Raw genomic sequence first — 71,870 nt, 5'->3', positions numbered from 1 at the left:
CTAACCTTAACCAAGCTGCTTTAGTTGCCTAAACCTAAACCTAACCTTAACCAAGTTGCTTTAGTTGCCTAAACCTAACCTTAACCAAGTTGCTTTAGTTGCCTAAACCTAAACCTAACCTTAACCAAGTTGCTTTAGTTGCCTAAACCTAACCTTAACCAAGTTGCTTTAGTTGCCTAAACCTAAACCTAACCTTAACTAAGTTGCTTTAGTTGCCTAAACTTAATCATAACTTTAACCAAGTTGCTTTAGTTGCCTAAACCTAAACCTAACCTTAACCAAGTTGCTTTAGTTGCCTAAACTTAATCATAACTTTAGCCAAGTTGCTTTAGTTGCCTAAACCTAACCCAAACCTTAACCAAGTTGCTTTAGTTGCCTAAACTTAACCTTTGGTCAACCTTTAGATGAAAATGTATTCAGTTCATGTTTTTGTCACAGAATCCAGTTCATGGTGGAGGAATGTAATTTTTACATAATTCCTGTCCACAGCAGGTGAATCTGAATTCCAGAGTTCATTTTCTCATTTCACAACTTTTTATGAGATCATGCTGCACAGATTCCCATCAGTGTGTCTTTTCTAGTAACACCGCCCAGCTGCAGTGTTTTATTATCTCAGGAAAGCATCAGAAAGCTGACACACACACACACACACACACACACACACACACACACACACACCTTTCACTTCTGCATCTGTGGTTTGTGTGCAGGCGGATTCAAATCTCACAGCACAGTCTGCATGTGCAGAGGAGACACCAAGACACGATAGAGAGAAGACATGACACATTAACTAACACATTAACACAATAACTGCTGACTGACTTTCTATCAAGTGCAACAGAATTGACTGACAGCTGACCTGAGAACAGCTTCCAGTCTGCAGTCAGTCTGTCAGACTCTGATGATCCTCTGTCCTCAAAACCACAACTGTGGAAACAGATGGCTGGAAATTCAACGTGATTATTAATGTCACTTATAACCGTAACTTCAAATTCAGTTTTCTATACTCAGACTCAACTCTGAGACTCACATCCAGGGTCTTAGGAAAAGCAAACGAGCAAAGATTCAATCCAACAGCGTCAAAGAGCGCACTGCGGTTACTACTGGTTTCCACCAGACAGTCACTCTGATGTGGTTTCTCACAGTTTTTCAATGAGTTCCCGACCGAAAGTTAGCCGGTAAAACAACGAACACTTGGTGGTGAGAACTGGTAGAACTACTGCGCTCTCCACAGGTGTTGGACTGAATCTTTGCTCGTTTGCTTTTGCCTCATGCGTGTCTCAGAGAGCTCAATCAGAAATTAGAATTAACAGTAAAATTGAATAATAATCACATTCAATTTCAAGTCATTGCATTCAATTTTAAATTGTCTTAGAATTACATTTTTGAATTCATTTATTCAACAAATTCCTTTTTTGGATTCAGCAGTTTAATAGCAGCATGACAAATTATAATTCATGCAATTCAAACGCAACTTCTTGCTCTAATCTCTTTCCATAGAGAACCATTTTGCAGCCACATGTGTTAAACTGACTCGGGTTTAAACAGCAGCTCATGATGCTTCGCTCCGAAGCCGCAGCTCGTCTGTCGAGTGTTTTCATGTTTTCCAAATGTCCGATCTGTCATTCTGTTCTGAAACTTCAAACGCGCCGACAGATTTCTGCTCAACACGTTCACATTCATCTGAAACAAAGAGCTCACAAATTTTTATTGGTCCTGTGAGCCTCAGCAGGCCGAGGGACAATCAGACTATTGATGTGAAGAGGAGGAAGCAGGAAGCGACTCGGTCCGGAGCGCCGCCCGGGGCTGGAGGGGGTTCAGCGGGTGGCTCGGGGACGCTGCAGCAGGACGGGGGTTTGAACCTGCGACTTTCTACTCACTACTCTGATTTTTCTGACCACTAGAGGGCGACAGAAAACGCAACACATTTGTAAATAAAACACAGCAAAGCCACTGCACTACGGAGGCCTACCAAGGACAAATGGAAGGAGAAATGCTAACAGCTAAGCTAACCGTAACCATGGTAGCTCCACACCAGACATGATTTCACAAGGCGAACAGCTTGTCTCCATTCACCGTCTATGAGAAGTAGTGATGGGACGATATATTGAAATTCAACATATCACAATACAGAAATGTGTCAATCCATATGTTGTGTCAGGAACATGAATGGTGATATCAGCTCCATGTTATTCTGCTGTCAGGAACATGAATGGTGATATCAGCTCCATGTTATTCTGCTGTCAGGAACATGAATGGTGATATCAGCTCCATGTTATTCTGCTGTCAGGAACATGAATGGTGATATCAGCTCCATGTTATTCTGCTGTAGTAATCACTAATGAGACTCTTGACCATCACAGTTTCACAAGCTCTCCATCCAAATTATATTATTGTCACTTTGTAATGACATTTTTAAATTGTTGTTTACATTCTAGCAGCCAATGGCATCGCTAGAAAGATTTGAGTCTCAGAAATAAACAGAATTCTGCACAGTCAGACTTTGTTGTCACTGAACTTTTATTGATCACATCGTATCCTGGTTGTATTGATCCTGAACCTCAGATCACGTGTCGAGTCGTTTCAGGAGAGAAACAGATCGTCCGTCACTAATGAGAAGCGAGCGACCGCTCTGGTGACTCTCAACAGTTTCTAGGTTTAGTCCCGTTCTCTAATTAACTCATCAACTTACCATGATATCATGCTCTCTCTCTCTCTCACTCTCTCACACACACTTACATTCACTCCCTAACTCTCTCTCTCATACCCTCCCTCTCTTTTGCTTGCTCTTGTTCTCACAGATTCTCTCCTTCTCTCACATACTTACACTCTCTCGCCCTCTTTCTCACATTTACACTCTCGCCCTTTCTCACACACACACACACACACACACACACACACACACACACACACACACTCTCCTTCATCCCCCCCTTCCTCACACATTCACACTCTCTCACCTTCTCACAGACACACACACTCTTGCCCCTCTCACACACACACTCTCTCCATTTCTCTCACACACACAGACACACACACACACTGCTCCAAACAAACGCTGCAGTGAGCGAGTCTCAGAATGAAACACGCCGCCCAGAGTCTCTTGTGATTGGTCGGCTCGCTCTGCCTGAACGTGCGCTACGTCAGACCGTCGTCACCGGAATCTGACGGCTTTTGTTCACACAAGGAAGATTCCCGGGAATTTCACTCAGTCTGGAGGAGGGAAATTATCGGATCGACTTTTCCGGAATATCGACCCCGGCTCCCGCTGACTCACGACCCGACTCGGTGAAGCTGCAGGTGAGAAAGGAGCAGATCTGCGGCGTGAACCCCAGCCGCTCCCTGCTCTCCCTCCTAATTAGGAAAACCAGCACAGAGAAAATGACATGAAACCACATCTGGACCGAAGTCTGGTTCACAACACCGATCCGGCAGAGCGGGAAACTGACAGCAGCCAGCAGACAAACACTGAGAAACATCAGAGTCTGATGAGTCTGTCGGCTCTGCAGGGAAACAGCATCATGCAGGCTGAGCAGGAAGGTCTGTTTGTCACCCAGCAACAACAACAACAACAACAACATGCAGATATCAAAAAGCATTGAAAGACACAAAAAAGTAAGCAATCAGCTGTAACTGGATGATTAATTTAAGAACAAATCTCAGTGGGGGAATTTCATCACATTTGCAAATGTTGGCACTAGATTAGTACTGAGCCACAAGGTGTGAGAATACAATCTAACAGGTTTTGTCCATGTAATAATGCTGCATTACTGTACTGATCAAAGATGTGAACAAGAGAACTTATTTTATGTTATTTTATTTATTCATATACATTTTTTTGTTGTTGATTTAACCCCTTTGAATGGCCCCACCCCTTTTTTACCCATTTATATCCCTCATTTTTTTGTCTATTTGTATGTAGCCTGCATGTTATAAAGTTTAAAAATTCAATAAAATATAACAAATCTCAACATGCTAGAGAAAAAAGAAAAACTGTATTATTTTTGGCCCATTTATGCGTTGCTCTCCTGATTGGACAATTGATTTCTTTCTGGTCTGTCTTGTCTGTCTTGATGTCTTTCTGGAAACTGAACAGACTGATAATAAAGTGATAATGAGTCAGTGTGATGTGTGTGAGGCGTCCTCCAGACAATACAACACAGTGTGTGTGTGTGTGTGTGTGTGTGTGTGTGTGTGTGTGTGTTTCCACTGTGTGGGCGCCTCATCAGATCTGTCACAAGATGAATAGTGATGATGCGGTCAGAGAAAACAGAAGAGGTTGTAAAAGAGGAAAAGAGATGGAAAAAAACGATAAAATCAAACGACATGATGCTGATTCGCCGCAACGACCGGCTCCTCAGCCAGCAGCCAATCAGACAAGAGACCTAATATTTTGATGGTTTTAATCAATCTCTCTCTGTAACACAAATCATCTTTTATAATACCAACCCGCGTCATATTCCTACAGCTGGACACATCACTGGGAGCTGCCTTGCTCAGCGGCTCCTCTGCTCGCTCCCAGCTGGGATTTGAACCGGCAACCCTCTGCTCACAGGCTGGCTTCTCTAACAGCAACTCAAAATATTCACCTGTGGACTTTCTGCACATTGTCTTGTGTAACAAAGACATTTCGAAACTCTTATCTGGAATATTTCTTGTCTAAAAACACAAAGTATTGTTATTACTGTGAAAGGGAAATTCAGAGAAGCTATCAGCCAAGTGGATCTATTTCAAAATCCCTTTTAGCACAACGAAGCACATGTAAATTCAACACACACACACACACACACACACACACGCACACTAGATCCGTTATTCATCATTTTTCCAATTATCGGAATCGTTATTTTGTCTGATATGATTGCCGATAAAATAAATAGGAGCTCCCTGCACTTTATTTTTCAAAATATAATGTTGAAATGTTCTGTTTTCTAGTATTTCATGTTTAAAGGATCAGGCTGGTGTTTTTTAATGCATTTCTTACCGTCAACAAATCCTATAAAAATAACAAAATCAGCAATGAATTTGTTTTGCTAACAAGTCTCGTCCATGTAGCCGCTGCCCAGTGCAGCCTCATGTCCCAGCAGCCATAGAACTGCATTGTATTAAAAAATGATTAAGCAACATATTTCATCATCACGATGCACCGGGCCGGACGACTTTTTCCTCAAACGACTTAATAAGCCGACCGTAAACACGTTTTCCATCTCAGGAAAGTAGTTCCGTAGCACAGAAAATAGTCCCCGGCGTAATGAAGAATTTGTTCCCATTTGAATTTGATTTGGTAATAACTACAACAGTCTGACTTTTCATGGTAACAGTTAGCGATTTTTAAAATGTAAACTATGTCTTTGTGAGCTGTATTTAAAGGTTTTTATCTTACAGTTGGAGCCGATGACTTCCGGGTTGACAGCTAAAAACAGAACGTGGGAAGTCAGAAAGTAACGAGAGCAAACGCATTGTTGATTTTGTTATTTTCATAGGATTTGTTGACGGTAAGAAATGCATTAAAAAACACCGGCCTTATCCTTTAAAGGCTTTTAAAGGAGGTTTTGTGTTGGGGTTTGTGTCGCTGTTAATTTTGACACTCAAATTTTCATTTTTACTGCAAATGTATATCGGCCCCAAATATCGGTTATCTGTCTCCTTGATTACTAATAATCTGTATCGGTATCGGCCCTGAAAAAAAGATATCAGTCGACCCCTAACACACACACACACACACACACACACACCAACAAACCAATCCAGTTTCTTCTATAGAGTATAGAAATGAACTTCACTTGTTGTGATTTAGTGTGTGTGTGTATTGTACTGAACTGTATGGGAGGGTTTTTTAACTGAATAACACGGAGCTGTGATCAGAGTCGGGAGTGACGGACCATCAGCCGCTCTCCTTCCTCCCATTATAACTTCTAGAAGAGGAAGTCAGAAAATCCGACTTCTGATTGTAACAAACTGGAAACCGAAACAGCAGCGAGAACAAAACGCCTTCAACTCTGAATGAACTTCAAGCAGAAAAAAAACCCCCCCCTGAAACTCTTCAACACCGTCACACCCGTTAGCGAGAGGACTTTACCCTTCTGGGTCCGTTTAGTCGTTTCATGGATCTGAAACCTCAGCGGTAAACGTCAGGTTTTGGTGTCAGTCCCTCAGAATCAAAGAGCGAGGGCTTCTTTCTAGAGCCGCCATTTTGCACCGAGAGACGTTCAACAATCATACAGGGAGAAATCCATCGTAGAAGAGGAGAGAGACCAGTTTCTCCACCACAGGAGCAGGAGAGAGACCAGAATGCACCACAGGAGCAGGAGAGAGACCAGAATGCACTGCAGCAGAGAGACAGGTTGGGGTTTGAGGAAGAGGAGGAGAAACTTTCTCTCTCTTGCTCTTACTGTCACTGTCTCTCTCTCCACCTGCACAGAAAACCCACAGCTGAAAGCAACAAGTTCACGGCCCTTCTCTGGAGGTTGTTGAAAGGCATTCTGGGAAACGTAGTAAATCACTAACTGTGGTAGAAGTAGACGAGGCAAATTGAGGGAAAGTAAATAACAACACTTCATCACTAAATAACTCAAGAGTTTGATTAAACCGGTCCAAACATGCTCGGAAAAAAAAAGTGGACAGCGGACCACATGTCTAGCCAATATCAGATATTTAGTAAGAGATCAATATCAGCTGATCTATGAGCAAACCTCTGTCCTGGTCTAACTCCGGTGTGTCAGAGCAGAATGTAAAGCAGTGAGTCTCTGTGTTGGATCATGTGATGCAGCAGGACGACTCTCAACGCCCTCCGGCTTCATCTGAAATGTCAAATGATTTCACTTCAGTTCAGTCTGAATCGTCTGCTTTCAGTCAGAGGAGGAGGAGGAGGAGGAGGAGGAGGAGGAGGAGGAGGAGGAGGAGGAGGAGAGGGAGGGGGAGGAGGAGGAGGAGGAGGAGGAGAAGGAGGAGGAGGTAAACACAGAGAGGAAGGCAGCACAAAGTAGAGCTGGGCGGTAGGGCTGCAACTAACGATTATTTTCATTGCCGATTAATCTGTTGATTATTTTCTCAATTAATCGATTAGTTGTTTGGTCTATAAAATGTCAGAAAATGGTGAAAAATGTCGATCAGTGTTTCCCAAAGCCCAAGATGACGTCCTCAAACGTCTTGTTTTGTCCACAACCCAAAGATATTCAGTTTACTGTCATAGAGGAGTAAAGAAACCAGAAAATATTCACATTTAAGAAGCTGGAATCAGAGAATTTTGACTTATTTTTCTTAAAAAATTACTCAAACCGATTAATTGATTATCAAAATAGTTGGTGATTAATTTAATAGTTGACAACTAATCGATTAATCGTTTCAGCTCTACTGGGCGGTATGGAAGAAACAATATATCATGATAATCATAGGGATATACGATAATATAATATTGAACTGAATTATGGCCCAGCCCCAGTGCAAAGTCATGGTTTGCAATGTCATGAAGGAAATAAATTGCAGGGCTGACAGGATGTGATGTCACGCCGGCCCCAACTATTCAAAAATGCAGATATTCGTTTGTTAGATTGACATTCGAACCCAAATTTAGGATTCAAAGTCTTATTGAAGGAGTATTTGAGCGTTCGTTCAGAAATCACAGTGAGTACTGGAAGCCTGTCCAGGTCCAACATGATGTTAGTCAGTTTTGTCTTTGTTTGTCCTCCTGATTTCTGTATTTGTTTCCACTGTTTGGTCTGAGCTGCCTGTCTGTTATCTCACCTGCACAAATTTGCATTTCTTGTGTATTTTTTCAGTCTGTTATCGTTCTGCCTGCATGTTATCACCGGGCAAATAAGCTAAACTAAACATACTGCTTTATAAAAGATTTCCTTCTCTGTTTGTTCAAGTGGAGCTGAATTTGTCTTTATTGCTGATTTCTGACACAATGAAGCTCTGAACTTCATGACCCCCCCCCCCCCCCCCCCCCCCACACACACACACACACACACACAGCTTGTGAACATATGAATGTGTGACCTAGAGATGAATGGCTGTGCCAGAATGTATGTCTGCATTTACAGTATGTATATGTATACGTGTGTGTGTGTGTGTGTGTGTGCATGTGCGTGTGCATATGGCTAGGTGTTTGTGTCGCTCTGTATGTATGAGTGCATGCATGTGTATGGTTGTGTTTATGTATGTATGTATGTATGTGTGTGTGTGTGTGTGTGTCACACTTGGACCTGGAAAAAACAGAGTTCAATCTATCAGGGAGACTCTCATAGAAAACTGCACGCACACACACACACACACACACACACACACACAATGACACTTCCTGGTTGCTAAAGCTCCTTTTACACTAGCATTAGACCAGTCATCACACACACACATATATACACACATACACACACACACACACACACACACGTCCCAGGACAGGAAATTTTTCCACCCAACAGTCACAATGGATTCACATCACCAACCACTTTCACTGGTTCACCAGCCAGCTGGGTTTATACAAGTTAAATCTTTCCAAACAATGGCTGCCGTGCCGTCACTGTGCTGCAGGGTGGGGTGGGGGGGTGGGTGGGGTGGGTGGGGGGGGGGGGGGATGACCTGCGTTCACCCCCCCCTCTCCTCCTCTCCCCCCACCCTGCTGAAGTGTCCTTGAGCAACACACTGCTATCCAAATACTTCAGACTTCAGTTCAGTCTGACTTGGACTGAACTGCTCAGCACGAACACACGAGTTCACAAGAGCGCAGGGCTGCAGGAAAGCTGCTAATGGGACGGGCCTCCTGACTTCACTCGTTGCCATGGATACCACCGACTTCACTAAAGCAGTTTGGACCAACCCAAGGTCGATCACAACGATCACCGTGTGTCCATCAACACCCAGGCGTCCATCAGCAAGCCGCTGAACCCCCCCCCCCTGCTCCCTCACAGCTTTAGACAAACAACGCTACTCCATTCAGGAGAAAACATTTCTGTCTTCTTCTCTGTCTCTTTTGTTGCAGGAAGCTCCTCTCTCCTCCACAGCAGCATCTGGCTCGAGGAGTTGTGGAAATCACCGCTGTCGCCCATCCACTTTCTTTTTTGGTGAATCAGCAGCGACAAGTGGCATCAAGTCTGAGCACTGAACACCCTGAACACCATGAACACCCTGAACACCACGACACATCGACCCTCCCCAAGAGAGCGCTGAACAGTTTGTTCTTCTTCTTCTTCTTCTACCGGAGACCGATGCAGTTTCCATCCTGGCAGGAATCCAGTCTAATGATCCACCAGAGAGCGGCAGACCTCCAGAGACGCTGCGCCGACGTCAACAGATCCACCTGGAGGCTGCACAGCACTAACACACACTACCAAGGGGTGTGTGTGTGTGTGTGTGTGTGTGTGTGTGTGTGTGTGTGTGTGTGTGTGTGTGTGTGTGTGTGTGTGTGTGTTTTTCAGGACTGCATCACATCCAATAGAAGCTTCCAAGCGCAAAAATCAATGCGGGGCCTCCTGGTGGATCAGCGGTCTGAGGTGTGTACCATGTGACATCCTGGGTTCGAATCCGGACCAGAACCTTGGTCACATGTCATCCCCCTCTCTCTCTCTTGTAATCTGTCTCTCTCGAATTTTAAACTGTCTAGTAAAAAATATCTGAGGTGTGCATTTATCTTCATATAATTAGAAATAAAGATGATAATGGTTGTTTTCTTGAGCAGTATAAAAATAAATAAATCCTAAAAAAGAATGACTAGGAGGAATATGACCGATTATCTTTGAGTGACATTATTTAACATCTTGATGTAGGTCAGTGGTAGAGCAAGGCACTAACACTGCCAGGGTTGGGGGTTCCTCTCCCACTGGGACGGCCCATACTAACCATGTACGCTCTCATGGTCCTATGAGGTGCTTTGGATCAAAGTTCCTAATAAATGTCTTATTATTATCCAGCTGAAAGCCTTTAGTGCTGTGGTTTCCGTCGTCAGCGGCAACAAACTGCGGCGTCTGAACTGAGCGGCGGGGCAGCGGCCGGCGAGCTTCATAATCTGTCCACTATCACACCGCTCCACACAGCAGCCATTGTTCACACTGCTGCTGATTTGAATAGCAACATTAAGAAGTTTCAGCTCAGTTTCCACGCAGTGTGTCGGACAGGAAGTGGGTTTCCCTCAGTGTGAGGCGTTACAGAGGAGTCCTGTAATCCTGCTGGGGATTACACACACATCTGCTGCTGAGCCAGAGAGGAGAGACAAGCTGAAGAGACCGGCCTGCAGAGGAGAGACAACAAGATGAAGAGTAAGACCAGCCTGCAGAGGAGAGACAAGATGAAGAGTAAGACCAGCCTGCAGAGGAGAGACAAGATGAAGAGTAAGACCGGCCTGCAGAGAGGAGAGGAGACAAGATGAAGAGTAAGACCGGCCAACAGAGGAGAGACAACAAGATGAAGAGTAAGACCAGCCTGCAGAGGAGAGACAAGATGAAGAGTAAGACCGGCCTGCAGAGAGGAGAGGAGACAAGATGAAGAGTAAGACCGGCCAACAGAGGAGAGACAACAAGCTGAAGAGTAAGACCGGCCTGCAGAGGAGAGACAACAAGCTGAAGAGTAAGACCGGCCTGCAGAGGAGAGACAACAAGCTGAAGAGTAAACGGCCAACAGAGGAGAGACAACAAGCTGAAGAGTAAGACCGGCCTGCAGAGGAGAGACTACAAGCTGAAGAGTAAGACCGGCCTGGAGAGAGGAGAGACAACAAGCTGAAGAATAAGACCGGCCTGCAGAGGAGAGACAACAAGCTGAAGAGTAAGACCGGCCTGGAGAGAGGAGAGACAACAAGCTGAAGAATAAGACCGGCCTGCAGAGGAGAGACAACAAGCTGAAGAGTAAGACCGGCCTGCAGAGAGGAGAGACAAGCTGAAGAGTAAGACCAGCCTGCAGAGGAGAGACAACAAGCTGAAGAGTAAGACCGGCCGGCAGAGGAGAGACAACAAGCTGAAGAGTAAGACCGGCAGATGAGGAAGCTATAGAGCCTTTTCACCAACATGGCTGACGTTCTTCCTCTTGGTCTCAGCAGGTTATAGATCAGTATAGATCAGCAATGTTAAGAAGCAACTTTCTGTCTCCTCCGACTCTGTAATCACTGATTTGGTGTTTCAACACAGTGTGTAACACAATACAGCAGAGGGATAAAGTTTGAAAACAGGCAAAGACCAAAGACAAATGCATTTAAATGTTATCATCTCAGTGTGGCGGTGACTCTTACCAATCTTACCAAACTTCATTTTACCAACATTTGGGGCTTGGCGCAGGTTTCAGACCCTGTAAACTGACATGTTCCTTCACACTGTATAGGAGGTTCCTGTACCACAGGGACTACAGCTGAAAATTAGCCAGTTGGCACATTTACCCTCGGGTCGATTAATGTGCAGTGTCCCCGTTTAAAAATAAATAAATACTGAACGAACATATACTTATTAAGGAACTGGACTGCAGGTGAAGATCTGAGGTAGTTTACTGTGTCTTCTTTAAAGAGAGACAAAATAAACAGGAACTTTTGTTTTTTATTTTTCGATAAATAATATGGATATTTTCCTATGTATTGGACTGAATATGTATGTCTATGTAAGATGAACTTGTATATAGCCCATGTTTAGTTTTGTTTTGATATTTTTGTGTTATTTACGTTGGTTATTTTCACTATTGTTATTATTATTATTATTTGTTTTGATTTATTTTTATACATATTTTCATGTTGAATTGTTTGGATATATAAAACTCCTTGTAAAGGAAACTGTCAACCTATGTTGAAATATTTTTGATGTAAAAGGGGATGTGAGAAATAACCAAATAAAAAATAAGTTTCAAAAAAATAAATAAATAAATGAAATGAAATGTGCGTCAGTATGCAGGCTACTATACTACTATGTTAGTTGTCAGTCAATTTCTTCAAGACAAAATCTTGTAAATTTACTGGACTCGCTGAATAAAGCAATTCTGGTGTGACAGATTCATCTGGCATGATAGATTAATTCATTCACTTTAATCCTGGTTAGATTTTGGGGAAGCAGTGAGCTGCAGCTGCTGAACGCTCCTCCTCAGTTGTAATGATATGAAAAGTCCAACTCACTGAAGCAGTCAGGCAGAGATGCTCATGAGCATTTCAGCGTCACTTTTTCATCTTTGTTTTGAGGTGAGGTTATTTAAAAAAGCCCCTTCTCATCTGCACAAATGACTCATTTCTCTCGACTTTCAGTAGTTTTTTCCCCCCCAGATCTTGGCATTGCCTCGAGCTCACACCGCTTTGTCCCAAAAAACAAGCAAACAACAGCACCGAGGAGTGAGGCGGCGCGAGTCATGGTTACTGATCGGGACGGTCTGAGTTGAGGAAAGCTAACAGACACTGACTCACGTCCCGTCTCCATGGTAACAAGTGCTGCAGCATCCCACATAAAGGCCAACATCCTCTAGGACGGGGAAGTTTAAACCCAGTGGGATGACGCCCGCACATCCTCCATCCTGCTGACATCAGAGCGCCGGTGCAGCGGTCACATGACAACCAAACCTCTACCAGGGTTTCACACGCAAGCAAGAAACCATGTGACATATTCCCATTTCACACAAAAGGGGCGGAGAAAGCAAAGGAAACAGACGACCAATCAGAATCGAGCAAAGAAGCTTTTTCCGTAGCCTGTTGGCAGAAATGGGACGATATATTGAAATTCAACATATCACAAAAAAGTTTCAATCCGTATGTTGTGTCAGGAACATGAATGGTGATATCAGCTCCATGTTATTCTGCTGTCAGGAACATGAATGGTGATATCAGCTCCATGTTATTCTGCTGTCAGGAACATGAATGGTGATATCAGCTCCATGTTATTCTGCTGTCAGGAACATGAATGGTGATATCAGCTCCATGTTATTCTGCTGTCAGGAACATGAATGGTGATATCAGCTCCATGTTATTCTGCTGTAGTAATCACTAATGAGACTCTTGACCATCACAGTTTCACAAGCTCTCCATCCAAATTATATTATTGTCACTTTGTAATGACATTTTTAAATTGTTGCTTACATTCTAGCAGCCAATGGCATCGCTAGAAAGATTTGTGTCTCAGAAATAAACAGAATTCTGCACAGTCAGACTTTGTTGTCACTGAACTTTTATTGATCACATCGTATCCTGGTTGTATTGATCCTGAACCTCAGATCAGGTATCGTATCAGGAGAGAAACAGATCTTCCATCACTAGTTATCAGCACTGATGTGAAATGTGAAATGAGTCAAAGTTGATGGCGTCTCATAAGTTGTAAAAGCAGGTCAGTGTTTCTGCTCACAGGACCTAAAGCCTTCTTCGCACGGGACAAGAATTACGAGGTGAGCTCATGTAATTAATGAATTACTCCGAACCCAACGCACTCACACAGGATGATTAAATCACTGAAATCACTGGTGTCCTGGTGTACAGTTGTTTAAGGTCAAGCTTTTACAATATGTCACTTGTTTGTGCCAAAAATGCATTCTCTATAGATTCCACTGCTGCCTCCATTTCTCATGACATGGGGAAGATAGAAATTGAGCAAGAAGAAGAAGAAGAAATCTCACGCCAAAACCAAATTCCAGATGAAGTTCCAGTTCGATTCACATAGGGTTGGCAACTCAATGTTATTTGATGCCCATTGTTATTCTCTCTCTCTCTCTCTCTCTCTCTCTCTCTAAGAAAAACAACACAGTAAAACTCACGTACTGCAATATTTATTTAGTATTTTATTTACTTTACTGAAAGAGACTCAAAGCTGCTCGTCGGGAGACAGACTGAACTCAACCTGTTGCTGTAACTCAGTCTCAGTAAAACAAGGAGCACAATGTTCCTAAAGCATAGTAGGTTTATTTCTGTTTTTTCTTTCTTTGTAGATCGCGATAAATGTATTTATGCTGTGTCACCCAGTGTCACCCTACTTACAATCAAATTAAGACAAGTGTGGACAAATTTGGCGCCCCTAGTGACGTGGCGCCCTGGGCAATTGCCCTGTCCACGCCGCCCTCGCGCCGCCACTGCGCACAGGATTAGTATTAAATCGGTGGATCTCTGTCTTTACTTCACAAATTACAGACAAGGCAGATTCACAGACGATCTCTGCAATTATTACAAACACACTCACTGGACGTCCTCAGGTTAATATCCTGTTGGCTTCAGTCACACATCCAAGACAGACAGACAGGAAGACAGATGAAGACAGACCGCCCGGACCAGCAGGATCCACACAGATCCATGGAGGGTCAAGAGTCTGATTCAGGTTTTCAAACCAACCAAACAATACAGCAGAATTAACTATTTAGCATGGAGCTTCAACCAGAGACGAGGAAATAATCAGTGAAAAGAGCCGCTGTAGCCCAGACTGGGCCAAACTGGACACGCTGCTTCACCTACATGAAACTGGATGTTAAAGTTTATTTATCCCTGTAGGGAAACAGTCGTCCCCCTCCACAGGGAGGTCAGAGGTCAGACTCAGCTACAGAGCAGCATCCCTGCAGCTGGTGTGGATTCGGCATCTTGCTCAAAGACACTTCAGTTTCTTGCCATTGCAAGGGTTTCAACACAGTTTCTCCTTGCTGACTATTAGGGCTGCACAACTGCTCGAAAAAAATATTAAAATCGCAATATGAACTGCTTCAATTTCCAAATAGCAAGTGGCTGCAATTATTTTATCAGAGTGGTGGCTGTTCATGTGCCCCCATCATCAGCATCATCTGCCTATGAATGATCGTTTCACACTGGAAAAAAAAAAATTCTTTGTATTCAGATGGAACAAATCTTATGCAACATCATCTCAGATTTTCTATTTGTCAATATTGTGCAGCTCTACTGACTATAACCTGCTGCCTTCTACATCCGATAAAAAGCCTAACCAACTAACCATCAAACCTTCTGTATGATGCAGACAGAACAGTCAAATACGTACTTCCCTTCACACACCACAGCACACACACACACACACACACACACACACACACACACTGACTGTCAGCTCCACTCAGGCTCTGCTCAACAGTTTCTGGAGCTAGTAAATGATTCAGTGCCTTGCTCAAGGACACTTCAGCAGGGTGACACAGGGGTTTGAACCCGAGTCTTTAACCACCCAGACATCCTTCTGGAGAAAAGCACGTGTGTCCCCATCATCTCCCAGCATCCTCTGCCTGTGAATCACCATTTCACAGAAGCCAAAACACACAACTTCCTGGATAACCCCAAATACGTCCCATCCTCTCTTGTATAGAGAAAACTCTACATACACCAAACTCCATTCAATAATCTGGCCATTTTATGTGTCCATGCTTACCGGCAAGAGTACATAACTCAACCAATGACTCAAGACTCCTTTTCTGAATTACTAGGAGCTACTCTTATATTCAGCATACATATAATACACCAAGCAGCATGTACTTCAATAAAATGTAAACTTTTTGAATTGGTTGACACAACTCGCTACCACCCAAAAGGATGTATTGTGGTAGATAAGATAGTTGTGAGTGACAGGCAACCCAATTAGAAAAGTTAAAATTGTATTGGAATAAGTGCTATTTGGTGGATCTGGTGTATGCCGAACGAAAGAGTGGCTCCTATAGATTTACACAAGGTATTGAGAAATACTTTATGCGGTACGTATTTTTGCCGATAAGCAATGCCACATTCAATTTCTAGATTTTTGAACTGAGCTTGGCGTGACGTCCTCTCCGTCCGAGAAAACGGTACGTACACTATCGGGGCTACTTCCTGGCATAAGCGTGGTCCCTTAAAAACAAAAGCAGTCAGTCTGCAGCGTTGTTTCCACCTGGTTCAGAAGTTATCTGTTGTCCAATAAGCAATTCAACAGTTCAGTTTCAACACTGAGAGCCGACATCATCTTAGGGAAAAACACTGGCTAACCCCCAGTCTCTTCCTATTCCCTATTCTGAGACAATTTCCAGCTTGTTGAAGTGACTCGCTAGCCGCTGGCTAACAGGTACACTTCAGAGGAAACTGGGAACTTACTGATGTGAGGAGCGGTCTCATCAGCTCGCTGGTTTCTTCCTCCATGTTCCTCCAGACGCAGTGAAAATCCTCTTTTTCTCTTCGGTTTGGATGATTTCGCTAAGTTCCTGCAGCCAGTTCACCCCCTTTTTCTTTAACGTGTCTTCCCCACTACTTTACAACTGCCTGGTGCCTATAACGCCACGGTCGACCCGCCCCGTTTTGATTGACAGCTCGGTTCTCCGTCCACGTCGCAGCGGTTGTTTTGCTTCCACCAATGGTAGGGCCGGAAAGTGAAATGGGCGGAGCTAGGCTGGTAACAAAGCATGACAACCTTTTGTCATTCACTTCTATCTGCTGGTTGTAACCGGTTGTAACTTATGAATGGGGTATGGTATTGTATGGTATGGTATTATGGTATTATGGTATGGTATGGTATTATGGTATTATGGTATGGTATTATGGTATTATGGTATGGTATGGTATTATGGTATGGTATTATGGTATGGTATATTATGGTATGGTATTATGGTATGGTATGGTATGGTATGGTATTATGGTATGGTATATTATGGTATTAGGGTATGGTATTATGGGATGGTATGGTATGGTATTATGGTATTATGGTATTATGGTATTATGATATGGTATGGTATTGTGGCATTATGGTATTATGGTATGGTATAGCATGGTATGGTATGGTATGGTATTATGGTATTATGGTATGGTATAGTATGGTATGGTATGGTATTATGGTATGGTATTATGGTATTATGGTATGGTATGTTATTATGGTATTATGGTATTATGGTATGGTATGGTATTATGGTATGGTATTATGATATTATGGTATGGTATGGTATTATGGTATTATGGTATGGTATAGTATAGTATGGTATGGTATTATGATATTATGGTATGGTATGGTATTATGGTATTATGGTATGGTATTATGGTATGGTATAGTATAGTATGGTATGGTATTATGGTATTATGGTATGGTATTATGGTATTATGGTATGGTATTATGGTATTATGGTATGGTATTATGGTATAGCATGGTATTGTATTTTCACGAGAACAACATCCACACCTTGGCTGTTAGCTAAATAGTTTTTAAAAGTTCAGTATAAATATGTCATAACTTCATCATGTGTCATTTCTGCCGACATTATTTCCTCCATTTTAACAACAGAAACAGCAGGAAATCACTAACTGCAGAAGGAGTAGATGAGGCAGGTTGAGGGGAAGTGGGTTCACCAGAAAAAATAAACAACAACACTTCATCACTGAATAACTGCTGAGATGAACTGAACGTCACAGACTGAAGAGATCTGGATTTTCCCTTTTAGTCCCTTGTTGACTGACTAACAGACCGGGTCCTCTGGATTTTAGAGATATTAAACAGACGTGTGACCAAGTCAACTTCGCTCGAGTCCCAATTCAGTCTCAAGTCTAAATATAGATTACCAAGTCAAGTCCATGTCATTAATGTCAAGTCTCAAGTCTAAATGTAGAACAGCAAGTCAAGTCAGAACAAATCAAGAGTCCAGTATCAATTTAATATCTTAAAGAAAACTAAATATCTAGGACTTTTCAATGCAATATGGTTTTAATAGGATAAAAACTTGGTAAGAGCATCATGAGTTTGATTTCTATAATCAGTTTCAACTTCAATAAATTCAATCATTCCATACAAATTCAGAAAACAGAATTTAAATTCAGTCGTCCGCTGGAACAAATCTCATCACTTTCAATCTAAGTCATTTACACAAACACAAGATCTCAAGTCAAGACTTTAGAAACCTTTTCAAGTCATCAAAGTACAAGTCAGAGTCAAGTCCCAAGTCACCAGAACCCAAGTCAAGTCAAGTCTCAAGTCTTCTCTTCATGCTTCAAGTCTCAAACAACTGAAATATTAAATGATGAACTTCAGGTTTCTTCATTGTCTAATATGAAATCAAATAATAGTGAAAATCAGAGCAGACCACAGCTCTGCTCTGGATTATGTCCCGCTGCTCTGAGAATAACAGATTAGCCTTTTAAACAGCTTATCTGTGATTAGCAGCTTCATATTGAGCAGCGTTTCCCTGCTGTTTGTGTTGGGCTGTAATCCTGATAGATTACTTCATTACAACACGCTCTTTGTTGCTGTGAGCGAGCCGGAGGGAGTCTGGCAGGGTTCATGCTATTTTTCCAAAGCATTTCTTCAGAAACGTAACGGACGAGGTGATTTCCAAAATATTACGGATCCATTTTGGAAAAAAAAAAAAAAAAGAAAACCTTTATCATTCAGTATCTCTAAAATATACGGTTTTGTAGTTTTTATTGTCTTTTATTGGCCTGAAATGAAAAGCCTTTAAATCAGTTTTTCCACTTTCATTTGGATAGTTACCAGAAAAATCAAGATAATGGGAAAGTATTTGTGTAGGTAGATAGATAGATAGATAGATAGATAGATAGATAGATAGATAGATAGATAGATAGATAGATAGATAGATAGATAGATAGATAGATAGATAGATAGATTCATTGCTGGTCTTCAGGTTGACCTGCTGTATAACTTTAAATTTAGATAAATTACAGTGCAATGGTTTGTTTATGTGTGTGTGTGTCTGTGCGTGTCTGTGTGTGTGTGTATGTGTGTGTGTGTGTGTGTGAGAGAGAGAGAGAGAGAGAGAGAGAGAGAGAGAGATTTAAGTGAAAAAATCCTGTCATCTCTCTCCTTATCTCTGGTTTCTCTTCTTCTTCTATAAAGACTTCTCTTATACAGGATCATTCTGGTACAGTGTGTGTGTGTGTGTGTGACAGAGAGAGAGAGAGAGAGAAAGAGAGAGATGCTCTGATATTGAAAAAATGAGTGAAAAAAGTGAAAAGTGAAAAAATCCTCTCTCCTTGTGTGTGTGTGTGTGTTTCTGCTGAGGCCAGGCTGAAGGAGCTCAGCACTAATCAGATTTGGCCGCAGCTGCCAGCGGGAGCGGAGACCCTGCGCAGGTTCAAATGAATATTTCAGACGACCTTTGACCTCCTGACTTACATAACTCTATCCAGCTATTGTTCCATCTACAGCATCAGTCACTCACATGTCACTCAGCCTGTATCTGCTGGGTAGGACATTATTGGATTGGATATATTGGATTCTTAAAGTAATAAACTGTGACATTTGTTTGTCTGGTCGCTCTTTCCTGGGAAAAATCCTCTGCCGCACAGGAAGTGATGCGTTTTACGTTTCCGGTTTGTTTGGAATCAACAGAAGAAGAAGAACTGGGTAGTTAGCATGAGCAGTGATAGCCACCATGACTGAACAGACAGAGAAGAGAGAAACTCAAACTGCAGCAACAGAGAATCCAAGCTCCGCCCACACTGTTTGATTGGCAGGTGATCTGCAGCAGAAACACCACAGCAGTTTTATTGATCAGTTTAGAATCAGACATCAGCAAACTGCAGCAGATATACACTTTCCTCAAGTAGAGCTGATCATATTAGTGTGAATATAACTGATCATTTTCATTTGTATTTATATTGGACAACCAACATCAGTGGATTGACTGACTGATGGATTGATAGAGTTTATTTGGCAATTTTACAAAATTGAACATGAAAAAAGAAAGCACTGTAAAGTGCTATACAAATGTATGTTTTATGCTATACAAAAACTTTATTATTATTATTAAACTTACATAAATAAGTCTAGGCTAAAGGTAAAAGTTCAGTGAGCTTTAAATCACTTCAGCACCATCTGCACTGAACTTACTTTTTGAACTTTTAATTTTCATGTGCTGTCATTGTTTTAAAGATTTTATTTTTTACTTTCTCTCACTGTTGCTGTTTTTTTCCATGTTGCTTTTTGTCTGTTAAGCACTTTGTAAGTTGTAAGTGTAAGTGAATTATGATTATAAATAATAAAACTGCCTATAAACACAACTAAACAAAGGCAGAGAAGGAGGAAATAATATCTTCTGTCAGATTTATTTCCTCTGCTTCAGCAGACTGAACACACTGAATAATAATAATAATAATATTAATAAACTTTATTTCTATAGCACTTTTCAAAAACAGAGTTACAAAGTGCAGACAGCAAAATAAAAGCACAACAGAATAAAAATAATTCAGCATTGGATACAAAATACAATAAAATAAGGGGAAAGACTAAAATAGTGAACAGTTCTACGTGACAAATTACTATTCAAATCATATTTAAAGCAGCAGACAGCACACACACACACACTCTTATTCATGCCTGCACCAGAAGCTGCTGAACAAGTCGTCCTGGTCGGTGATGCAGTGTTTAAATAAACGGAGGGTAAACTGACTTCCAGCATTATAAACACAGAGCAGTTATATTTTCAGAAGAAGCATTAATGTACAGTATGTTTAATGTATTTCATGTTTTTCTCCTTTAAAGACTCTGTCCTCATAAAACTCCCTCAGGTCAGAGTCAGTCACCCTGATGTGACGTGTGGATCCATGCGTCCTGCAGCAGACTGAGCCGGTCCGGTCTGTGTGTGTTCAGCATGTCATGTGGTCTGAGCGGTGGATCACAGTCTGTCACAGCGGCAGAAAGCTTTTTAAAACGCTCTTTAGCCAAGAAGGACACAAACAGAGCGAGTGTTAGTCCGCTGAGGCCGACCGGCTGCGTTCACACTGCAGACCAGAACCTGATCCAGATCCGTTCACCTGGACTGCAACAAGCTGATCTGAACCTGATTAAGACAACAGTCTGAATCAGAAACTGCCACATAAACATAAACAGCATCTTCTGATTCCCTTCACCTGAATAAGGTCATAGTGGAGTCAGCACAATCACATTAAGACATGTGGAGTATTCTGATTTCATTCTGTCAAGTTTGGACACATCACATTTTTCCTTATTTTAACTATTTTCCACATATTAGAATAATAGTAAACACATCAAAACTAAGAAATAACACAAATGGAATTATGCAGCGACCAAAAAAGTGTTAAACAAATCAAAACTATCTTATATTTTAGATTCTTTGCCTTGATGGAAAGGCAAAGGTTTTGGAAAGAAATTCATACATAGGATGAACTTCACTATTTATATTTGACTAAGAAACTCATTTCAAGCATTTAAGCAGAAGCCTTTAGATCAGAATGGCTTTAAGAGAATGAAACACAGAACATTCAGTCAGGTGTCCAGACTGGTGACTGTAGATTAAACACCTGGATCCAACCAGGACTCTCTGGACCGCCTGACGCTCCTCTGGCTTCCAGAGGCTGAACTGGTTTCAGAGGAGAAAGAGACTGACAGCAGGAAACAGAAGGAGAGGCTGAAACTGAGCATGCTCAGGATTTAGAGGGAAACGGAGATCATGAAGTTTTCAGTAAAGTCCGAAACTGTCCGAGTCTCCGGTGATCCTCCTCGGTCCTGCTGACCGGACTTTGCTCCGCAGCTGGAGACAGGAACATGAAGGGAACAGTTCTATAAGCAACACATGGAGACACATTCATCTGAATATTGTCTTATTTAGCATAAGGACAATAGTCAAATTACTGCTGTCCATGTAAACAGAGTCAGTGAGCAGCAACAAGCTGCATGGAGTCTCAGTTCTTCACTTCCCATCTGGACCACAGGTCAGATCCTGAGGAGTGCGACCTACATGCAACTTGTGTTTGAACGCTCTGATCTAAAATTAATTTTGCGTTGCCATGACAACACGTAATTCTTAAATCAGTCACATACAGAGACAGTATTGTGAGCTTGAAGTTATAATGTTCAATCTGAGTGAAGTTCTGAGATACTAAGCAGCAAAGATTTGACATCCCATTTTTTGCCTTTATTAAAGAGCTAATAGACACAGTTAAGACTGGGGGGGGGGGGGGGGCAGGATGCCTTCTTTGTGAACATTTAACCCAAAAGGTTTAAAAAAAACAAAAAAACAGCACACAACCATGAAGTAACAAAAAAAAAAAAACAGCACACAACCATGAAGTAACATTCAGAGATCATGAACATGTGGAGAACTCAATTTAGATTTAAATAAAACTCAGATAGAACCTTATAATTAAAGCTCACATGTTGTCATGTTGCTGTCAGCAGCGTGAGACAAACAGACTGAACTTCCAGTCAAACTGGAACTGAAACGAGTTGAAACAGAAACAGATGTGACATCTTGTTATTGTTACTCATCTCTGTCAGTTCATATTATTATGGGATACGGTTCACAGCTGGGCAGCGGGCTCTCCAACCATGAGCCGCAGAGAGCTGAGAGTCTGCAGGTTTTTGTTGCAGCAGACTGCAGCAGGTGGGCCGCGTTCAAAGTTTGCACCGGTGTGAAACGTTTTGCAACGGCTTCTGAGAGACTGACCCTGTTCAGGATGATTCTGCATTTTCATTGGCTGCGTACAAACGCCTGTCACGCGGATCCGCAATGCGCAATTCTTTAAGGAGAATGCACCGAATCTCCGTCTCAGCCAATTACAACCTGGAACAAACACTTTGCAACACGACGTTCAGCGCACCGTTTCTTTTTAAACTTCCTGTTCGGGACGATCGAACGCACCATGATTTCACTGATCAGTTCCTCCTCTGGTTGGTTTCCGTCACCTGCAGTCTTTGGTTGGAACAAAAACCTGCAGACTCTCAGCCCTGACCCTGCAGTTACATCCTACAGTAGATAAGAACAGTCTTCCAAAGCAAACAGATTGGAGCAGCAAGTCCTGCAGTGTGAACGCAGCCTGATGTTTCAGCCTCCAGCCTGTTCCTCCTCCCAGCAGAGCAGCTCAGGCCCGGTCTGTCCCTCCTCCTCCTCCTCCTCCTCCTCCTCCTGTCCGGCGCCCCCCGGTGGTCACAGTCCGTCACGTCGCCCCTCGCGGTGTTGGGGGTCGGGCCGGTCAGAGCGGCGGGTGGAGGCCTCGCTCCCGGCTCCTGTGGGCGGAGCTCAGCGTCAGCAGCTTCCTCAGCTGGGCCAACACCAGCCGCTTCATCCCTCCTGCTGGTTTAGAGCGAGCCACAGCAATGGATTCTGGGGGATCTGACCTGTGACCGCTGAGGGAGGAGGAGAGAGACCGGAGGAAGGGAAATGAACAGGGGTGAAAATGAAGGAAGAAGACAGGAGGTCAGGTCATTCCCTTCAGGGAAACTCTGGTCAGCTGCAGTAAAGCAGGACATACAGATAATACAATAATACAATAATACAATAATACAGCAGTACAGTAGGATAATAGTTGGTAGGGTTTGACTGATATGAGTTTTGAAGGCCGATACTGCTAACAATATTTTTTGGACCGCTCAATATTTTGTGCTAATATTCGGAATCTTTCAATTTAATTTTCGGGCCAGAAAATTTCCCTCAAAAAATCCAATTAATCAATATTTCCTCCAACCTCTAAAACTGAATTGAGACCATCGTGGGACACTAAAACACTGATACTACTACTACTACTATTGGTACTACTACTACTATTACTATTGGTCCTAACACTACTACTGCTACTAGTACTGTTACTGCAACTACTATTCCTGCTACTATTACTATTACCACTACTACTTCTACTACTACTACTAAAAACACATTGATCGTTTCTTGTGTGGAATCATTAGAATCATTTCAGGTTCATGTCTTCCCATAGACAACCAGTGTAGTATTGATCAATTCTACAGTCAATATGTTATCAATCAAACTGCATCATATCCATCATATGAGACTGGACCAGATCTGATTTTTAACAAAAAGCCAATATCGCTCCAGATATCGGTCTAATCCTAATAAGAATATGATAAACAGAATATGGGTTCTGGTAGTTCTGGTGAGTTCTGCTGGGTTCTGGTGGTTCTGCTGGGTTCTGGTGGTTCTGGTGAGATCTGGTGGTTCTGGTGGTTCTGGGGGTTCTGGTGTGTTCTGGTGAGTTCTGGTGAGTTCTGGTGAGTTCTGCTGGTTCTGGTGTGTTCTGGTGTGTTCTGGTGTGTTCTGGTGAGTTCTGGTGGTTCTGGGGGTTCTGGTGTGTTCTGGTGAGTTCTGGTGAGTTCTGGTGAGTTCTGCTGGTTCTGGGGGGTTCTGGTGTGTTCTGGTGAGTTCTGCTGGTTCTGGGGGGTTCTGGTGTGTTCTGGTGAGTTCTGCTGGTTCTGGGGGGTTCTGGTGTGTTCTGGTGAGTTCTGGTGTGTTCTGGTGTGTTCTGGTGAGTTCTGCTGGTTCTGGGGGTTCTGGTGTGTTCTGGTGAGTTCTGGTGGTTCTGGGGGTTCTGGTGTGTTCTGGTGTGTTCTGGTGTGTTCTGGTGAGTTCTGCTGGTTCTGGGGGGTTCTGGTGTGTTCTGGTGAGTTCTGGTGGTTCTGGGGTTCTGGTGTGTTCTGGTGAGTTCTGGTGTGTTCTGGTGAGTTCTGCTGGGTTCTGGTGGTTCTGGTGGGTTCTGGTGGTTCTGGTGGGTCCTGCTGGGTCCTGCTGGGTTCTGTCAGCAGCAGGTTTCTGGCCTGCGGTGTGTCTCACCTGCTCAGTCTGGAGCGGTGTTTGTTCTGCAGGGCGAGGCGGCGGGTGGCCTGAGCGGGGGGGGCGGGGGCAGCACCCAGGGGCCCGCAGGTTCCTGGACAGAACCGACAGGGAGTCTCTGTAGACCAGACCACCGGACGACAGGTTACAGTGGTGACACGTCGCCAGCTGAGAGAGAGACACAGAGAGAGAGAGAGAGAGAGAGAGCGGAAGAGAGAGAGAGAGAGAGAGAGAGAGAGAGAGAGAGAGAGAGACAGAGAGACAGAGAGAGAGAGAGAAACAGAGAGACAGAGAGAGAGAGAGAGAGAGAGAGAGAGAAACAGAGAGACAGAGAGAGAGAGAGAGAGAGAGAGAGAGACAGAGAGAGAGAGACAGGTTACAATCAGAGGTGGGGACTAACCTCTGATTGCTGAGTCACAGCTTTAATTGCTTGAGACTTGACTTGATGCATGAAGAGAAGACTTGAGACTTGACTTGACTTGGGTTCTGGTGACTTGGGACTTGACTCTGACTTGTACTTTGATGACTTGAAAAGGTTTCTAAAGTCTTGACTTGAGATCTTGTGTTTGTGTAAATGACTTAGATTGAAAGTGATGAGATTTGTTCCAGCGGACGACTGAATTTAAATTCTGTTTTCTGAATTTGTATGGAATGATTGAATTTATTGAAGTTGAAACTGATTATAGAAATCAAACTCATGATGCTCTTACCAAGTTTTTATCCTATTAAAACCATATTGCATTGAAAAGTCCTAGATATTTAGTTTTCTTTAAGATATTAAATTGATACTGGACTCTTGATTTGTTCTGACTTGACTTGCTGTTCTACATTTAGACTTGAGACTTGACATTAATGACATGGACTTGACTTGGACTTGACTTGGTAATCTACATTTAGACTTGAGCCTTAAGACTTGAGACTGACTTGGGACTCGAGCAAAGTTGACTCGGTCACACATCTGTTTACAATGAAGGAATGAATATTGTTTTATTAATATGTTTCCATTTTGTTGTGATATTTCAGCGCCCCCTAACAGTCAGAGTTATAATGAGGCAGATCAGATGGATCCAGTCTGGTGTTGGCAGGTCAGATGCTGCACTGGCTTCAATTCTGTCTTTGAAAAATCAGAAAGTTATTAGTTTGAAGGATTTTCATCATCAACTCTGAATAGAAACTGCTCTCATTTCACAGTAATGGGGTTGGGGTTTGACCTATATGGTTTGTGTTTTTTGTTCCCACGGTTTATTTATTGGCATTTCTCATTGGAAGAAACAATTACAGAACAACAGACACTAAACAACAAGGAAAAAAACAAAACAAAACACAACGTTTAACTTAAACAATACATACACCCAGAGACATAAATAAAAAAAATAAAAAAAGCTGGCCAATACCACAGCGTGACCTATATGAGTTTTGAAGGCCAGTACAGATATTTTTGGTTCAAAGCTGCCGATAATCTGTGCCAATATTCAATATCTTTTAATATGACCATGTTCATGTAAAAAAACAAAAGAAACAAATATGTACAAGTCTTCTTGGCTGCTGTAAGTCTACATGACATGAAAGCTTCTGAAAAACAGCAGTCAGACCGTGTGATAAAGGTCCTGGGCCGGATTCGAATCCAGCAGAGCCACCAGGACACCGCAGACCAACCTTTAGTATGATAGTATAATATATATTAGTATAATCACTGTAAACAAAGCAGATCCTCAGTGGTCAGCCTGTCTGTCAGCCTCTATCATCCTCCATAGTTTCTCCACCCGGTGGATCTGGAGGGAAATCTGCTGGATCGCTTTACGGCACAAAACAGGAAGAGGTTCTTCTTCTGTTCTTCCAGAGCAAACGGAGCTAAAGCTGAAAGAGTTTCTGGCAGCAGATGGTGGAAGGAGGGAAAGGAAGATGGAGAAATCACTTCCAACATGTTGATCCTCTTCAGGGAGGGGGAGGGGGGGGCAGGAAGCAACGGGGCAGATGGGAAATGTAGTCTTAATGTGGAGAAACACTAGAACTAACAATACTACTGGAGTGAGATAGAGGAGAACAATCGTCTCCAACATGGACTCACTGGTTTACAGTCAGTAGACCAAGGCAGGAATATTAATTTGACAGTGAGATATTGATGTTAAAATGCTCCTTTCAGCACCGTCGGAGGTTCGACCTGCAGGTTTGATAGCAGAGTGAAGCTGGATGTTCCTGTCAGGCAGACGGATGTAAGGCAGGACCCAGGAGCCTCAGCCTGTCAGGACCGCAGTCTAAATGGAGGCGTGATGACAGCGAGCGGCCAGCAGGGCGGCTCCCCGGGGCCGCCGCCGCCGCCGCCGCCGCACCACAGACCTACTTCTGCTTTAATTAGGCCTCCGCTCTTTAGACAGGCTGAGCAGGACGGCTATTCCTGGATCAGCCTGCTTTATTTTAATCTTTATTTATTTATTTAAACAGTATTTTATTAGACAGTTCCAAGCTGAGAGAGACAGGAAAGACTGAGAGAGAGAGAGAGAGAGAGAGAGAGAGAGAGAGAGGAGAGAGAGGGAGAGAGAGGGGGGCGGGGAGGGGGGGGGGGGGCATGCGACAAAGATCCTGGTCTGGATTTGAACCCACAACATTGCGTTTACATGGTACACACCTTAGCCCACTGATCCACCAAGACGCCCTGCCTGTTTTATTCTAATTTTCCAATTTTATTCTAATTTAATTTTAATTCCAGTTTTATTTCATTTTGAAAATCATCTTTATCCTAGTTTCAAATTAATTTCTTACTACTATTTATTTTGACTTTCCATTATTGTTTTGATGTCTGTAACTCTGTTTTGAAAAGTGCTATAAAATGTATAATAATAATAATAATAATAGTGATGATAATAATAACACTACTATTACTACTAATAACCTGAATTGATTCTAATGAGACATATTGATCAGATTCCACCTAAGTATGCATGCATATATTTTATCATTATTACTATTATTATAGTAACAGCGTCCCACAGTCTTGATGCTTCAGAGGCTTTTCCACCCTGACAGGAAAAACATTCAGTAGGAAACACTGAACACTGGAACTTTTTTAAATGAAAGTGGTCAAATTTAAAGATATTGAATATCGACACAAAATATCATCAATCAGCAGCTTCAATCCAAAACTGTCAGTTTCAGCCTTTAAAAACCCAGATGGGGTTTTCAGTTTTAAACAGTTTGATACTATGATTATGATATATACAATGAATTTACATCATGTAGACTTACTGGTTAACACATTACTACAGGTACAATATCAAAATATAAAAATCCAATATATAATATAATCAAAAAGAATCAAAATACTCCTGATATTACTCCAACTCTCTTCCTCTCTGCTGCCTTTCCAGCTTCAGAAACAAGTTTTACTCACCAAGACAAAAGTTGCCATGCTGCTGCTGATGCTGGAGAGACTGGAGTGTGTGTGTGTGTGTGTATGTGTGTGTGTGTGTGTATGTGTGTGCGCGTCTGGGAGCCTGCTCTCCAAACCTCTCTCCTAATACACTGTGATGTCATCAGAGAGGGGCGGAGCTACATCTTGACGATGATGATGTCACTATCTGAGATGACTTCCTGCAGAATGTAATCTAGAGGCAGATTGAGGATTAGGGGATGAAGACACACACACACACACGCACACACACACACACGTGCATCAGTGTGTGTACGGACATGCACAATTACATCAACACACACACACACACACAGGCAGGATGAATGAAGACTGGGACAAGAATAACCAGGATTGTGTTTCTAACACTGTTTCTAATACTGGAAATCATCATTATTTCACATTATACAATATGAGAGAATGATTTTAGTTCAAGCAGAGAAAATGTGCTGTGAGCAGTGAGGTTTAGACCAAGTATTATTATAAAGTTTATTGTATATACTTTTACTAAACAGGTACAAAGTACTACAGATAATAAAACAATAACAAACAAAAGCCAAAGATGACTATTACTACTACTACTACTACTATTACTACTACTACTACTATCACTACTACTACTACTACTACTATTACTACTACTACTACTATCACTACTACTACTACTACTACTATTACTACTACTACTATTACTACTATTGCTACTACTACTATTACTACTACTACTACTATTACTACTGCTACTATTACTACTACTACTACTACTATTACTAATGCGACTATTACTACTACTACTACTACTATTACTACTACTACTACTATCACTACTACTACTACTACTACTATTACTACTACTACTATTACTACTATTGCTACTACTACTATTACTACTACTACTACTATTACTACTGCTACTATTACTACTACTACTACTACTATTACTAATGCGACTATTACTACTACTACTGCTACTATTACTACTACTATTTACTATTTCTACTATTTCTACTATTACTACTACTACTACTACTACTACTACTATTACTACTGCTACTATTACTACTACTACTACTACTATTACTAATGCGACTATTACTACTACTACTGCTACTATTACTACTACTATTTACTATTTCTACTATTTCTACTATTACTACTACTACTACTACTACTACTACTATTATTACTACTACTACTATTACTACTACTACTACTACTACTACTATTATTACTACTACTACTATTACTACTATTACTACTACTACTACTATTATTACTACTACTGCTATTACTACTACTACTATTAGTACTACTTCTACTACTACTACTACTACTACTATTATTATTACTACTACTACTATTACTACTACTACTATTACTACTACTATTACTACTACTATTTATACTACTACTATTACTACTACTACTACTACTATTACTACTGCGACTATTACTACTACTACTGCTACTATTACTACTAGTACTACTATTACTACATGTACTACTACAAAAGCAGACTGACTCCTCTGCTAAGCGTCTGTGTGAAAGTGGTCAGCAGCTCCATCTAGTGGAGATCAACATGAACTAGAGAATCTGTCAACAGACTTCCTGCAGCACACTTCATGTATGACCTCACAAATGATTTAAATGTTACATATCACTTTGTAACATAAATAAAAGACATTTGTGATTGGGTATTTTATCCATACTTTGTTTTATTTTATGTTTTCCTTTCGTCTGTTTATTGAGTTATATTATGTATCTATGAATCTGTCACTTTATTTTTATGTTGCAGAAAATAATTCTGATATTATTATGCTTTATGAGTTGAATGTTATATTTTTGTGCTATATTTTCCAATAAAGAGCATTGAAAATGTTTTGTATGAATAATTAATATTGTTGCATATTTCTATTTTCACTCTTTTAACAGTTGCCATGGGTTAATGTGCCCAAAATTTCACTTTAAAGCAATATTTTTCCATGTTTATTTTACTTTTACTTATTTTTTTTAAGTTTTACATTTTCATAATTTCACACAGGTTCGTTTTTAATAAATCAATTAAAACATCAAAACAAAAAATCATTCTCGATTCATAAGAGAGTGCAAAACACTGAGAAAAGGGCTGCTGAAGTGAATTCAAAGGAATGAATGAATGAATGAGAAGTGATGAAGCTGTGCAATAAGATAAAAGTGATACTTCTGGTCAAACTGACTATTCCATGGTGATTTTCTGTGTATTTCCCTGGTTGAGCAGCAGCAGTTGGTCTGTGACCCTGAGCTCAGTCTGAAGGCCAGACTGATTTGAATGGCGGCTGATTTTACTGTCAAACTGAGTCTGGATTCACACGACTGACACCAGATCAGACCAGGAAACACAAAACAACAAAACAACAAACAACAAACCTGCAGGAGTTCACTTATCTTCACTTTCTTTCAATAAATATCAATAATCACTGTGCTTCATTATCCAGTCTGGCTTTGTTGTTTCACTGTTGGAGATCACACAGGATTCTACTACTACTACTACTACGACTACTACTACTACTACTACTATTACTACTACTACTACTGCTATTACTACTACTACTACTACTACTACTGCTATTACTACTACTACTACTACTACTACTACTACTGCTGCTGCTGCTGCTGCTGCTGCTGCTACTACTACTATTACTACTACTACTACTACTACTATTACTACTACTACTACTACTACTACTACTACTGCTATTACTACTACTACTACTACTACTACTACTATTACTACTACTACTACTACTACTACTGCTATTACTACTACTACTACTACTACTACTACTACTACTGCTGCTGCTGCTGCTACTACTACTATTACTACTACTACTACTACTGCTATTACTACTACTACTACTACTACTACTACTACTGCTATTACTACTACTACTACTACTACTACTACTACTACTACTACTACTACTACTGCTATTACTACTACTACTACTACTACTACTACTACTACTACTGCTGCTGCTGCTGCTACTACTACTATTACTACTACTACTACTGCTATTACTACTACTACTACTACTACTACTACTACTACTGCTATTACTACTACTACTACTACTACTACTACTACTACTGCTATTACTACTACTACTACTACTACTACTGCTATTACTACTACTACTACTAGTACTACTACTACTACTACTGCTGCTGCTGCTGCTGCTGCTACTACTACTACTACTACTGCTATTACTACTACTACTACTACTACTACTACTACTGCTATTAATTACTACTACTACTACTACTACTGCTACTACTACTACTACTACTACTACTGCTATTACTACTACTACTACTACTATTACTACGACTACTACTACTGCTCCTATTACTACTGCTATTACTACTATTACTGCTACTACTGCTGCTCCTATTACTACTACTATTACTACTACTGCTATTGCTACTACTTCACTACTTCACTGATTCTCTGACTGAAGCTCAATAAAACTCTCAGCAGAAACAGACTCACAGCTCAACTGAAGTCACAGTTTATATTATCTACTTTTAAAAATCCTGCCATAAGGTAATGTCATGTCATTATGTACCATTACCTGATGAATTTCCCACACAGCTCTCATGTAGGCGACACCCTGAGGCCTCACCACCCCCCCCACCCCCACCGCTCTGACCCTGTGCATCTTATGCAAAAACTTTCCAAATAGAGTTTGACTGACAAATGTGTGTTTCCATGTCTGAAGGAGAAAAGAGCAGCAGGATGTGATTTCAGCAAACGCTCTGCTGCTGAAGGTGAAGAGCGACCTGCTGACGGTAAGACAGAGATTTCATCACATAGAGGAGAAAATAGAACAGCTGATTGATTTCTGCTCTGGTGCATACTGCTGGCTACATATCAGGAAATGCTTATGAAGGGTTTCATTACAAAAAGCAACTGTACATATGGATCTGTTTCGTATAAAACTTTGTTACCTCATGTTGATTGCTCGATTTCCAAAGTCCAGGTGATTTAAATCCACAAAAATGGGAGTTAGGTCTTGGGATCACGTATAACTTTAATGATATTCAACAGTCAGCTTCCCCTGCTGCGTCTGGTTCTTTGTGTTTGCCTGTTTGTCAGTTTGGGAACTGGAGCACAAGTCTTATGGGTAATGATGACCTAAAACTACTGGAATCATGTTTTAGTGATTATATACAGCTGAGAGAGACTGATTCCACCACACAGACAAGAAAAAACAGTAGTTGATTCAGTTCTTTGCTCCAAAAAGTGACTGCATGTATATATAAATCTGTTTTGGAAAAACTTAGTTATTCTGTGTTGATTGCTTGATTTCCAAAGTCCAGGTGATTGCTAATAGCTTAACTATATTCAATAGTGAATTTTACCTTCTTGCCAGCAATCACTTTGTGAGACTCTGTATCACACTCGGTGGTCTCTAGCCTCTAGGCTACTGCCGACCCGTTTAAAGGGGAATGACACCCATTTTAAGAATTCACGTTCTTCCTGTGGCCGAAGACAGTTCAGTCAGTACTTGTGAACCACAAGGATGCAGAATCTGGCTCTGCTCCATAGACGGTGAATGGGGCGCTGACTTTGTTGACCCATAAGATTTCTGTGAGTTTTGGCATCTCAACTCATGTTAGCATCTTATGGCTCAAGAAAGTCAGCGCCCCATTCATTGTCTATGGAGCAGCTGTTGATTTTACATCCCAGTCACATCACAAGTTCAAGGGTTTGCTCTTACATTTCTAGCTTTAGGAAAGAGCAAGTTCACAAGTATTGACTGAACATATGTGAATTCTTAAAATGGGTAGCATTCCCCTTTAAAGGTCTGTGTGACTCTGGTAGTGTCTTGGGTTGTGTATCTTCCTCCATGATAAAACCCAAAAATCAGTGATTCTGAGATCTGTTGCTGCCATTGTATCGTATTGTATGTAAATCGCACATAAACAAATGCGAAAACAAAGCAGCAGATTCTGACAATATATAAAAAAAACTAGCCATTCTGCTGAAATGTTTTTAAGTAAAGTGCTTTCTTTATGTTATTAAAGCTTTCAGTTTGAAGTGTAACACTGAAATTCTTTGTTCATTTATGTGCTCATTCGTTTATGTTCCTTTATGTGTTAGAAGTGATTTTCAGACTGTTCCTCCATACAATGGCAGTGAATGGAGAGAGAGAAAAAAAACACAATTCTCCAGTCTCCTCCACCGGAGCAACAGATCACAGAATCACTGATTTTGGTGTTTTATCATAGGGGTAGTACACAGCGAGCCGTATATCTATGCAAACCTATAGCCAAGCTCTTTGAAACAGGCCAGTGTTGGTGACAAGGCAACTGAATATGTGATGAGGTGATGAGATTTAAAAGTGATACATCTGTGTCTATAGAGATCTGTTTTAACCACAGGGAACTAACTGTCGGTACTGGCTATAAACCCAAAGAGCTTGTCAGAGCTGACCGTCCGGCCGCCATGGCTCTGGTGCCAGGCCTCCTCCTGATCCTGGCAGCACTTCACCAAGGTAAACCACACCTGCACAGACACACCGTTCACAACTGTCATCTATCTGCCCTCAGTTGCCTGTGTGTGCGCTTTAAATGTAAAGCAGAGCTGCAACAGTCATCCAAAATCAATAAAACTCTACTGAATATGTCTTTGATATTGCTCAAATATGCTAGGTGTTCAAATCAATAACTGATAACGCATCTTCAAAAAGTCAGCTTTTCAAGAATTTAGTACAGCAGCCTTATCTTCCTAGTTTACAATCTGTTTTTTTATAGTTATGGAAAATCACCAAACTTGAAGCTACCAGTTTTTTTGTTAAATCTTTACCAGTTGAAATTATGACTGTTTGGAGGTTTGAGATCATTGCTTTAGCCGGCTGTTTCCTTTTCTAGAATCCACAGCCACCTTCCCCGAAAACAGCACAGGTGTTCACTTCATCGTTGCTTTTCCGGAGAACATCGCCTACTACCATCCTGATGCGCCCGAAAACAAGGTCCAAATCACTGCCTTGCATTACAGCACATCGGTCACCGTTATGGCACATATCTTCCATACAGAAACAAAGCAACTGCAGGCGGGGGACACGTGGGTTTACGACCTCGACGCACGAATGGAGCTCAAAAAGTCACAAATTTCCAATAATACCCTCCAAATCACCAGCACCAAACCTGTCGCTGTCCGTGCCATCAACCAAAAAAAAGACAGCATGCAGACTGCTCTGGTTGTGTCCGCTGACAACTTGGGCACAGAGTACCACATCCCGCCAGTGCCCAGAATCAAGGGAACCACCGAGCCTGCGTCATCAGTCTCTACAGACGTAACGGAAAGAGGTCCGTTCAAGCTCATCATTATCAACTCTGACAAAGCAAACACAGTTACCCTGGAAGGTGCAGAGAGCAGCGAGGTTTCGCTTGCACCCTACCAGCTCGCTCAGTTCTGGGTGAAAGAGTCGGAGGCGATGCGGTCGGTGAAAGCCGCCAACCCAGTGGCGGTCCTCTTCGGTCACCCATGCGCCGTCGTGGTCAACTGCACCTGCGGGATGCTGTTCACCCCTCTGCCGCCAGCCAACGAGGAGAAGCTCAAGTTCTACGTTCCACCAATTCTGGCCAAGGATGTTGAAAGTGAGACATTTCTACTTCTGTCAGACCAAGCCAGTCTAGTTCCCTTCAACCCAGACTCGTCCATGGTGAAGGCCTCCGGTACAGTCCTCCTCTACCGGCCCGGCATGCTCCTCAGCCTGATCCCGGAAGAGGACTTCGCCTCCTGCTATATACTCAACCACATCCCCAACATCGAGAACTATGCCGTGCTCGTGGTCCACAAGGACCAGACTGACGGGGTTCACCTAGGGAGTAATCCCTTGTCGAGCCCCAAGTGGCAGGAGATGAAAGGGACAGACTATGTCTCGACGAACATCGTACTAACGGCAGGCAAAAACATCATCTGGCACACTTCCTCCAAAATGGCTGTCTATTTCATGGGAAAGAAAGGGCTTGCTGTGTTTGGGAACCCCGCCCCCAGCATCAGCAAAACTCCAGGTATTGTTCTTCACCTTGAACCGCACATGAGCCACACACTCCTCACCATATTCATGTTTTCTGAGTCCATCCTAAAGTCAGATTGAGATGTACTGAAGGGATCTGATCTCAGCCTTGGCAGCAAAATACACAGAATAAGATTTTGAATGTGGATGATGTTCAAAACTTTAACCTATTTCTGAGGTCTGACCGATCAATAATACAAAGATGTTTGGCAGTGACGCAATTTAGCCTCAGATGACATAAGCAGGGTGGATACATTTGCCTACTAGGTTTTTCTTTTGTTTGAATTTGATAAGATACACTGGTGATACGATACACTGTGTGTGTAGATTGCAGACAAAATTAAATCAAAAGAACAAATAAGCAAATAAACCAAACTGTCCAAGTTGATTTTGATTCAGATTTGACCTATAACGTCTCCCTTCTTTTTCCATCTGCACCCATAACCAGATTTCAGGGGCTGCGTCTTGTCTCCAGAAGTCCTGGAGATTGGAGAAGTGGCAAGCGGCTGGCCCGAATCGGTCAAGTACTGCAGAGAGAAGAACCTCCAGCTGATCAGCCTCAACGAGGACGTGCTCCAGAAACAAGTCTCCGCAAGGCTGAGCCAGACCACGGATGACAAGCTAAAGCAGGTGTGGATCGGCCTGCGTCGAAGCTCCCTGACTGGGGAGTGGTACTGGGTGAGCAAGGATCCGGTCACCGACACTAACTGGGGGCAGGGAGAGCCAGGCACCGTGCAAGACGGCCAGTGTGCCATGATGAGTCTGGACACCAAGAAGGACTTCGGCTGGAGCGATGAGGACTGCTGTAAGACCGCCATTCCTGTCTGCTACAGCGGCCCCGTCCTCTTACCGGTGGAGTAGGACCAACATGATCTCATAAAAAGTTGTGAAATGAGCACGAACTCTGAAACGCAGATTTACGTGCTGTGGACACAAATTATTTGAAAATTATGTTTCTCCACCACAAATTTGATTCTGTGGCAACAGCACAAATTGGACACGGCATTTTCGGCTAAAGGTTGGATGGTTAAGTTTAGGCAACTAAAACAACTTGGGTAAGGTTAGGGAAAGGTTAAAGAAGAAGAACTTTAGCTAAAAATTTAAATTTGACTGACAGTAGAAATTTCCTTTGTACAAGCTGGGAATTGAACTCCAGTTGCCAAAGTTGAAGTCAAACTCATCGCCCATCCGCCACCCGACCACAACACCCTGACTGTCCACTGGGCTGCTTCACTGTGACACTACTTTATGTTTATAGCGGTGCCTCCGTCACATAACCGTTTCGTACACTTTACGAGCCACCAACACGTAAGTCGTGTTTATTTCACATATTTGTGTGAGATCATGTTGGGTAGGACAGGCGTAAGAGGGATAAAATTCATTTGAGGATACCTGGCAAAATCTTGCACTTATTTATCTTATCTTGCAAGTGTGTCGTGAGGTAGTGGATGTAACCTTCTCGCTTTTCAGGAAAGTAGTGTGTACACAGATACTGAATCAAAACCACAATGAATTTGTTCCTCTGAGTTCTCCAGCAAGTTTTCCAGTGTATCAGATCATTTTGCCAGGCGTTGGAAGTCAGCTGATGCAACTGTTAAAATGTAAATATGTGTAAACTTGAACCAAGTGAGAATTATTGTTCAAACTAATGTCTGAACTTAACAGCTGCAACAGGCTGTTGGTCCGCTAACCACCATTTCTTGTTGTAAACAACAAAAGGTAGCATTAGTTGGCTAGTAGTCTCATGCTAACATTAACATCTGTGTGTTTGCCGGCTAGTTAGCTAGCTAACAGTTTGTTCAGGTTAACTGAGCTGACTCTTCTCAAGCTACAACTCAGAGTGTTTTGGAGTAGAGACTAGGGCTAAAGACAAGACAGTTTACTGTGTCACAGTAACCAAATCCACCTTATCACACTATTCACTTTTACTGAGAACGTTACTGAATGGATCTACAGCCACACCACAACAAGCTGACTCAGCTGCTCTCTGCTTCTAGCTGCTTGCTACAGATTTACACTTTATTAACTCACACACAGTTCTACAGATTTACACTTTATTAACTAACACACAGTTCTACAGATTTACACTTTATTAACTCACACACAGTTCTACAGATTTACACTTTATTAACTCACACACAGTTCTACAGATTTACACTTTATTAACTAACACACAGTTCTACATGTTCCTCCATCATGAGACTCAGCTGGCTGGCAGACTGCAGAGTCTCTGTTTAGTCAGTGGAAACTACACACCTGAAAAAAGAGAAGGCCACATTTTAATAACTAGTAAGATAAATCAAGCGCACCTTCACTAGTTCAAATGTTAGAAACCATAGTTTTCTTTGCCCAAGTGTGAAGTGTGATGAACATATTGTAGTGCAAAATATCATAAGGCTATCAATACACACACAAAGTTAATGTTAATTGATTGTCTAGTTATTTGATTGATCAGTGATTTAAGCCTATTGATTTTCTTGATATATCTTTGTTGATATATCTTTATCTGTATTTCTACTATAATTTTGTAACCAAGGCATCATTCTTCCTGTGCGCTATTTATTTAGTAGGCTATAGAAACATTTTCTGACATCAGTTTTCCAGTGAATGGGAAACAAACAAGTCGGTATGTTGTTTGAAAGTGTGAAAAAGAAAAGCAGCTCATTCTCGTGACTCCAAGATCGACTGCCATGTGATCACAGGGGTTTCTTTAAATATATTTGCGTATCCTATTTATTGTATTTATCATATTCAAATTAGGCTCAAACCTCAAGTTTGCATTTCCTCATGACAATTCTACAAATCAGAACTTTTCAGAAATAACAGATTGGATCAGGAACCTATTTATTAAAATCAAAATACACTGAACTAGGGATCTGATTGGTCAGATAAAGTCCAATGTCCATCACTTTGTCATCTTTTACTCAACAGTTTGGCAGTTTCAGAGTGTCTATGTATGGGAGTAAACTCACTATTATGTGTAATTTTACTGAATGATTCTAATAAAAGTATGATACTGAGTGAAACTTGGTGTTGTATTTCTGTCTTTTATTGCCTGGCAACATCCAACAACCAATTTCAATATTTGTTTAATCAATTACTGTTGCGATTCTCACCATTATCACATTTAAACATATTCTAGTATTCCTGACAGTCTCAACAGCATTATACAGTGTTACTCAGAAATGGAATTGCATGAGCAGATTGATACATGTAAAGATTATAATCTCAGGTTAAGCAAGATGAATTTCTTTACTGTTAGGCTGTGTAGCTTTACTGAAGAAATGGCAGAAGGTGAAAACTCAGAGACTAGAGGAATATATTAAAGGATAAGGCTGGTGTTTTTTAATGCATTGCTTACCAACAACAAATCCTATGAAAATAACAAAATCAACAATGCGTTTGCTCTACTCCCGTTACTTTCTGACTTCCCACGTTCCGTTTTTAGCCGTCAACCCGGAAGTCATTGGCTCCAATTGGAAGCTAAAAACCTTTAAATACAGCTCACAAAGACATGGTTTACATTTTAAAAATCGCTAACTGTTACCATGAAAAGTCAGACTGTTGTAGTTATTACCAAATCAAATTAAAATGGGAACAAATTCTTCATTACGCCGGGGACTATTTTCTGTGCTACGGAACTACTTTCCTGAGGTGGAAAACGTGTTTACGGTCGGCTTATTAAGTTGTTTGAGGAAAAAGTCGTCCGGCCCGGTGCATCGTGATGATGAAATATGCTGCAGAGCAGCAGCATGGCTCTGTGACGGGTTTTAATAGTTTTTAATACAATGCAGTTCTATGGCTGCTGGGACATGAGGCTTTACTGGGCACCGGCTGCATGGACGAGACTTGTTGGCAAAACAAAATCATTGCTGATTTATTTTCATAGGATCTGTTGACGGTAAGCAATGCATTAAAAAACACCAGCCTTATCCTTTAAGCCTGTTTGACATTATTGCTTGCTGTTACTATAAATCAATCGGCATGGACAACATGAACATGCAAAACTACCTTGAATGTATTTTCCTGGTGAGAAAAGTTTAGTTTAGCTTAGTTTGGTTCAGTTCAGTTCATAAATACATTATTATAGTAAGAGAGTTGACTGGAAATATACAGGAGACTATGGTTTGACTGTTATGGGTTTTTGAAGGCCAATTCCAATACCAATTTTTTTTGTACCAAGCCTGCCAAAAGTAAATATTTTGTGCCAATACTCAATATCTTTAAACTCGACCAAAAAGGTGCCCAAAAAAAATTCCCCCAGATTTTTATTCTTTGCAGGATGGAAAAACCCAGAACAGCATTTAGACCATGGGACCAGTAATAATAATATTACTACTACTACTACTACTATTACTACCACTAGGCTACTACTACTACTACTACTACTAATAATAATAATAATAATAATTTAAAAAAATAATAACGTATTTGTTGATAGTTATATGGAATCTAATCAAAATGTCCCCTTACAATCAATTCTACAATAAATATGTAATCAATTGATCTTTAATAAAATGCCAATATCGGCCTGATATAACATCTAACTCTCCAGGAGACGTTAGAGATCCCAGAGAGTTTCTACCAGGAAACAACAGATAATGAAGCGCAGAGAAAGATCAAACCTAAATAACAGAAACATGGCGGAGCGGCTGTTATTTCCCCCAGCAGCCGAAGCCGAGCAGCGCCCCTCCCTGCACCATCCACGCCCCCATCCCGACCAGGAGCAGCACCTTGGCCCCCAGGGAGACGGACAGCAGGAGCAGCAGGGGAGGTGAAGCCCCGCCCGCCGAGGCGTCGGGGCGGGGCGGCAGGACGTACAGCGTGGCCTGCTCCTTGCCCAGCGGGTTGGAGGCGCTGCAGGTGTACTGCTGGCCGGGCGAGACGTCCCGCAGCTGGCTGACGGTGCGGTAGTGGCCCGGCGAGCCGGGCGAGCCCTGGGCCAGCGGGCCCACCGCCGTCCCCTCCAGCAGCTCGTCCGGACCCAGCCACTGGACGTCCGGCAGCGGGGAACCCTGCACCCGACACAGCGCTCTGTACCCCGTCTCCTCGCTGCCCTCCACTGACAGACCCAGGATCCTCGGGGCAGCTGCAGCGAGAAGCACAGAGAATTATTTACAGCGTTTTTAACCAGCAAAATATCACTGTCAAAGTAACAGTTACCTTAGTATAGAGGTAATGAGGGCATGGTGGAGTCGATTGGTCTCCTCTATCTCACAGCAGTAGTATTGTTAGTTCTAGTGTTTCTCCACATTAAGACTACATTTCCCATCAGCCCCGTTGCTTCCCGCCCCCCCTCCCTCTCCCTGAAGAGGATCAACATGTTGGAAGTGATTTCTCCATCTTCCTTTCCCTCCTTCCACCATCTGCTGCCAGAAACTCTTTCAGCTTTAGCTCCGTTTGCTCTGGAAGAACAGAAGAAGAACCTCTTCCTGTTTTGTGCCGTAAAGCGATCCAGCAGATTTCCCTCCAGATCCACCAGGTGGAGAAACTATGGAGGATGCAGAGTAGAGGCTGATGGAGGCTGATGGTCTTCTGTTTACAGTAATTACACAAATGTGTCAAAATGAATGTGCTGATGATTTATTGATGTTAAAATGATACACACAGAACCTTTCAGAGTTACTGTGACTATGAAATAAACAAATTGTTCCTGTTACAATGTGCTGAGGTGACAAGTTAGACCAGAAAACTCTGACATTTCTGGTGTCTCTCCATCAGGAACAAAAACTGGATCAACAGAAACTGGATCAACAGAAACTGGATCAACAGAAACTGACAAACTGTGGATCCATTCACAGTGAGAAGAGGAATCTGACTTTACTTTGTTTCTGCACTTTATTTTGTCGTTTCTAATGTTTCCAGTGAAAAGAATCTAGTTTGAACTCTGACCTCTCTCCTTTTAGAATCACATGGAAAAGATCACAGCTAACAACGTTCTCTGTTCTAAAGAGGAACTCAGGAACTTTTACTCTGACGACATTTTAAATCACACACTTTTTACTTTTAGAGTAGATAAAGTAGATTTTCACACCAGAACTTTTACTTCTACTTAAGTAAAATATCATCAAAGTCACAGTACTTCTACTGGAGTAGGACGCTGCCTACCCTCGACTCGCAGCCTGGTGCCCATCTTGTCCTCGTAGCTGACGTGGTCATGTCCCGGCACCTCCACCCGGCAGTAGTAGCGCCCGTTGTCCTGCAGGGCGGCGCTGTTGATGCGCAGGGAGAGGTCGTGCTCCCGCGGGTTTCCCTCCAGCCGGTAGCGGTGGTCCTGCTGCGGCCCCGGCTCGCAGGTGCGGGTGGCGGCGTGGCTGGTGCAGCGGAACAGGACGGTGGAGCCCTGGCCGTGGCCCAGCCGCCACAGCACCTGCAGGGAGGAGTGGTACGAGTGCTGCGGGTGGCTGAAGGTGCAGGGCAGCACCACCGGGTAACCCTCGATGGCCCGCACCTCCGCCGGCACGTGCATGGACCAGCCGTCGTCACCGGAGCCTTGGCCTGGGGGGGAAGGGGGGTTTGCAGAGGATAAAGCTTATCTAGGTTTGACCGTCATAATGGTTCAGCCCCCATGAATCTCAGTCTTTAGCACTTTTTTTATTTGCATGGTGATTCATAGCGGTCTGGTCAAGCCTATCCCCCACTGATTCACTGATGGAATTTCTCGCCTAGTTGTCAGTTATTAAAGTCTTTAACCAATCACAGCAGCAAACCAGATTGACGTAATCTGGAAACGCCTCAGAGCGACATCAGCCATGGCGGTGTTCACTTCCCAGCTTTTAAACTTACGTTAGGTCTGGAGGACGACATGTTTACTGCTGCCTTGTTTATTCTGTTTGTCATCCTGTTACTATCTAATGGTACACTGGGTGCTAATTACCTGTTAATTGCCCTTTTATTGCCAACAAATTGTTTAGCAGTTAGTATGATCGTGTTATTACCACAGGTGTGACCAAGTCAACTCTGCTCTAGTCCCAAGTCAGTCGCAAGTCTTGATGCACAAGCCTCAAGTCAAGTCTCAAGTCTAAATGTAGATTACCAAGTCAAGTCCAAGTCAAGTCCATGTCATTAATGTCAAGTCTCAAGTCTAAATGTAGAACAGCAAGTCAAGTCAGAACAAATCAAGAGTCCAGTATCAATTTAATATCTTAAAGAAAACTAAATATCTAGGACTTTTCAATGCAATATGGTTTTAATAGGATAAAAACTTGGTAAGAGCATCATGAGTTTGATTTCTATAATCAGTTTCAACTTCAATAAATTCAATCATTCCATACAAATTCAGAAAACAGAATTTAAATTCAGTCGTCTGCTGGAACAAATCTCATCACTTTCAATCTAAGTCATTTACACAAACACACAGAGGTGGTAGAAGTACACAAATTCCCTACTCAAGTAAAAGTGCAAATACTCATCTAAATATATACTCTGGTAGAAGCTGAAGTACCATTTCAAATCCTTTACTCAAGTCAAAGTATAAAAGTACGTGGACTTAAATTTACTTAAAGTATAAAAGTAAAAGTCGTTCTCTAAAAAAGTAATTTCTAATGTTCTAAACTGGTTTTCTGTTGATCGTTCCTCTGAATCCCGATAAGTGAGTCTGCAGCTCAGATCACAAACGTTAATTCTAGCAGCTGAATTCATTAACGTTAATTCTCTCTCTTGTTGCTTCTCTCTCTCTGTCCCTTTCCTTCCTTTTTGGTGTCGCTTTGCTGAACAAGCACAATCACATTTGGCTCTTGATCAGCTGCTTCTGGGATGGAAGCCATCTGATGTACAAAATAAATTATTTTTGGAAAATCAGTTGATGATTTCCTCAGAGTAACGAGTCTGTTTTGAAAATGTAGTGAGTAGAAAGTAGATTTTTCTTTTGAAATGTAGTGAGTAAAAGTAAAAAGTCTTCAGTGAAAGAAAAACTTGAGTAAAGTACAGATACTTGAAAATCTTACTTGAGTACAGTAATGAAGTATTTTTACTTTGTTACATCCCACTTCTGCAAACACAAGATCTCAAGTCAAGACTTTAGAAACCTTTTCAAGTCATCAAAGTACAAGTCAGAGTCAAGTCCCAAGTCACCAGAACCCAAGTCAAGTCAAGTCTCAAGTCTTCTCTTCATGCAGCAAGTCAAGTCTCAAGCAAGTCTCCACCTCTTGGTTATAACCAAACTCTGTGCATTCATTACTTCCTATGTAGACTCTCCAGCAGACAGACCTCATATAGATCCATATGAATTATCCAGTATAATAACATCAAACACATCCATTATGATGACTAAAACACTTTTGGCTACAAAAAGGCCAAACTTGTCAAATTAGGCAAGCTTATGTCACCACTTCCCACTCAGGAACAACCACACAGGACAACAATGTGACCACACCGTCATTATATTCATATTTTCAGTATGTTTACTTTTCTTTTCTGCGTGCATGAAGTTTACAAAACATTAATAAAATCCTCCTAAAACTGAGTTGCATCCTGTTTTGCGAGGCGGATCAAGCCTCGGTCGTCTTCAGGCTCAAAACCCTTGAATCTTCTCCTCTGCTTCATGACTGAAGAGGGTTTAACAGGTGAAATCAATCAGCGATCAGAGCGATCGTTTAGATTGATCCAGAATGATTGATAAGGCTCCTTTGACAAGCAGGTTTGTCACAAAGAGAACAAGGAATGCAAATACAGAGAGAACAGTCACATCACAATCTGAAAGATACAGGGCCGTGTTTCTGTGTGTGTGTGTGTGTGTGTGCGTGTGTGTGTGTGTGTGTGCGTGTGTGTGCGTGTGTGTGTGTGCGTGCTCACCTCCTATAACAGATAACAGCAGGCTCAGAATGCTGCAGACCAACTGGGCGTCCATGATGAGACTGCTGAAGACACAACTCAATAAGTTAGGATGTGTGTGTGTGTGTGTGTGTGTGTGTGTGTGTGTGTGTGTGTGTCACTGTGACTCAGTGTCTCCCAGTCACAGCTGTGTGCTTCAGTCTTTCCAGCCTTCTATTTCTACAGTGTGGACATTCCCCTTCATGTCTTTTTTAATAGGAAAACAGTTTGTTGAAAGCATTAAAGCCAGACTGTAACTGTCGTACCGGGCAGGAATCCAACATTGATCCAATATTATCGTTTATCGTGGAATCATGTTGTGATCATACGTCGATATTTATGATATTGTGACGCACAAATCTGCTGTCTAAACTGATGAGAACAAGAAAATTCTGTTTAAAAAACTCTAACAAAATGAATATTGTTTGAAAATTTCAGTTTTGTTTGACATCACCATTCAGTTCAATGGGATGAACATCAGTTTGATTATTTAAGCTTATTGGTGTGTGTGTGTGTGTGTGTGTATGTGTGTGTGTGTATGTACACTACCAGTCAACAGTCTGGACCACCTGACTGAATGTTCTGTGTTTTTCATTCTCTTAAAGCCATTCTGATCTAAAGGCTTCTGCTTAAATACTTGAAATGAGTTTCTTAGACAAATATAAATAGTGAAGTTGATCCTATGTATGAATTTCTTTCCAAAGCCTTTGCCTTTCCATCAAGGCAAAGGGCGGCTACTTTAAAGAATCTAAAATATAAGATAGTTTTGATTTGTTTAACACTTTCTTGGTCGCTGCATAATTCCATCTGTGTTATTTCATAGTTTTTACTGTTATTCTAAAATGTGGAAAATAGTAAAAATAAAGAAAAATGTGATGTGTCCAAACTTTAGACTGGTAGTGTATGTGTGTGTGTGTATGTGTGTGTGTGTGTGTTTGAATTTGTTTTCTACAGCATGATCTCTTTCAAAGCCTTCCTTATTTCTCTTGCAGGAAATGACAAGTTTCACGTGTCAGATTTCACAACAGTGACAAGACAGACTGCAAAGTTTTGACTTTATTTCCCTTGTTTCTGCTTCTACTGCCGCTCGTGTCTGACCCATCTGAGAAGGATGCAGATTCAGTGTTACGCTCTTATTCTATCAATGATCATCACAGGTAAGCTCATATCTATAGGTATATAGGAAGGAAGAGCATTTAAACATAAGAGGGTGAAGAGGTTTTTTGAGTCGGGGGGTGGGGGGGTGGGGGGGGGGCTTAAATAATCAAACTGATGTTCATCCCATTGAACTGAATGGTGATGTCAAACAAAACTGAAATTTTCAACCATTTGAAGGAGTTTCAGCGTCTTGATAGCCAGACTAAAGACCAATAACTAAAAACCAATTAAAAATACACAGTACATGAATTAACATTAAAGTTACAACCAACAGTCAGGATGCTAAAGTCGACTGTTGTTCCCTGTTGATGTTTTTTTCTTTATAAATCCAAAAAATACTCAAAATGTCCATGTTGGTATTGCACCAAAATAATGGTATCTTACTGTTTGGTCGTCTCGGTTTTCTTTCAAGATGATTTTGAGTCCGGCAGCCTCTCTGCTGCGCGCCTCCTAATCATTTCTGTTTAACTCCTAACATTCCTGTCATTGATCCCCAAATAGTTTGAAACATTTGCAGAGTTTAGCTCCAAAATACAATATGTACCATTTGAAAAAAGCACCTTACTCTGACAAATGACTGATAAAACAAAACTCAAACAAATGGAGGTGTGCTACTGTGTAAAGCAGATGTTTCCCAGATGTTTTCATGCCTCAGACTCAAATAGACACACATTGAGCCATGGAGTCCCATTTATGAGATTTTGTCCCAGGGATCCATATGGGAATATTTTAGTTTTTGATGATGTAGTATTAAAGCTGCACTAGTCAAGATTTTTAATGAAAAAATCCAGCCATTTTATCAGCCTAAGGCCTTGTCCACACTAATCCGGGTAAATTTGAAAACACCGTTTTCGTGTTGTTTGCGTTTCCGTCCACACTAACAAACAACTATAAGACCGCCAAAGCCACGGAGAATACAGACTGTTTGACTCCCCGCCTGAGATCACATGACAATCCCACATCAACGTGTTTGAAGAGCTCTGTTTTCCCTGTCCACACTGCAACACGAAACCGGTGTTTTCAAATGTATCCACTCTGGAGAGTGTTTTCAGATTTACCTGGATTAGTGTGGACAAGGCCTAAATCACAGAGTCAACACAGATGGAATAAACTGCTCCAAACATGGCTGGTATGAAAGATTTCTGCAGCTGCCCAAAATCTCCGCTCTTGCTTCAATTGATCAAAACATGAACCCCCCCCCCCTTCAGGGTCTCTCTCCACCTCGTTGGACATGGCGGTCTCTCCGGTGGTCCACGCCCCCAGAGGAGAAGACGCCGTCCTGTCCTGCTCCTTCACGCATCCCAAACAACAAGACTACTCAGGGTCGATCACCGTCAAATGGCTGGCGAGAGAGAAGACGGCCGAGCCGTTCTTCCGCTGTTCGGTCCGGAACGACTCGAGGGAAAGACTCAGCGACTGTTCGACGCCGTCCGGCCTGCAGTACTCTCTGGACGGAGATCCTCGGCGGGGGGCGCTCTCCCTCCGCATCAGGGCGCTGCAGCTGATCAATAACGGGACGTACTACTGCAGAGTCGAGCTGGACCAGACAGGAGAATCTCTACAAAAGGAAATACAACTTTATGTCACTGGTAAGGTCTTCCTGATAGATGAGGGGAACAACACGATCTCATAAAAAGTTGTGAAATGAGCACGAACTTTGAAACGCAGATTTACCTGCTGTGGACACGAATTATGTGAAAATTATGTTCCTCCACCACAAACTGGATTCTGGAAGAAAACACAAATTGGACACTAACGGTTCAGTTTAAATTAAAACAACTCGGTTAAGGTTTGGGAAAGACTTTGGTCAGTTAAATAAGAAAAACTTTCGCTAAAAATTAGAACTTGACTCACGGTGGATTGGTCAAACTCACCACAACACCCTTACTTTCCACTGTGCTGCTTCGATGTGACGCTACTTCATGTTCATTTCATGTATTTTTTGTGAGATCAGGTTGAAATATCGAGTCCAATCCCTGCCGTTGTCACATAATCCTTTTAAGGTGGCGGAATGTTCAGAATATTCAGAATGTTTAGAATATTCAGAATGTTCATAATATTCTTTGGAATGTTCATAATATTCTTTGGAATGTTCATAATATTCTTCAGAATATTCTTCGGAATGTTTATAATATTCTTCAGAATATTCTTCGGAATGTTCATAATATTCTTCGGAATGTTCAGAATATTCGGAATGTTCAGAATATTCTTCAGAATATTCGCGGCCACAACACGTAATCTGCATTTCAGAGTTTGTGCTCATTTCGTGAAATTTTACAAGGCTGTGTTGGATCTCTGTTGATGTTTTATAATCTTTTCATTTTTGTCGTCGATGCTTCTCTCCCACCCCGATCTAACAGAAATACGTGAAATGAACATGACTTGTTAACACTAAATTACGGGTTGACGGCACGTAAAGTGTTAAAACTTTGTTGTGGTCGGGTGGTGGATGGGCAGATGAGCTTGACTTCAATACCGGGGACTGTGGCAAAAGTTTTTCTTATTTAACCGACCAAAGCCTTTCCCTAACCTTAACCAAGTTGCTTTAGTCGCCTAAACATAACCGTTAGCCGACCTTTAGCTGAAAATGTCGTGTCCAATTTGTGTTTTTGTCACAGAATCCAGTTTGTGCGTTTCAGAGTTCGTGCTCATTTCATAACTTGTTATGAGATCATGTTGTTCTCTCCCAGCTGAAGCTCAGATCCTGAGTCTCTCTGTGGTGGAAACCTCCGGCCCGGACGGTCCCGCCAGGATCCTGCAGTGCGAGGCTGAGGGCCATCCGCTGCCCAGCGTCACCTGGCTGTCGGGCTCCAGCGGCCCTTTGGACGCCCGCGCCCCGACCGCCGGGCCCGGACCGTACCGGCTGACCGGCTCCGTCCCGTACCTGGAGGAGGACGTGTTCACCTGCAGGGCGGAGAACAGGCTGGGGGGGGCGGAGAGGCGCTATCCGCCCAGCAACACGCTGTGGATAACGCTGACGGCGGGCGGAGTCCTGCTGCTGCTGCTGCTGCTGTCGGGCTTCACCTGCTACTGCCTGAGAAGGAGAGGTGTGTGTTGTTAGGGGCGGGTCAGAAATGCACCGAACCAATGCTGATATCCAACAACATTATCAAACATTCTGTGGCAGCCATTTTGAGGTGAACCAGTCAACTGACAACAGGCCCTTTTCACATTCTGTTTCTCAGCTTCTGCATTGAGAAACCGGTGCATTACAACTTCCTGTTGCAGCTCTGTCCTTCACTAACTCGCTCCACAACCTGCCCACAATTTTTCATTTGTTACATTAATTATCTAGTGCCAGATGGATTGTTGGATTGGTTTGTCAGTAAGTCGCAAAAAGAAACTTGCCACAGGAAGTTGTAATGCACCAGTTTAGCTGTTACCATGACGATGTGAAAAGGGCCTATTCAAGAGTGCTGATTTGATAGATATGTTCCCACAGAACTAGAACAGATAGAACGGTCATTCCCATTCAAATCAACGTTCCTGGACGGTCGGAGCGGCGGCCATCTTGCTGTGACCCGTCGGACTAGCTTCTGTATAAAGCGACTCGCAGCAAGTCACTGAGCTGAGAGGTTTTACAGCAAGAACCAAAGCAGCTTCTCTGTCTCCTTGCTGCCATGGATCGCTAACATGCTAATGTTGACTAGAAGAGCTAGAGAGAGAAGTACAGTCTGTGATGAAGCTACGTTAGCCTCGTCGCTAACGTTAGCTTCCAGTTGAGTTCTGACAGTTTGCTAACAGACTCATCTGCTCAGTTCTCACAGTGTGACAGACTTTACACCTTAAAGTCGAGATGAAACGGCATTTCGAGAGTATCTAACTTCCGTATCGTGACGTATTTCCGAGTGAAACAGGAAAGACAGGCGGGACGTAACGTTGGGAGGAATTTGATTTGAACGTTGAAAAGTGGGTGTGTCCTAACACCCGAAGACACACCGAAGTACCGTGCTGCTGCTAGCTAGCTAACTAATGAATCTTAGCCTCTTAGCTCTGTGCGCTAAAAGTTGAAGATTGATTGATGGGTGGATGTCATGATATTATTGGTTGAAATTAGTTACGGGCATGCTTACGTAAGCACACGGCATATTTTGTTTTACAGGAAGAAAACATGAATTTTGATATAAGAATACAATGAAATTGATTTTTGGTATTTTTTTTGGCATATATTGTTAAATAGGTGCACAGTATGACCGGGGATGTGATCTAAAAGGGTTAAAAAGGCATTTTTCATTTCATCTCGTCTTTAATGTCCAGACTTGTGTTTTCACCATAGCAACTAACACTTAAAATTCCATAATCGCCATTTTATGCTGAACTAAACAAATTATCATGACAAACAGAGGAAGGACCGTTCGATCCATTCAGGTTCTGTGGTAACTGTCCAAACGCTGTAGGGGTTTCACAAATTTTCAGCTGTATATCTCATTTGAAAAAAAACCCTCTTCAACCCTGAACATCTTCTGTCTGTTGTCTTGTCTGTGGTTTTGAAGCAGTGGCGCGGCGGGCGGAGCGTGGTGATGGCGCTCCAGCAGGCGGCGCTCCAGCAGGCGGCGCTCCAGCAGGCGGCGCTCCAGCAGGCGGCGCCGCAGAGCCTCAGCTGCTCTACTCAACCATCAGCCTGCCAAACTCCCACTGTGAGTCCTGCAGCTCGCACCGGATGAATATTTCAATACTTACACACTATAAATACTTTAAGTGTTTTCTTTTATCCCAGTGGTTCTGACCACTCAGGAGTTGCAGATGATTTTGGGAGAGTCGTGAAATTATTTATTGAATGTGAATGTGTATATTTCCATTATACAGATTTAGTATCATGTTTTTAATCTTTGTGATAATTTTTTGTGAGGTAACGAATATTTGCAGCTTCTAGAATTTGTCCCATAATTAGTAAAATGGCTTGAAAATGGAAAATAAAACTCATTATTTAGTGTCATTCTGCATGCTTACACCTCAGATAGATGACATTGCCTGAACATTTTGAGAGCCAGTGACTGAAACAAGGAACATTAGTCCTGTTGCTGCAGGTCGTGTCCTGCATCCAGCAGCCTGTGGACCAGTGATGAGTCTTTTTTTGCATTGCAAATTGAAATAAATAGAGCAGCTTGTTTCTGCAGAGGCTCTGCATGGTGCCTGGTGTGGGAGCGTCTCTCTCTCTCTCTCTCTCTCTCTCTCTCTCTCTCTCTCTGTCTCTCTCTCTCTCTCTCTCTCAGGACTTCAGCTCTAATGGGATCTTGCTGTTTTCTTTCTTCACAGCTCTCCAGACTAGTTTCAGAGGCTCCACACAAGACCATGAAGAGCCAGGTGAGTCTCAACTGACCGCAGCTTTAACAGGCATTTCTCTAGATGGATTTCTGGATTTCTCAAAGACTTTCAGAGTCCTTGAGAAATCCAGGAGGATGATCCTATATAATTAGGTTGAAAATATGATAGAATATGACTAGAAAGCCTTCGGGAGTCCAGCTGTTAGAGCCCAATAAAATAACTTGTGTTTATCCAGGGAAGGTTTTTGCAGAGCATGTATGCTGTAGCTCCATCCTGCGTCACATTCATACACTTCCATACAGTCACACCTGTCAGCTGTCAGTGGTTGGTGGTTCAGTGCCTTGCTCAAGGGCTCCTCAACAGTAGTTGCTGAGTGAAGGGAGAGTGTTGCTCATTAAGTTTCCCTAACCCGGGTCGTCCTGCTGAGTCAGTGGGCTACCTTTTGAGTCTGGCTCATCCCTCTCTCTCTTTCCTGTCTCTCTCTTCTTTGATCTGTCTAATAAAGACAAAAATGGCAAAAAAAACAAAATCAAAACAACTTTAAACAAACAAAAAACGTCTCCCTGCCTTGATTTTTCGCAGCCGGTCCGAGGATTTGATTCTGTGTCAGAAGCAGACTGTGGTTCTGCATTGTATCTCCAATAAAAACACTAGACGGTTCACTAGGATCTTAAAAGTTTGGTTCTAAAATATGACAGACTCTGATTGGATGTTGGTGGAAATGTGCTGGTCCGTCCTGAAAAGACATTTTAACAAACCTCTGTCATTCCAGCCGTCCTCTACTCCCTTGTGAACGCCCAGCAGTGAGTGAGGTATGAAAAATATTATCCATTAATATTATTATTATCCATCCGCTCAGTAAATGATAAGGAAAATATCTGATTCGTGAACCTGTGTCCATGTTCTCCGGTTTGCAGGAACACAGAGAACATGAAGCTCCTGGATATTTCCTCAGCATCACATGGTCTGATCTGCTGGACAGAAACACATGAGACACATGAGGACAGACACTGTGGGAGTCTATAGCGTCATGGCAACAGTGGGTCAGGTTTTCCCAACATGAGGGTCGGGGTCCCTGTTCAGGTCCTCTGATATGAAAATAGGATCCATAGAAAAAGTTCCTTGATATTCAAAAAATGTTTGCTAATTTATGTATTGAACCTTTATTCATCCAATGTCACACAGTTTTCACTCATGTTATTGTTGCTCCAACCTCAGTATGGGGGTTCACCTGGTGGATTTATTATGCTGTCCACCAGGTGGAGCCAGAGATCTGCTTTAAAACCGGTTGTCTTGATGGAGTAATCTGTCTAAATCATTTATTCCCAGTTTGTCCATCATAGTTTGGCTGTAAGAAACATTTTCCCCCAGTTTTATGACTTTAAAGGAAAACATGCACTTCCTAAATTGGTTGAATCAAGACATGCATCAACTATCTCATCTTTTCAAAGAAGAACAGGAGAGAGCTGATAGATCAGTGGGACAGCTTGTATTTACATATTGCCTCCAACAGGTGGCGCTCAACAGCATGAACACAAGCTGCGGGCGGTGAGACTGATCTGAAAACAGTCACTCCCACTTTGTGCATCAGTTTGGATATAAGCAACTTTTATCGTGTTTAATAACTTTAAAGAAAATATGATCTTTCTGAATTGGTCAATACATTTATCAACTCCACCAGATGGAGACGGATAATACACAGCTAGGCTAACTAGCTTACCAAGCTAGCTACAGGCTAGTACAGCTAGATTGTATTGTTTCAGTTAGCAGCAGAGCGCTAGGCTTCATAATGTTAGCTTCTCCTCGCTTACCTCTTGTGTTTTTCACTGGGCTTCAGTCTGATGTTAAGCTGATAATAATACACAGGCAATTTTTTAGGGCAAATTTTGGGCACAAATTTTCCAGCAACAGGCAACGAGTATGAGCAACTGGGAAATGAGCGAGAGCAACTGACAAGTTTGACAGTTGGAGAGAAAATGGATGAAATAACAGACACTCATTCTGTACCTTGCCTCCTCTTTGCTACTGACATGTAAATTATCTAAATGTAATTAATCATTTTATCAAGAGTATCAGTAGCAGTTGGACCATTTCAAAATATTTCAGGCTGAGGACAGGTCACCTGACCAGTTTTCTTGTCTCTGATTGGTTGATGTTGAAACCTCTCTGATGAAGCTGGGCTAGATTTCAAACTGATAGATTCTTTTCAGTGAGAAATATTTCCAGCGAAGCTTGTGACCCAAAGTTACCCTGAAACACAGCCTGTGTATCTTCACCTCTACTGAGCCAGAAACAGTGGTTGTTTGGCTCCGCCCACTGAGGTTTAACTCAACCAATCAGATTATTTCTGCCTCTGAACAATATTTGCTGAACGACAGCAGAGTCAAACACAGAAGTGTTTTCAGTAGAAACCTCTGTGGTTCTGCTGCTGATCTCAGGCTTCACTTCCTGCTGCTGCTGCAGGTGCTGTGTGTGTGTGTGTGTGTGTGTGTGTGTGTGTGTGTGTGTGTGTGTGTGTGTGTAACCACCTTGTGACCAGTGGATGTGGTTAACATCACAGCACAGTAACTCCACACCAGCTGCTGGATCTACAGAGTTAACCAGCAGCAGTGAACATGTCGTCCCTCCCCGTCTGGGCCCGTCAGGAACAAACATGTCTCCCTGTTCTGAGCCGGGACTGCGGTTCCTCTCGCAGGTCGCCTCGCCGTCGGAGAGGCCGTTCAACGCGCTCTTCCAAAAAGCGAGGCGAACAGGCGGCCTGCAAAGCAAAAAAAGAAAAAGCCGCCGCTAAAAAAGACATCCTGTGTGATCGCACTGAAAGAGTTCTTCTTCAAAATGAGATTTCTAGAAAACGAAAAAGAGCATATTCCGGTCTAATTGCATGTATATTTGTATGGATATATGCGCTCATGTATGTGTATATATGTCAACATTCTCAAATAAAAAAACATTTGACACACAAAATGAGATTTCTACTGTTTGAAAATAGCTCACATCCACTCTAAGAAAATGATTAATAACATGAAGTTTAAACCAGATGATGGTACGTTTCTAAAGGACAGTAAAGCTGCACTGAGCAACTTTGCCGTTGGTGCTCCAGATGACAGGGAGAGGAAACGGTTTGAAATTTAAACGTCCCACATGGTGTAAAGCAGGACTCCCTCTCCTCTGTGATGATAAAGGAGTTGGATGTGTATCTAAACATGGTGAAAGCATCAAAACTAAATCCACACAATCCATATTAGAAAAGCGAGCCTCTAAACGAGCCGTTTGGACTTCCGTAACTTTGTGGCGTCACAAAGGTTCGCTCATTATCATTTCTGTAAGAAATAATAGACTAACAAAGTGTTTTTTTCAAAGCGGTCGAGCGGTCGTCATCGTTTATTACCGGAGAGTTTTCCCTACCTGTAGCCGCCGGGCCGCGGCGTCTCACGTTTCGCTCTCGAAACGGTTAGCCGATCGGAACGGAGGGTCGTGAATATTAATGAGCCTTAAAGACACGGAGACAGAAACGGCCTGTTCTTGGTAAGGCTCAGAGAGATGCTGGAAAATGAACGTGGAGAAATGGATTGAGAGTGTTTTTGGTTCATGACACCACACACACAGCTTTGAATGGACAGAAAGACACAAAATAAAACTCTGGACAGTGAGGATATGGAGCTTTAAAGACTTCAATACCCAGAAATCCCATACGGTGACGTCAGTAAACGACACACAGCAGCCTGTAATTGCGTCACTGATGCCAACTTGACGACTTTTCAGACCTTCCTGCTGACTTCATATCTCAAAAGCGACTAGCGATGAATGGAGCGACTCTGTCAGAACGCGCTACTGTGTCGACTCTCAAAGCGTTTGGCGATAAATCTGCTGTCTGATGTCGATGCACGAACATTTGCTTCCACAGAGGTCTAATGATCCCAAACAGCTTCACAGGTCCTCAGCTGACTAAATAATTAACAGCACAATGTGATGGTGCTTTTTAAAGGCTAGTAAGGAACTGAAGTCTAACTGAATGAGACACTTTTTACACACTGGATCCTCTGGAGTTTACAGATATTGAATAATGAACTTCAGGTAATGACTTTCCCTCCTAAATCAACTGATAGTGTTTTGGAAATTAACTCTTCACTGACGGGGCAATAATTCAATTTTTACTGTTACAGATCACAAACACACTAACATACTGTATATCTGCAGGTGTCGATACGGTCTCTGATCAATACTAATGACCCGGTGATCACTGGGCCAGCTGCTGAGAGACTGCTGGCTTCAAAACTGATTTTCAACACAACAAACATCAGCAGCAACATGTTGCGTCCTGAAAGTGACACTTCCTCTTTCAGTTTCCTGTTGAGCTGCTGCTGAGTTTTAGAGAGTTGGTTTCAGTCTGAACTGCAGGGTGGATCATTAAAGGATAAGGCCGGTGTTTGTTAATGCATTGCTTACCGTCAACAAATCCTATGAAAATAACAAAATCAGCAATGGTTTTGTTTTGCAAGCAAGTCTCGTCCATGTAGTCGGTGCACCGGGCCGGCCGACTTTTTCCTCAAACGACTTAATAAGCCGACCGTAAACACGTTTTCCATCTCAGGAAAGTAGTTCCGTAGCACAGAAAATAGTCCCCGGCGTAATGAAGAATTTGTTCCCGTTTGAATTTGATTTGGTAATAACTACAACAGTCTGACTTTTCGTGGTAACAGTTAGCGATTTTTAAAATGTGAACTATGTCTTTGTGAGCTGTATTTAAAGGTTTTTAGCTTACAGTTGGAGCCAATGACTTCTGGGTTGACGGCTAAAAAGGGAACGTGGGAAGTCAGAAAGTAACGGGAGGAGAGCAAACACATTGTTGATTTTGTTATTTTCATAGGATTTGTTGTCGGTAAGAAATGCATTAAAAACACACCGGCCTTATCCTTTAAAGGAGAAACTGTTCAGAGGCAAACTGGAGAACAAACTGCTCCAGTTATAACCAATAAGCCTCTTCTAGGTTTACTTTCTCATCTATTTAGTTCATATGGTTATTTTTTGGGGATATTTGATGAGATTTAGGACAAAGTTTAAGCGAATGGATATAGGGCGTTCCTTACTCTGATTATGTATATGAAGCTGATGCAGACACACAATATTATACAGGATATTATATTATATAGTTTTGCTGTGATATTTTGATAGTTTCCTTCTAAAATGTATAATAGGATTATTTTTGTTCTTTCTCACAAGGGATATTCTCCAAAATTTTTGCAAAATAATTTCATGGCAACTTTTTTTGAGGATAATTAAGGTAGCAAAACTAGAAGAAACTTTAGCTAACTTAAGTCCTTGTTGGACAAAATGCTGTCATTTTTTCAGACTGGATCCTCTAGATATTAGAGATATTTAACTCCATTCTGTTTTTATTCCTTCCCACTGTGCTGTGGTGAAGCTGCTGTATCAGAGCTGCTGCAGCCCGCAGACTGATGACTGAACACTCCTGTTGTTTCTGTTTCTATGAGGCTCCGCTCTGCTGCTATGAAAGCTGCACTACTGTTTCCTGACAAAACCCAAAACCCCACCTCCTGAAAAACAGCTGCGTCAAGCAGGACTCAATGAACCACAAAGAGACCGGAAGTTACATGATTTTTCCTTCACAATAAAAGCGGGAAATTTGCAACTAAACAACAAAAGCAGTAGTAGTATTGGGAGTACAGAACAACAAAAATCTAAAATACCAAGCGGTGGCTGATGCTGCCTTCAAGTGCTCTTACGACTTGTCGCACATTCAAGTGACTGAATAGCCCAAACTCGACCTGTGATGAGACTTGTTTTTTTTGCCGTTGTTGTTTTGTTTTAGAGATGAAGCGGCACAGATCTGCTTTCTGCTGCTGCAGCAGAACGAAGAGGAGAAAATGATGCAGTTGTACAGGATATGAGTGACGAATAAAAGTTAATCAATTCATTAGTACAGATTCCTGTATATGAATATCTGCAGCAACTGATAATGTAATTCCTGCCAGATAATGTAATAACTTGTCAAAACATAATAAAATGTCCCCTTATATCCATAAAACTGTAATAAAACCTGATATCTAACACTTTATTACATTAACCATCAATTATTACATTATGAGGGGTGTCATTTTTTTAAATTATTATTATTACAATATCAGTCTGAAGATCTTATTATAATATGAATGGGTTTAATACGTTTTTGGCCCATTTAGAGACATGTTATTACATTGTGAAAAGTTATTAGGCTTACATTATCTGTTTCAACAATGTCTGCTGTGAAATGGACTTTATGGAAAAAAGGTATTTTATTCTTTCTTTAATTCTTTCTATATTCTTTACACGAAATACATGTATTCTTTATGCTCTTTACACCTTTGTACCCAATATTACTTGTCAAAAAGTTGTTGTTTCTATTCGGGGCTTTTATTTTGAAAGCAGCAACCGGAAGTCTTGTAGCTTACTGTGTCTGACTTGACGCTGGTCAGATAGACTAGTACAGATGAGCTAGTCGACGCTGGTGCTCTGCAGTTTAGTGTAACTTGTTAAATTCTAACCTCACACATCAGTAACGGTGTTTACAGCCATCATGTCGCACACTGTCGTCACAACAACAACAACAACAACGGGCACGAGCTCGGACGGGTTCCTGAACCTGGGCTACACCCGCTCCATACCCGGACTGCTGAAGATAGGACAGATGGTGAGCTGTCGGTCCGCATGCCTTCGGGATCTAACGGGGTTTCAGAGGATAAACCTGAAACGGATCTATCTCTCTCTGTCTGCGGGGACAGTTCAGCGCGTGAGGCTGCAGGTCTGGGATGGAAATACTGTTGAAGGCTAATGTTAGCTGAGAGTGGGATGTGTCAAGCTGATGTAGGTTACATGAGGACAGGGACAGGAGGGTGTTTCCTTTTAAGGACAACTGCTTCAATTAATGGTTGTTGTTTGTGTTTTTTAATATAATTGATTTTTGCATATATTTTGTTAAAGGAATAGTTAACCCAAAATGAAAGTTTGGTCATTCTCTGCTCATCCTCATGTCAGCTGTGTGTGTGTCAGTACAACACACGGCTAGCTAGCTGGCTGGCACCGCTCCAGGACAGCAGGAGTGAATGGAGACCGCTTCTTTACAGTTCCAGAAAGGGCCGAAAAAAAAAAGACTGTTAAAGCCCCCGTGAAGTGTCATGGAGAGCGTGATGTGCTTCCGTATTTTTCTGAATGAAACAGAAAGTTAGGGCGGGAAGCGTCAGTGGGAGGGGCTTATTTGAAAATCGTGGAAGTGGGCGTGTCAACGTCAAACCGGCTCAGATCAAACAGGGGCGGAAATACACAGCGGAATATTCAAATCGCTCCTCTCCGCTCACATGGGGGATTATTTTGGGGGGTCGCGGGATGGTTGTCAAAAAAAAAAAAAAAAAATTTGATAAATATTTTTGGAGTGATTTTTCCATTAAATCTCCCATACCAATGATATAATGTAGTCATTATAAAACAGATTTGAGTGAGTGAGTGAAATGAGTGTGTGAATGCTAATGCACGCTGAGGAGAGGCCAAGAAGTCGTCTCCTGCAGCTCGGGTGGCACGGTGACAGCTGCTCGGCCAAGATTAATAATATGAGAATGTCTTGGCCCTAGTTTTTGCCTATTGCCATTATTCAGCTTGTAAAGCAGTCGTGTCGCATCGTTCACAATGAGTTGTGCTGTCGGATCTTGAATTAAAACTCGTAATTAAAGCCAAATTGATTTAGACTAGTTGTTTTGTATATTTTTGGTCAGTAATGCAAGGTTTGTGTGCGTCTGGTAGCTGTCGTGTGTGTTTGGTAGCTGTCGTGTGTGTGTGTGGTAGCTGTCGTGTGTGTTTGGTAGCTGTCGTGTGTGTGTGTGGTAGCTGTCGTGTGTGTGTGTGTGTGGTAGCTGTCGTGTGTGTGTGTGGTAGCTGTCGTGTGATAGTAATTCCTGGGACAAACAAACAGGGAGCAGAGAAGCGTGTGTTTGCAGCCGAAGTGAAGCGTGTCGAGAGGGACGGGGTCGCGGCTCAAAAAGGTTGAGAACCGCTGCTCTAACACATACACACATAAATACATACGTAGATACACACATACGTACGTACACATACACACACAATAAGAGAGGCCAGCTGCTCTGTCAGTGTTGTTGTAGTTCCTGCTGTTCGCCTGTAGAGGGCGACAGACATCACAACGACTTGATGCTCCTTTAAAGTAGGAGCATTTAATTACAGTCCATTTACTTCTGTCTACATCTAGTTTACATTTCCACCAATCATTTTGCAATTCATGCTGTATGTCGGCTAATTAGATTTTTAAATTCCAAACTTTACGGTGTCAAACCTAGCTTGAACTGAGCTGCTGTCCTGCTGAATAAAAAGCCGTGGAAGTGACAGTAAAGTGTTTCTGAGGATTACGCAGAGCGGAGCGTAACGCAGCGCGGAGCTGAAAACAGAAAGTTTGTTTCCTCTGATGGATTCTCTGTTTTTCACACCGGACAAGAACGAACGAACGAAGGAGGAAAACGAGCGAATAACTTTTTAAAAAACAGCGGTGTTGTCCTTTAAAGTGTTTCTGCTGTGTGTGTGTGTGTGTGTGTGTATTTCCCAGGTTGCACTGCTCATCGCCTTCCTGTGCGTGCACTGCGCGCGCGGCTGGCCCAGCTGGGCCGCCTTCCAGTTCTTCCACGTCGTGACGCTCTGGTTCCTCATCGCCTTCCTCATCTTCTTCCTCACGCACCTGTTCAGGCTGCAGAGTAAGATCCCCTGCATCAACTGGGCGCTGACGGTGAGTCAACATCAAACCACGCTCCTCTTCTTCTTCTTCTTCTTCTTCTTCTTCTGCCTCTCAAACCCATTCGATCATTCTTTCAGTGGTAGGCTTGGGCCGATGTTTGATATTATCGAATATCGCGATATTTCGTGAATATCGGCACCATGTGTTGCTTAGATCACAATTGTACAAGCTGTTGCACTTATAAACCGGTAATCTACTAGTGGTAGGATAGTAAAAAAAACAAAAATAATCATACTTGAAGTGAAAAATAAGTTTTCCCTTTTCCACAATCAGCCCGTTTTTCTGGAAACAGCAGGAATGAGCAAATGACACCAAACGGCGTTGTTTCCTCCAATGCTTGAATAATAATATCAAATTTGTAGGCTGTTAATTATTATTATAATTACAGCCTAGATATTTGATGTAATTTGTAAGAAACTAAATAAAATACCCCTCCAGAAAAAAGGGGAAAAAACCCTGATAATATCGTGATATTTTGGTGGGACAGTATCGCAATATTACATTTTGGATATCGCCCCGAGCCCAGTGGTTTTAGTCCCGGTCGGTTCAGTCGGTTCAGTTCTCTCTGTTTTGTGTTGAGCTTTGTTTTGTCTCCTTGTGTTTCATTCTGCTGCAGACTGTACTGATCAGTTTGTTCTGTGTTTGATTGCTAATCAATTAGATCTAGTTTGGCTCGCTCTCTGTGAAGTCCTTAGAGACAGACTGTGACATGAACTGGACTTCCCAAGTTCTGCAAACAGCTTCTCCATGTGCTAAATCTTCTGAATTTATATTTCATGAACTTGCTTGATTCTTTCATCGTTGGATTATAGGAACTTAAACCTGCCAAAATCCAGTTGGTAGGATTCAATATTCGAATGTTTGATACGATATTTAAATGAAATGTTAATCTCTGTCTCTGACCCGGACCCCCCTGTGGTTCTGTGTTCCAGGAGTTCATGCACTACGGCGTCGGGACGGTCCTGGTGTTCATCGCCTCCATCGTGGCGGCGGTGAAGAGCTGGGGCGTCTCAGCGCTGGTGGCCGGCTCGGTACGTAACGCCGCCGCCGGGGCACCTGGGAAAATCTGGGGGAGGCGTGAACACACATGAGGCGGTCCGCTTCCTTTTTACTGCTGAGCTCAGATCAGATCAGATGAAACTTTAATGATCCGGAGAGAGGCAGAGGAGGCAAAACAGAAGAGAAATGAGAATACAGCAAATAGTGAACATAATGCAACAAGAGAACGTATTAATTACAAATACAGAATAAAGTATTAAAATATATGCGTTATATTATGAATGAGGGTGGCAAAACAACAACAGTATAAGTTAACGTACTGAGACAGAAAAAAATGCAAATGAAAAATATGTATATGGAAATATACCAAATATATACAATTTTGCAGCATGAAAAAATGTAATTATAATAACATATCACTGTCATCATCATTGATCACATTCGCATCAATGAGGAAGATTTGAATCCACTTTTCCACTTCTGACTCTGAGCAGAAAACTCAAAGTATTGATTAATTCCTTCTGAATGAAAACTGACTCAGTAGACATTCATACTGTTAGTTTGGGTCACTACAGAAAAAGAAACACACACTCTTTACATTTGTGGTGACACACACTGATGAAAGTGTGTAAAGTCAGTGTAAGGAGGAGTGTGTGACAGTGTGTCTGCTGTCATGTGACGGCGCTGCGTCTGACCGGCAGCATTAAACCACACAGCGGCTAAACTCAGACACACCGTTATCTTACACTCCACATCAGACGGGGTGTGTGCAGCTGATTTGGCCCGGGAACAAACCGAAAGTCACGAAGAAGAAGAAGTTCACTGCTGCTTTCTGTTAGGAGACAGAAACAGTTAAAGAGCTGATGGCAGTCATTCTGAAAAGTCTTTAATATTTAATCTGGGGTGTTTTTTTTTATCATGTTTATCTCTGTCTGTCAACATACAAGTCCCAACGGTTTCAACCAAAGATAATGTATGGTTTAGAAGATGAGTCACTCTGTAGGTAGACAAGACAACAGTAAACATGTTGCCTCCCAGTTCAACTACTACAGTCTGTTCTGTGAACCAGAAACTACTCAAAACAAAAATGTTACCGTTATTTTTGTCTTGTGTGTAATTTGGTCTAAATAAACCTTAATGTACCAGTGGCCTATTCTGAACGCTCTTGCCAAATCCGACATAAGCACTCTTCGATAAGAAATTTAAATTTTTGGCTTCTCAAATACGTATGATTTCATGTCAGTTGTTTCTTGTCAGAAAACTGCATTAAAAAACTGGAAACCGCCTCTTAGAGAGTCGACTCCACTCACGTCTGTGGTTCCTGGAAACAGAGGCAGAGTGAGACCTCTTCACTCCTCCTGTGTTCCCCTCCGCCCTCTCCTCCCCCTCCCCCTCCTCCCTCCTCCCTCCCCTCCATCCTCCCCCTCCTCCCTCTCCCCCCTCCTCCCTCCTCCTTCCTAACATCAGGAGGAATAATCAGGGAGGAAATGGGCGTCGCCGATCTCACATTTGCTTCTTCACTGATAACATTGTTAGGCTGAAAAAATCTGATTATGAATCTCGTCCCGTCACCGCTCCGTCCTGAACCACAGCTGCTTCTCCCACATCTTCCTCCTTTACTTTTAATATGCTTCATCAAACAAAAACAATCCTTCCTCCTCTCTCTTTAGCTCTTCTTTCTCTCATTTCCCCACCCAGCACTCCTCAAGATTATTTATTCCATCTATTGTCAGGCTGCTGTGACCTCTGACCCTTGACCAGTGTTGGGGAAAGTTACTTTTGAGTTGTTCTGGATAAGAGCGTCAGATAAATGTTATTGTTGTCTGTCCTGTATTGTGCTCCTGTGTTATTTCTATTCATGAAACACAGTGTGGTTTTATGATCACTACTACCATCTTAGCTCGTTGTTGATATTGTTTTTAATCTGTCAAGTGTGTTTGGTGTAAAATTTAGTCTGAGGTGAATGTGACGCCTGCTGTGTGTTGCAGGTGTTCGGCTTCATCGCGACGTTCCTGCTGGCGGTCAGTTTGTGGACGTCTTACCAGGTGACCTGCGGCGCCCATCAGACCGGTACGTCTGTTTCTGTAAAGTCCTGTCGCTGCTTTCAGCTCGCAGCTCGAAACCCTTTTCACACTTCTGGATTCTACGCGACGTAAGTCTTCACAGTAGGGAAACTCAGCAGCGATGGCGGCGTTTATGAATATGGAAGACACACTTTTGAGTATTTTCGTCCTCATTGCGATATCCACCAGATTTTTCAACAAAACACATCGTTCTTTAGGTGGACCGGTTTTCGATTACAGAAGACGAAGCTTGAAGAGCTACAAGCTGTTTTTTGAGAATCACCTCCACGACTACGAAGGGAAACCATTTCGCTGTGCAAAACAGTATTGACGTTAGTTGCGTAAAATATATTATTAAAGCTAAATGATATAACGCTAACATGACTGACTGAAAGAAATGAAGAATACGTTACCAGCTACGTTACCTTTGACCCGCATGACCTGGTAACGTTATTAACAAGCGTTAGGTAACGAGACAAGAGATCGTACGTACCTTGCGTAGAATCTGGAAGTGTGAACTGGGCCTGCACACGAGTCTCTGGTAGATCGTCCCGTTGGTCAGCTGAGCTGTGAGGTGACGAGAACTTCAACACCAAAATCATCCATGTGCCTCCAGTATGTGCTCCATGCTAACACTTTAGCATACACTATGTTGAGTGATAGTAGCTCCATGCTAACACTTGTGGAGTGGAGATTTTTAAAAAATGAACTGTTATGTGGTCAGGTGTGTGTTTATCAAGTATTTTGCAGCAGTTTTGAACGCGACTCAGGCAGTCAAACTGCAACTATTCGTTTTATACGTTATATAAGCTACTACAGTATACATATATATATATATAGTTATATAAGCTACTATGAATTGCAGTTTGCTATTTTTCTTCACCAGCCACTTTGGTCACGTTGATGAGGAGTTAAAGTTTCTACTCTTTCCCTCTACTTTCCTTTAAAGTTTCCTTCAAGCAGCTTATTAGCATGTTAGCATTCTACATTGGCGTTAATAATTCAGTCTTAACCCGATCAGGGCAATACTCTGATTATTGAAACTGTCATGTAAATATCTTCATCTGATTACCTTCATCAGATAATCATCATAATTGGACTAAGTGGGACCTGGTTAACAGACAGATTTCTGCTCAGTCTTTCCATTCATCAGGGATGTAAACGCCTCAGCCAGATTTCTTTTGGTTTTTTCAAACTGCATGTTGCTCTCCAGACACAGAAACCTGGATGTTGGATTTACAAAGCAAACAGCGTGGAGCAGAACTGAAGCCCAGAGCGGCCATGCTGCTCACAGCGTTTTTTTATCCTGTTATCTTGAGATCGGGTTTAATTATCTCGATATCTCCAGATAATAAATGAGTGGTTCTGCTGAGCCAGGCGGCCTGATGGTGCTGCCAGTGAACTAGAACTGACGTCAGAAGGAGAAATCACGACTGATCAACGCAGTTACTTTAATGAAGATCTGACACGGGCAGAAACTGCAGCCACATCCAGTAAATCCTGATCATGAGAAAACAGTTTGATATGTGAAGATAAATACGTTTTGATCTGGAGATAACAGGATTAAAAAAAAGTCTGATCAACCAGCCGCTCTCAGCTTCTGTAGTGAAGTGAGGAGCGATAAACTCAGTTATTAGAGAAATCACATTACTTTGAACCATGTAAATCAGTGGTTCTCAATGTGGGGTCCCGGGACCACCAGGGGTCCTTGAGGGGGTTCCAGGGGGTCCAGCAGCAAACTGATGAATTGTTAAACTTCAGCATTATTTCATTTACAAGAAGTTAAGTAGAAGAATGACTGTTCTGATCATAGTTTCTGTTATCTCTCTGCCTGCAACACAGACAGTCATGGAGTTTATCTGACAATAAAAATATTCTCAGATTTGGGTCAGAGAGACAAAATCTCATCACATGGGGGTCTGTGGCTCTGATGTGGACTAAGATCCTTGATATGAAAAAGGTTGAGAATCACTGATGTAAATTATGTAATGCCTTAAACTGATTGCCTCCAGTAATCTGGCTGTTGGTGTGCATATTAACATATTTTCAATGAGGAATGCTAACGATGCTAATAAGCCGTTTAAGGAAGGAAACCAGAGGAAAGTCAACATTTTCTCCAACAATGAGGCGAGTGTCGGCTCGAGAAAATAATGTTTCCCTTTAAGTCATAATAAGGCATGTGAGCAGGATCCACATGACAAAAATTATTTTTGCTTCAGTATTTTACCCTATCTTCCCTCTCTCTCTCCCACCCTTTCTCCTTCCGTTCTCTCTCCTCTCCTTTCTCCCCCCTTATATTTTTCCCTTCCCTTCCATCCTTCCTCCCTACCTCCTACTTTCATTCCTCTCCCTCCCTTCCCCCCATCCTTCCTTCCCTCCTTCCTTCCCTCCTTCTCTCCAGGTGCGGCTGTGTAATAAGGGATCAGACATGAAGTAAGCAGATGGCTGTGTTTGTAGCTTGCTGTGTCCCGGTCATTTTCTGCCTAGCAACCGCCCGGATAATTACTGATTGGATTATTATACAGACTGCAGAGGTAACGTGAGCCTATCAGAGCAGCAGTGCTGATCCAGGACCAGCCATCACTCACTACAGTCTGGAGGAAAACACAGACATCCTGGATCAGCACCTCTACCTCTGATACGCTCGGTAAATGTTAACGTGTGAGAGTGTTACGGCAGCAACAGTATTGTGAACAAGTATGCATAGCTTCAGATTTTCTTTTTCTTTTGACACTGAATGTTATCAGACCTGCAGGATTTCAGTGTGATCACATGATGCATTTTGATGTTAAAGATGCTACATTTAGCATTTTAGTCTGCAATATATCATTATCAAATTAATATTCCTACCTTGGTGTAATGACTGTAAACCAATGAGAGCGTGGTGGAGATGATTGTTCTCCTCTATTTCCCTCCAGTAGTATTGTTAGTTCTAGTGTTTCTCCACATCAAGACTACATTTCCCATCAGCCCCGTTGCTTCCTACCCCCCCTCCCCCTCCCTGAAGGGGATCAACATGTTGGAAGTGATTTCTCCATCTTCCTTTCCCTCCTTCCAAAGAACTATGGAGGATGCAGAGTAGAGGCTGATAGAGGTTGACAGGCTTCTCAGCGATGGTCTCATTGGTTTATGTTAATTATACAAATTTCCCAAAATTAATATGGTAATGATTTATTGATGGTAAAATGAAACATGCAGCACCTTTTAACTAAACTGAACTCCATCTGTCTGGATGGAGCCGCACTGCACCCACAAACCATCACATTGTCACCATAAGCTTTGCAGTAGATAGGGACCTTCAACTTTCAGAGTATTTATTGAGCTCATGCTGCCTTCAAGTGCTCCTCGTAAGCTCCTACTTTCCAGTTCACAAGTCGTAAATATGTCATGGGGGTCCATTTAATTGCTTGTGGTTGGAAATAATCACAAAATGGACCCAGTGACAAAAAAAGTTTTTTGGTGGTAGTTTTAGAAATCAAGCGGCAGAATGAAGAAGAGAAAATGCGCATGAGGCATGTAATTAACATTTCTTATAATTCATTAGCCAAAAGTTGCTATACATCTGTACCAGCAATTGTTGACACAGTTTCCATACTCTCTGCCATTTCCCTAAAGACCTGCCTTGTAAATATCACATCTGAGCAATGTAGGGATTATGGAAAGTTCCCAGTATTATTACAACTTTACTGGGCTCCTCATGGGTCCAAAAATTCGTAATTACAATATTCCCGACAGCACCTGAAGGCAGCAGAGTATCCGCTGTGAATATCAATTTGCTGGAAGTTCTGTACTGAAGGTGACAATGCAGCATTTATTAGTTTCACTCCAACATGCTGTTTAGATGTAACTATCTACTTAGGATCTGATTAACTGTCCTTTGTGTTTTTAAACTAGAAATTTAGCTTGAATGTCACAGGAACGGAGTGGATAAGGGGAACAGCAGTGCCATGCATGTCTATCAGCAGCCTGAACTTATCCTCAGTTTATATTTTGCTTAGTCAGAAAGCACATCCCTAAAATAGTTTTAAACGATGCCAAATACTGTTCAAATTGAATTTAAAAGTGATTAGATGTTCTCCAGCCAATCAGAGCGTCTGTGCTATTGAACGGAAGTCTTCTTGAAAGAACACAGATAATTAGCAGAGGTGTATTTAAATGCACTTTGGCTTTTTAGTTCTGCAAACATTTCTCAGAGGCAGAAACAGTCTGATTGGTTGAGTTAAACCTCAGTGGGCGGAGCCAAAGAACCTCAGTTATTCTGGCTCAGTAACATTAGACTGAAGCTCAGTGAAAAAGACAAGAGGTAAGAGAGGAGGAAGCTAATATTATGAAGCCTAGCGCTCTGCTGCTAACTGAAAAAATACAATCTAGCCATACCAAGTTATCTAGGTTAGCTAGTTAGCTAGCTGACCTTCAAGTTCACTAGCCATACTAGCCTATAGCTAGCTAGGTAAGCTAGTTAGCTAGCTGCTGACCTTCCAACATCATGAATGACATGATCATGAAAGAATGAAAAATTTAAATTTAGATTTAGACTTCTTTCTTTGCCATTTAAGTTTGTCAGTTAGCTAACTTGCGTTCTGAGGTAGGACTGTGGCTCCGCCCACTGAGATTTAACTCAATCAGATTATTTCTGCCTCCAGAGCAGCTCTGCTTCAGAGAAATGCCTGAAGAACTAAAACTCTTATCTGCTATTTAAATCTGGCTGTCGACCTCATCATCAGTGGGTGTGGTTAGTGATGAAGTCGGTAACTCGTATTAGAAGACGGGGAATCCCGGTTCTGTGAAACTGAATTGTACTTCAGTCAGAGATGTTTCTCTCCAGATGAAGTGTGAAAACTGCCCTGCTGTTGCTCAGATGCCAAATACTCCAATGTGACACTTAAGATATTGCACTTGTCTTCACATTTGGACTGTGGCCTTATTTTCTCTGAAGGAACACAGTATCCAGGGATGCACCGATATCTCTGTTCCAGATTCCTAGAATTAACTTCTAAGTGTCAGCCAACACCGATCATTGATCTAATCCATCGCTTTTACTGAAGAGTGAAGACTTAGACCATTTGTTCATATGGGGTTACTGGACAAAAATATATTGGATTTTAGTATAGAGGTAATTTTCTAATATGATAATCTATTTTAGCTTGATATTCACCAAATATTCTATAGCAGTTTCAGAACCGGTGCATCCCTTACAATGTAATACCTAGTTTTAGTCATTAACTGTCCCAAAACATTTCTATGGAAAGTAAAATACTACTGCATTATATTTTACAATTAAGTTAATTGAGATGTTTTTTGTGCCGGCTGACTTTGGTCAGTCTAGCCACATCAGAGGTAAAACGATGTGTTTCTGCCAAAGATATTTTCTTTGATGGTCCAAGACGTTAAAACTGCTGCATGTAGGCTGCTTCACTGTAACTATCCAGCTGCTGTATTTTACCTTTGGGTCTGGACCGGTTTTCTACAGTTACATAAATGCTTTATTTCCTGTAGGGATGCACTGATACAGCTTCTTAAATGCTGATACCACTTCAGATTACTAAACTTGAAGCATTGGCAAATACTGAGCAATGATCCAATTCGATGTTGACTGAATATTAGGGCCTAAACCGTTGGTCACTGGACAAAAAAATTGAGATATAATTAATTTTCTCTGTCAGAGATCGAACTTCCCCAGAAACTAAAGTGTCAGTGTTCTTCGATGTCTGACATGTTACACATGACTCTGGGTATTGTATTTCAGTATTGGAGATGTTTTCTTTAACTAATACCCCATTTTCCGTTGGTGTCGGCTAGGGATGGGACGATTCAAAAATTATAATTGAGAAATGTGGATACAAAATTACAAAAATGTGACAATATGTATCGTGGAGCAGAAAAATGAATCGCGATATTAGCTACATTTTATTCTGCTGTAGTAATCACAAATCCACATGGCGTATCGTGAGATAAGCAAGATCGTCCCGTCCCGAGTGTTGGCTCAGTATCCGATACTGGTATCGGTATTGGATATATGTATCGGTGCATCCTTTATTTCTGACCTAAACCTAGGTTGAAATTGTCGCCAAAGTTTTGCCTGGAACCAGAATGAATTTAGTTTTGTCCCGGTGTTTTGTTGAGACGTCCTCACTGAGAGAACCTGTCCAGCTGTGGTTTAAAAGGCTCTGAGCTTCCTGACTTCAGCGGAGTGTCGTCAGCAAAGAGACTGATCCACAGCAGACATGAGCCTGGGCGACAGAGGCTTTATTTAAAGGGACAGGACACCATCAGGTTTAGCCTCTCTATGCCTGCTGTGCAATTTGGTACGTGGGCTTTTGAGGGAAAGGGAGACGGGCGGCAACATGTGTGACGTTTCACCACCAAAACAACAGCATTCCAATAAAGTCACTTCGACCGCTAGTTGCCGATACTAAGCCGGGATTTTCACATAAAATCCAGAAAACAAGACTTTGACAAGGATCTCTTCCATTGTAAGATTGCCATGAACGCTGAAAAACTGCTGAAAAAAGTGAGTTTAGGGCGTCCTGTCCCTTTAAAGACACAGAGAGCACAAAGCATGTGATGCGAGCAGGAGTTTAACCAGGGAAGGAAGAGAGAGCTAACAGCTTTTACTGCAATTAGAGATGAGTCACGGTGATTCATCAGTGTTACTGTGGAGTTTAAACGGAAGAGAACCTGAAGGCAGCATCCTCAGGTTAATGACAGTCTAAGATGTAATGTGTACCAGTTAGAGCAGACCGCACTCTCCCTCAGCCTCTCCATGCACTTCCATGCTCATGACGCCTCACCGCTCTTTCACTCTGTTCATCAAAGATTCATTCTCGCTCCAGGCCATCCAAAACCAGACTGTTTACATTATTTATTTGAACACGTTTTTTATGACTGTGTGTTCTGATGTGAGGCTGTGAGTCCACTGGGAGCCGCTCATCACCGGCTTCTGTTTTCGAAGGAAAAGGAGGCGTTTGTTGCCCGTTCCGGCTTAGCATGTTTTAAGAAGTTAAAAATATTTCAGGTTTTTAGCCAAAAAAGCACTGCACTTCCAACAGGTGTTCAGTTTTCTCAAAAAGCAGCATCCTGTGTTTGTGCTGCATTCAGGTCATATCTGAGGAAGCGGAAGAACAAGATGACATCTTGTTGCTGCAGCTTGGAAGCGTTCACGTGTTTTGACTCGTTGCAGCGCCCACATCCAAGATGGCGATCGTAAGGTCAATAGTTTTGTTGTGTTGCTTTTAAGTTACTTTAAACTGCAGCAGATATTGCTCACTTTCCATAAGTATAGTTAATCATATATTAGTGTGAAGATAACTGATAATTTAGATTTTTATCATCTTGGACTGCCAACATCAGTGGATTCATTGCAGTATTTACCACCCATGTCGACACACTTCGCCTACTAAAGATTCCCACATGTCCTAGTTGTAATCACCACTGGGAGGCGACGTGAACAGTTTTTCCCAGTTGGCAGCTCGTATTTACGGTAAATCCGATATGACATGAATGCAGCATTAGCGTTGCCAGTTAAAAGCGAGGACCCAGTGGACTCAGGAGCTGAAAATCTCCAGCCAGACTGAAGTGACTCCTGTCATCAGTCCAGAAACAGACCGATGACCAGGATCGCTTTAAGAGATACCTTGATATTTTAAATTATTGATGCTATTTTGTGGAGACTTTTATCCAAAGTGCCTTAATGTACTATCAGTGCATGCAGTTTAAACCCAGTTTACACCTGCATTAACACATCCTGTGTGGTCGGACTGTGATCGGATTGCACAAAAACACATCAAATCCAGGTGTAAACGCACCCAAGATGCACTGAAGATCCGATCATTCAAACCAGAGAGACGCTCATTAACAACAAACTGTAAATGCGATGTGTCTCCAGTCCAGATATTGGAGCTATATAGACAGAAATTAACTTTCGAGCACAAATCCAACCAGGAAACAACAAGTCAAACAGGCAGCAGCTCAGCTAGAAAGTGGATCTGGTGATGAGGCGTTTACTGTCAAGTTTAAAGGACGGAAATATTACGAGAGGAATTATAATTTTTAATCTTTATTTTTATAGTTTTACAAAAGTTTCTAGAGTTTACAAAGCTGAAGTGACGAGTGTGACAAAGAGAGCTGGATGTCGGTGAACACTGGAGACGCCGCTGCTGCCGCCAGCTGCTGCCGGCAGCTGCTGCCGGCCGGTCGGCCCCGCTGGGAATCGAACCGCTAACCTCGGCGCTGTCGGTGCCTTGCTCAACCCGTTGTTTTCCACTCAGCAGCTGTTTACATGATGAGGAAAACGCTCCTACATCTGTCTGTCATCCAGCCTTAGTGGCTTGTTAGCGTTCCTCTTGTAAACCAATGGGTGCTGCTAGCTGCAAGCTAACGAGCCAACATGCGGGTTCAGCTGGTTTTCAGCGGGCTGGAGAGACAGGAAGTGACCAGGAACACAAAGACAGGAAGACAGGAATCTCATTAGAAGCGAATCACAGTGGTGCTCATTAGAAAACTTCAAACCTGACAAAAGCACTTCATAGAAACAACAAACCAAAATGAAAAATGTCCAGGTATCTCTTTGGGTTTGTGCTGCTGTGGTGCAGAAATGAAGTGATTTTATTTTATTTTATATTTTATATTTTAGAAGAAAAGATTTTCTATAGTAGGTTAACAGTATTATAACTCTGATTAGAGATCACACTTTTGTTTTTCTACATTTCTTGCGTGTTCCAACAACTAGTTATGATTTTTTTTGCACGTTGTAAATTAAAGGCTCATTGCACCAAGTTTGCTGTCTGTGTTTTTTCATCAGTAGCGTTAAGCTCAGTTTGGTGCTCAGTAGTGATAAAGTCTCAAAGTAGTGAATTCTGGATGTAGTGGAGGAGGAACTGGTTTATAGTGAAACTATAGCGATCATGTTTCAGAAACCACATTAAAACACCCTGACTAATTAAGTTACACCACATGGTACAGTCCAGTCTCTGTCGTCTCAAGACTCAACACTTACAAAGTTGAGTTGTGGGTCCGAAACAGAAAGCCTCAAGTCACAATGACATGAAAAATCACAATTTGCACCCTGTTAGGTAATTCTCCATGTCATAATATACACCTATCTAAAAATAAATGCCAACAGATGTTACAATTTTTTTATTTCGATGTAGTTTTATATTAAAATCCCAGTTTGCTTACTGGAAAACAGCACATTATTTGTGGTTACTTCATGTTGTACCAGTTACCGTACGAAAAATTCCAACCAATAACACCAGATGTGGGGACTCGAGTCACATGAATTGGACTCAAGTCACGATTTTAATTGCCTGAGACTTGACTTGATGCATGAAGAGAGAACTTGAGACTCGACTTGACTTGGGTTCTAGTGACTTGGAACATGACCCAAGTCTAAATGTAGATTACCAAGTCAAGTCCATTAATGTCAAGTCTCAAGTCTAAATGTAGAACAGCAAGTCAAGTCAGAACAAATCAAGAGTCCAGTATCAATTTAATATCTTAAAGAAAACTAAATATCTAGGACTTTTCAATGCAATATGGTTTTAATAGGATAAAAACTTGGTAAGAGCATCATGAGTTTGATTTCTATAATCAGTTTCAACTTCAATAAATTCAATCATTCCATACAAATTCAGAAAACAGAATTTAAATTCAGTCGTCCGCTGGAACAAATCTCATCACTTTCAATCTAAGTCATTTACACAAACACAAGATCTCAAGTCAAGACTTTAGAAACCTTTTCAAGTCATCAAAGTACAAGTCAGAGTCAAGTCCCAAGTCACCAGAACCCAAGTCAAGTCAAGTCTCAAGTCTTCTCTTCATGCTTCAAGTCAAGTCTCAAGCTATTAAAATTGTGACTCAGTCATGTGACTCGAGTCCCCACCTCTGTTTTTCTATTCTTTTTGTTA

General features: G+C 42.0%; 4 protein-coding genes across 4 annotated transcripts; 3 read left to right on the top strand and 1 right to left on the bottom strand.

Moving 5' to 3' along the window:
* Positions 1 to 31,605: 31,605 nt before the first annotated feature.
* On the top strand, positions 31,606 to 36,379 carry LOC139920432 (IgGFc-binding protein). The gene is made up of 4 exons (XM_071910473.2): positions 31,606 to 31,645; positions 33,242 to 33,354; positions 33,731 to 34,876; positions 35,330 to 36,379. The coding sequence occupies exons 2-4, from the start codon at positions 33,306 to 33,308 to the stop codon at positions 35,740 to 35,742; spliced, it is 1,608 nt and encodes a 535-aa protein (XP_071766574.2). The 5' UTR covers positions 31,606 to 31,645; positions 33,242 to 33,305; the 3' UTR covers positions 35,743 to 36,379.
* A 628-nt stretch (positions 36,380 to 37,007) lies between these two features.
* LOC139920616 (sialic acid-binding Ig-like lectin 15) lies at positions 37,008 to 46,188 on the bottom strand. The gene is made up of 5 exons (XM_071910687.2): positions 46,072 to 46,188; positions 43,675 to 43,739; positions 40,990 to 41,379; positions 39,507 to 39,970; positions 37,008 to 37,137 (listed from the first exon to the last, which is right to left on the bottom strand). Exons 2-4 carry the CDS (start codon positions 43,727 to 43,729, stop codon positions 39,537 to 39,539), a joined length of 879 nt encoding a protein of 292 aa, XP_071766788.1. The 5' UTR covers positions 43,730 to 43,739; positions 46,072 to 46,188; the 3' UTR covers positions 37,008 to 37,137; positions 39,507 to 39,536.
* siglec15l (sialic acid binding Ig-like lectin 15, like) lies at positions 44,726 to 47,911 on the top strand. Its single transcript, XM_078287049.1, has 3 exons — positions 44,726 to 44,849; positions 46,059 to 46,439; positions 47,541 to 47,911. The coding sequence occupies exons 1-3, from the start codon at positions 44,804 to 44,806 to the stop codon at positions 47,909 to 47,911; spliced, it is 798 nt and encodes a 265-aa protein (XP_078143175.1). The 5' UTR covers positions 44,726 to 44,803.
* Positions 47,912 to 56,608: 8,697 nt separating this feature from the next.
* cmtm7 (CKLF-like MARVEL transmembrane domain containing 7) lies at positions 56,609 to 64,801 on the top strand. Its single transcript, XM_071910367.2, has 5 exons — positions 56,609 to 56,803; positions 58,718 to 58,894; positions 59,836 to 59,934; positions 61,891 to 61,972; positions 64,367 to 64,801. Exons 1-5 carry the CDS (start codon positions 56,690 to 56,692, stop codon positions 64,378 to 64,380), a joined length of 486 nt encoding a protein of 161 aa, XP_071766468.1. The 5' UTR covers positions 56,609 to 56,689; the 3' UTR covers positions 64,381 to 64,801.
* The last annotated feature ends 7,069 nt before the right edge of the window (positions 64,802 to 71,870 follow it).

This window comes from Centroberyx gerrardi, chromosome 12, assembly GCF_048128805.1.
Source record: "Centroberyx gerrardi isolate f3 chromosome 12, fCenGer3.hap1.cur.20231027, whole genome shotgun sequence".
Lineage (NCBI taxonomy): Eukaryota > Metazoa > Chordata > Actinopteri > Beryciformes > Berycidae > Centroberyx > Centroberyx gerrardi.
Note: the sequence above shows the minus strand (reverse complement) of the source record. Positions and strands in the feature narration are given on the sequence as shown.

Excerpts from the sequence above, each read along its gene's own strand:
- siglec15l (XM_078287049.1), top strand. The coding sequence starts at position 44,804 with ATGCAGATTCAGTGTTACGCTCTTATTCTATCAATGATCATCACAG. Across the intron at positions 44,850-46,058 it reads TCTATCAATGATCATCACAG|GGTCTCTCTCCACCTCGTTG; the intron begins GTAAGCTCATAT and ends CCCCCCCTTCAG. Across the intron at positions 46,440-47,540 it reads AATACAACTTTATGTCACTG|CTGAAGCTCAGATCCTGAGT; the intron begins GTAAGGTCTTCC and ends GTTCTCTCCCAG.
- LOC139920616 (XM_071910687.2), bottom strand. The coding sequence starts at position 43,729 with ATGGACGCCCAGTTGGTCTGCAGCATTCTGAGCCTGCTGTTATCTGTT. Across the intron at positions 41,380-43,674 it reads GCTGTTATCTGTTATAGGAG|GCCAAGGCTCCGGTGACGAC; the intron begins GTGAGCACGCAC and ends CTTCCCCCCCAG. Across the intron at positions 39,971-40,989 it reads CACCAGGCTGCGAGTCGAGG|CTGCCCCGAGGATCCTGGGT; the intron begins GTAGGCAGCGTC and ends TTCTCGCTGCAG.
- LOC139920432 (XM_071910473.2), top strand. The coding sequence starts at position 33,306 with ATGGCTCTGGTGCCAGGCCTCCTCCTGATCCTGGCAGCACTTCACCAA. Across the intron at positions 33,355-33,730 it reads CCTGGCAGCACTTCACCAAG|AATCCACAGCCACCTTCCCC; the intron begins GTAAACCACACC and ends TTCCTTTTCTAG. Across the intron at positions 34,877-35,329 it reads CAGCATCAGCAAAACTCCAG|ATTTCAGGGGCTGCGTCTTG; the intron begins GTATTGTTCTTC and ends ACCCATAACCAG.
- cmtm7 (XM_071910367.2), top strand. The coding sequence starts at position 56,690 with ATGTCGCACACTGTCGTCACAACAACAACAACAACAACGGGCACGAGC. Across the intron at positions 56,804-58,717 it reads TGCTGAAGATAGGACAGATG|GTTGCACTGCTCATCGCCTT; the intron begins GTGAGCTGTCGG and ends TGTATTTCCCAG. Across the intron at positions 58,895-59,835 it reads GCATCAACTGGGCGCTGACG|GAGTTCATGCACTACGGCGT; the intron begins GTGAGTCAACAT and ends TCTGTGTTCCAG.